Genomic DNA, 70,851 nt, shown 5'->3' on the forward strand with positions numbered 1-70,851 from the left:
CCGGACTGCAGTGGTCTGGGAACCAAGGTGGGGGGATAGGAGTGGCCCTTCTCACTATGACACCAAATAACCACCAAAAGAAGACCTGCTTCCTGTCTGACTTTGGGCTTGTGGCCTCGGAAGGATATTTCTGCAGGGAACACATAGTTCCATTCAATTGGAAGTTGAAACAGAGTCTGACCCTCAGCTATTTGGGGCTCCTCATGCATGATAGCTTTTAAGATCTACTCTCTTAGCAACTTTCAAATATACATACAGTGTTATTAACTATAGTCACTGTGATGTACAGTACATCCCAGGATTGATTGATTGATTGTGGCCGCACCATGCAGCATGCAGGATCTTAGTTCCCCAAACAGGGATCGAACCCATGCCCCCTGCAGTGGAAGCGTGGAGTCTTAACCACTGGACCTCCAGGGAAGTCCCAGGATTTATCTACTTTAGACCTGGAAGTTTGCACCTTTTGACCACCTTCACCTATTTCACCCACCCCACACTCATTTTCAGGTTAAAGTGGGAACAGAATCTTAAAGACCTGTCCCCAACCTCCTGATCCAAGATGTAGCAGAATAGCATGCAGGATGGAAGGCAATTCCGACTCCCCAGAGCTTCTCAAACTTTAATACTGTTACATGTCATCTGGCGACTTTGTTAAACTGCAGAGTGATTCATCAGGTCTGGGTGGGGTTAAAGATTCTGAATGATAACAACGGTCCAGGTGACGTTGTCCTTGGGTCTCACTTTGAAGTCATACAAGGCTGTAGCTCTGTGCTTCACAACCTGTTACAGTTTAGGCTCATCCCGGGGCTTTTAAGAAATACTAATGTCTACTCCCCTCTCCTAGAGATTCTGATTCAATTCACCTGGGGCTTGGGTAGCATTTTTTTTTTTTTTTTTTTTTTTTTTTTTTTTTTTAAGTCTGCCATATGATGCTAATAGTTCCTTAGAGGAATGTTTTTAGGACTAAGTGACACAGTTGATTATTTCCAATTCATTAATGATGCATTTTGAAACAACCTTTCATTCAATCATCCATTCATTTATTCAACCTCCAACTCTATGATTGAACGGTCCATTTTAGAGAAATTATGTCTATGACTTCATTTTTCAAATAATTTTTAGCATTTTCTAGAAACACCTACATTCTTTATGCTGGATTTTCATCGGGTTACTACATAATGACATTAAACTCTGAAGAGCATCCTTCCCACAAATTTCACACTAAGCTGCTCCTTTTGCAACTAGACAATAGCAAAGGAGAACAAAATTAAAAAGCTTAGACAACGAAGAAAAAAAAATCTATCTTCAGTTTATATTTTATTAGAGGTGACTTGCCAATCTGATGATAGGTTAAAATTATCCAGAATAAAAAAAGAGTGAGTAGTTCTACAAAAATCTTCTTTGTTAATTTTTAAGCACTTCCCTAAGGAGTTATGCATATAACTAAAATTCTAGGTGACTTCACCCAGAGAGGTAGACTTTGCATCTATTCAATGCTTGCAGGAAAGAAGGTAGAAACACCGTTTCAGTCTTGCTATGAATGTCCTTGTGGATGGCTCCTTGTGTGCACGTGCAGAAGCGGTTGTAGGGTACATACTAGTAGAACTGCTGAGTTATAGGGAATGTGAACATCCAACTAGCAAGGTATTCTCAAATTGTGTCCAAGCGGTTGTGTATATTATCATCCCACCAGCAGTGTGTAAGAGTTTCTACTGATCTTTGAGACTGACTTGTGATTATAAGACTTAGTTTTAGCCAATTCAGTGGGGTTTATGTGGTATGTCATTACAGTCTCTTTTTGCATTTCCTTAATTACTAACAAGGGGAGCAACTTTTTGTATGTTTACTCACCACTTGTGTTTCTGCTTCCTGTGAAATGTGTTTTCATGCGTTTGGACCGTATTCCCATTGGTTGTTTGTCTTTTTCTGTTCGTTTTATACGATTAACCTGAATACTACTTTCTTCTTCAGCTCTATGTGTCTGCAAATACATTCTCCCAGTTTGTAGATTGTTTCTGCACTTTCTTGTTGGCCTGCTGAGGAACAGAAGTTCTTAATTTTAACACAGATTAACATAGTCAATCTTTCCAATTAGAGCTTCCTGTGTCTCGTTGAAGTACTTCTTTCTTACACAGAGGTGAAGAAGAGATAGTCTCCTGTTTCTAAATGCTTCAAGGTCTTACCTTTCACATTTAAGTGTTGAATCCTTCTGGAATTACATTTCGTAAGCCCACTCTTATGGGCTGATTCACATGAAGAAATGATGCCCACAAATTCCCCCCAGAAGAAATTGCCTGGTGTCTGCTCTGTGGCTTATGAAATCCTCCCCTTACACACATGAGTCTGTCACTTCCTTGCAGGTCGGGATCAGGAAAAACCTGGGGAGCCTTACAGTCATAATTACTTCAGCCCAACCTGGTAGAGTGAATTAGTTCCTTAGTTCCCAATCCTAATTGATCTGATAATGGCAGTAAACGTAAAAGGAAATTATAACGCTAAATACCGAGCAACGCCCCCCCCGCCCCCCACCAAAGTGTACCTTTAAGCCTCCGTACCCTGCATTTTGATAACCATTAAAAGGACTTTCTGTAAAAAGAAGAACACTAGTTACTCCTATATAAGTAAATTAGCCAAATAACACAAAATAACCAATTAAAGATACGGAATTTAAAAGCAACAGCCAACTCTGCAGTCAAATCCATACCTCAGCGGCAGGAACTTGACCAAGGAGGGCTGCCAGAGGCCAGCACTGCTGACACATTGCTCTGTTTCCAACATGATGGAGCACTTCAGACGGCAGTCAGGAGAAAAGTCAAGCACTCTGCAGTCCGAGATAAACCAAACATTACAGGGTGATCCTAACTGGTTCAGATCTTCCTCCAAGATACGAAAATATTGAAAATCCTATAAACCTGGATTTCCAAACAGAAAGAGTTTAAAGGCTGATTTTGTTACGTTGATGTCTGAGAATATATTTGGTCTTTATAATCTCATGAGGGAGTTGTCTATAGCCACCATTAACAGACTAATGTAAACTTGGGAACCTTGATAACTCTGTGGTTTATTTGGTTACATACCTGTCCAGTTCTCTGTTTGAGGAGTGAATCCTTCAGAAGTTTGACTTCCTTGTTCTCTTTGCAAGCACTTCCCTTTTAAGAACCTTCTGACTCTGAGTCCCCCTTTGCCTTGTTCAGTTGGATTCTTCGTTTGCATTTTGGTCCCCTTTCTCATTTGGTAGTCCAAGCTTTCAACAGGATAAGGTTTCTTTGTTCACGGCTCACCCACACATCTCTCGTTTTGACTAGGAGCGTTTTCACTGACGGTTTACACAGATCCTCCTGGATACCGTTCAGAAACAGTCTCTTGGTTTCCTCTGGAAGCAGCAATTCATGGACATGTCTTCTCGGAAACATACAAGAGGAAACCTAACCACACTTGTAATGGTACCTCTTGGGTTTGTTCCGGGTCCATCCTAAGCAAAACCTACCACTTGGAATTAATGACTTATTTTAGCAATTTCTATCCTAAGACTTCCTTATCAGGGAGAAAAAACAAAACAAAACCCGCTCAGTATTCCCAACCTTATAAACCCCTTGCCATAACAGAAGAGCTTGGGCACACGTAAGCCTACAGTTTTCTCCCATTTGCTTTTCATTTTAGGAAGAGTTTACGTGTTTTCTCGGGATGGCTGTGGCCAAACGGCAGTATTTGTAGCTCACTTGGGACGGACATTCATGGGTTCCACATTCTCACCCTGTCCTGGGATCCTAGGACAGAAGGTTAATGCCAAGGCCCTGAGGTAAACACAGTTTTGAATGCGTATAGATGGAAACCATCAGAAGCATCCCAAAAGGAAATGGCTTTCGGGTCAAAACCAGGAAAACGCTCGCCTTCTGAAATTTTAAGGTTCATGGGTCCTGGGTTGGGATCACGGCAACTTTTTATCCTCTTCTGAGGCTCCCAACCCAGAATTCAAGCTCTAAAGACACGGAGAATGTCCCTTGACAACAGGCGGACTCCACGCAGACGCCACCCCATGTCAACCCTCCTCCCTGTTTCCATCCAACGTGGCAGCCAGAGCTGAAGCGGAGCCCAGGACACAAGCAGCAGAGAGGAAGGAACGTCTCAGCACTCTCCGTCGGACTCAGCAGGACACACCACGGGTCTCAGAGAGTCCGAGCGAGCCGGCCGTGGCTGGATCCAGACGGAATTGCAGCATCGTGCGGTGCGCGCTCAGCGCAGGCACAGCGCTCTGATCTCAGCCGCCAGCCTCCGGGGCTGCGCTGATCTGGGAGCTCTGTGTCTGAGGCATATCGAGACACTGTGGACAACTGAAAAGCCCATCCTGATTCTCCCTTACCAAACGCCGAGGCAGGTGAGGCGTGAGTTATGTTTGCAGGATGTCAAACAGGGGTCTTCAAAAGAGTCCAGGTAAAAGGACGGATTGATTCTTTTCTGGATCTTCTCCCAGGTCACATAAAAGTTCACCATCCCAGGGCCCGTGTCCAGTGCTGAACTTTGGAATCAGTGAAGACCTTCACCAAGTATCCCAGTGCCACGTTTTCCTGGATTTACTTATTCCAGGCAAACTGAAAACCTTCTAGGCAGATGAAAAGCCTTTTGTCAGTCTGCACGCCCGAAGAGTGAAGGCACCTGAGGCAGAATTTGCGTCCATACCTCAAAGGTGACCCCACACAGGGGGCCGGTCAGTGCCTTCCAACTCAGAGGACTCCCAGCCAAACCTGAAGGGATCTGGGCTGGATGCCACTCTTTTATTGGAACCAGTAATATCACACCCACCTCACCCACTCTCTCCTTTGGGCAGAAATCAGTGAAAACAGCAGAGTAGAGAACCCTGAAACTTCATCCCTCAACAACAGCAATGAAGAAGCTGGGAAAAATTACCACAATGAACTTCTTCAGCACTCTAGAATCTAATTCTTAAAACTTACAACAACAAGGGGAAAGCTTAACAAAGAAAAAAGCTGAATTTTGGTAAGAGAGCTCTGTGGCATTTTAACGTGCCTTGTCACCACCCTGACTCCCCAACACAGCTACACACTTGAGGACAGAAGCCCACTTCCCTGGTGCAGGTTACTGGTACCAGAGAAACCAATACTGACCTTACTCTCAAAGAATTGTAGTTCTGCATTCTGACCTGTATGGTAGCTCCCTGAAAGATCTGTTTAAGGGCTTGCCTGGAGCTTCCCCAGGGTTAAGGCAGCTTCCTGGGTGACATTTGCCAAAAACATTTAAAGACAAATGTATTAGCTGCTGCCGTGTGCAACAAAGGATAACAATTAGGTCAAGCAATAGAAAAACCAACAATCCTGGGAAAAAAGAGGCTTGAGAAGGGCACACTTCAGGGAATCAAGGCTTTGAAAAGTTTCCATGTATTCCAGGGCTCTGGAAGGCCACATGGAGGCCTGGTCTCGACACGTGCTCAGGACAGACCTGAGAAGGCTCAAAGCTCTCAGCTCCGGCTGAGCTACAGGCTCCCTGTGAGCAGGAAGTACATGGCCTGGGTGGCCACTGAAGGAGCACCCGACACAGAGCCCATCTGAAAAGACCGAAAAGAGCCTTTAGTGCCTTGTTTTTGGTTTTTCTGGTTCCAGGCATTTAAGGAAATCTCTGCCAAACCACTATCTGACCCCTAGGGGGAAAGGGCTTCAGTGGCCACACGTTACAGAGAATATGCTTTAAAAATTAGTTCAGAAAACCACTATCTGACCACTAGTGGGAAAGGGCTTCAGTGGCCACACGTTACAAAGAATATGCTTTAAAAATTAGTTCAGAAAAGTCATTTAAAAAACAAGCAACATGTATATATAGAATGGATAAACAACAAGGTCCTAGTGTACAGCACAGACAACTGTATTCAATATCCTGTGATAAACCATCAAGGAAAGGAATATGAAAAAGAATGTATATGTATGTGTATATATATATATATATATATATATATATATATGTGTGTGTATAACTGAATCACTTTGCTGTACAGCAGAAATTAACATAACATTGTAAATCCACTATACTTCAACAAAAAATATTGATAAAAAGAAAAATAAAATAAAAAACAAGCAACAGCAAATCATGGGGAGGGGGGGAAAAGCAATTTCCAGAGTTGCCACATTACAATATTAAAAAAGTCAAATTTTCAACAAAAAATTACAAGGTGTGCAAAAAAAGAAGAAAGTATGGCCCATTTACAGGAAAAAGAAAAATTAACCGTCCTTGAGGAAGCCTAGCCATTGGACTCTGGTCACTGGACACTGAGTCAGAAAAAGCTTTAAATCAGCTATCTTAAATATGTTCAAAAGGCTAAAGAAAACCATTGAAAAACAACTAAGGGAAACTGGGAGGATGATGTCTCACCAAATTGAGAATATCAATAAAGAGACAGAAATCACAAAAAAAGGAATCAATTTAAAATTCTGGAGTTGAAAAGTACAATCACTAAAATGAAAAACCAGCCTTCAGCAGTCAGAGGAAAGAATCTGTGAATATGAGATTATCCAGTTTCAGGAGGAGAAGGAAAAAAAATGGAAAAAATAAACAGAGCCTAACAGGTCTGTGGGACATGATCCAAAACACCAACTTACACTTAACAGAAGCCCCAGAGAAAAGGGCAGAAAGAATGTTTGAAGAAATAATGGCCAAGACAGCCCAAATTTGGCGAAAGACATGAATCTACACACCCAAGCTCAGTGAACTCCAAGTAATATAAACTCAAAGAGATTCACACTAAAACACGTATAATCAACCTGGCAAAAGCCTAAGACAAAGAGAGAACCTTGAAAGCAGCAAGAGAAAGACAACTCATCCTGTACAAATGATTCCCAGTAAAACGAACAACTGATTTCTCATGAGAAACGATGGAGGCCAGAGGCAGTGGATTACATTTAAAATGCAGGCAGACCTCATTTTACTGCTCTTCACTTTATTGTGCTTGGCAGATACTGCATTTTTTTTACAAATTGAAAGTTCATGGCAACCTCCTGTTGAGCAAGTCTATTGGCGCCATTCTCCAACAGCATTTGCTCATTTCATGTCTCTGTGTCACATTTTGGTAATTCTCACAATATTTCAAGCTTTTTCATTATTAATATATTTGTTATGGTTATCTGTGATCAGGGATCTTTGATGTTACTATTGCAAAAAGATTATGACTCGCTGAAGCCTCAGATCATGGTTAGCATTTTTTAGCAATAAAGTTTTTTTTTAATTAAGGCATATACATTGTTTTTTTAGACATAATGCTATTGTATACTTAATTGACTACAGTATAGTATAAACATAAGTTTATACGCACTGGGAAAACAAAAAATTCCTATAACTCACTTTATTGTGATATTACCTTTATTGCAGTGGTCTGGAACTGAACCCGCAATCTCTCTGAGATATGCCTGCATGGAAAGAGAAAAACTATCAACCAAGAATTCTATATCTGGCAAAACCATTCTTCAAAAATGAAGTAGAAATTAAGACACTCCCAGAAAAACAAAAACTGAGGGAATTTGTCAGTAATAGAGCAGCCCTAAAAGAAATGCTAAAGTGAATCCTTCAGGCTGAAGTGAAAGGACAATATATGGTAACTTGAAGCCTTACAAAGAAATAAAGAAGAGCAGTAAAGGCAACTACATAGAAAAATACAAAAGCCAGCATTATTGTATTTTTGGTTTGTAACTCCTTGTTTTTTTCTACATTATTTAAAAGACAAATGCATAAACAACAACTAAATATCTATGTAAATTAGCACACAATGTAGAATGATGTAATTTGTGACAATAACAACATAAAATGGGGTACATAACAACATATATGGAATTACATAGGAGCAAACTTTTGGACACAATTGAAAGTAACTTGGTGTAAATGCAAACTAGATTGTTATAAATAACAATGTTAATTGTAATACACAGGAGAAGCACTAGGAAAATAACTAAAACAAATGAGTAAAAGAAATAAGAAGAGAATCAAAACAGTATAATAAAAAAAAGTTAAACACAAAAGGAGGTGGGAATGAAGCATTGAGGAACAAAAATTATATAAGATGTATAGAAAGCAAATGGCAAAATGACCAAAGTACTTCCTTATCAATAATTACATTAGGGCTTCCCTGGTGGCGCAGTGGTTAAGAGTCTGCCTGCCGATGCAGGGGACACGGGTTCGTGCCCCGGTCCGGGAAGATCCCACATGCCGCGGAGCGGTTAGGCCCGTGAGCCATGGCCACTGAGCCTGTGCGCCCGGAGCCTGTGCTCCGCAACGGGAGAGGCCACAACAGTGAGAGGCCCAGTTACCGCAAAAAAAAAAAATAATAATAATAATAATAATTACATTAAATGAAAATGTATTAAACTCTCTGATGAGAAGGTAGAGATTGCCATAATAGATTTAAAAACATGATCCAACTATAAACTGTCTACAAGAGACTCACTTTAGATCCAAAGGCATAAATGGGTTGAAAGTGAAAAGATGGGAAAAAATTCCATGTAAATAGTAAACAAAAGACAGCTGGGTAGCTATACTAATATAAGACAAAGTAGACTTTTAGAAAATAAATTGCTACAAGAGACAAAGAAACATACTCTATATTGATAAAAGGGTCGATCCATCAAGAAGCTGTAACAATTATATCTAATAAATGAGTTCCCAGTAAAAGAACTCCAAATATAAAACCTAATAAAAGACCTAATAAAATAGCTCCAAAGTATATGAAGCACATAATAAAAGAGCTCCAAAATACATGAAGCTAAAATGGACAAAATTAAATGGAGAAATAAACAGTGCTACAATAATAGCTGGAGATTTCAATTTTGAGGAACTGCCAAACTGTTTTCCAAAGTGGATTCACTATTTTAGATTATCATCAGCAATGTATTTCTCCACATTTTTCCATATCCTTGTCAACACTTGTTAATATCTGACTTTTTAATTATAGCCACTACAGTAGGTATAAAGCAGTATCACATTGTGGTTTTTATTTGCACTTCCTTAGTTACTATTAATATTAAGCATCTTTTTATGAGCTTATTGGCCATTTGTATATCTTCTTTTTAGAAATGTCTATTCAAACCCTTTGCCCATTTGAAATGAATTGGGTTGTTTTATTATTGAGTTGTTACAGTTTTATATTCTAGATATGAGTCCCTTATTGAATATATGAGTTGCAAATATTTCTCCCATCCTCAGGTTTTTTCACATTCTGGAAAGTGTTTTTTGAAATGCAAATTTTTAATTTTGAAAAGTCTAATTCATTATATTTTGTTTTACTTCTGTGCTTTTGGTGTTGTATATAGGAAATCACTGCCAAAACCAGGGTCACGAAGACCTTGTTTTGTTCTAAAGTTTACAGTTTTAGCTCTTACATTTAGGTCTGTGATCCATTGTGAGTTAACTTTTGCATATGGTATGAGGTTGAGATATAAATTCATTTTTTTGCATATGTGGATGTTCAACTATCCCAGAACCATTTTTGAAGACTCCTTCTTCTCCATTGTGTTTTCTTGGTAGTTTTGCCAAAAATCAATTGACCATAAATGTAAGGGTTTATTTGGGGCTTCTTAATTCTACTCTATTCATCTATAGTTTATCCTTTTGCCAGTATCACACTGTCTCGATTACTGTAGCTTTGCTTCAAATTTTGAAATGGGGAAGTGTAGGTCCTCAGACTTTATTCTTCTTTTTCAAGATCATTGTGTCTATTCTGAGTCCTTTGCATTTCCATGAGAATTTTAGCTTGTCAATTTCTATCCTCCAATAAAAGGCCAGCAAATATTTTAATAGGGTTTGCACTGAATACGTAAACCAAATATATTTTGCCTTTTAAACAATATTAAGTCTTTCTTAATCTAAGAACATAGGATGTTTTTCCATATATTTAGGTCTTCTTTAATTACTTTCAACAATACTTTGTAATTTTAAATTTTTTAGTCTTGCACTTAAGTAGATTTATTCCAAAATATGTTAACTAGACATTGTGGTGATCATTTTGCAATATATACAAATATCAAATCATTACGTTATACACCTGAAACTAATATAATGTTATATGGCAATTAAACCTCAATTGAAAAAAATTTGTACCTTAAATTTTCCTGAAGTACTGCTCTCATTGCATCCCATAAATTTTGGTATATTTCATTTTCATTCATCTCAAAGTATTTTCTTTTTTAAAAAAAATATTTATTTATTTATTTGGCTGCACCGGGTCTTAGTTGCAGCACGTGGGATCTTTGTTGCAGCATGTGGGATCTTTTAGTTGCAGCATGCGGGATCTAGTTCCCTGACCAGGGATCGAACCCCAGCCCTCTGCACTGGGAGCGGGGAGTCTTAACCACTGGACCACCAGAGAAGTCCCTCAAAGTATTTTCTAATTTCTATTATGATTTCTTCTTTGATCCATTAGTAACTTACAGTGTATCATTTAATTTCCACACATTTGTGATTTCCAAATTTTTCCCTTATGTTTCCATTGTGGTTTGAGAACATACCTTATATGATTTCAATTATTTTGAATTTTTTGAGAGTTGTTTTATGGCCTACTATATGTTCTATCCTGGAGAATGTTCCATGTGCACTTGAGATGTCTATTCTGCTATTGCTGTTTGAATATTCTATAGATGTCAGTCAGGTCTAGCTGGCTGATATAGTCTTGCTAATTTTCTGTCTGATTGTGCTATCCATTATTGAGATGGGGTATTGAAGTCTCTACCTTTTAGTTTTGAATTTTATATTTCTACCTTCAGTGACCTTCTGTTTAATCTTAACGCTAACCTCAGTGTAATCTTTTATAAAAGTTAGATGTCACTCCTCTTCAAAATTCTCTAATGCCTTCCCACCTACCTCACTCAGAGTTCAAACCAAAGTACATACAACACCTAGAGGTCCCCCACTACCTCTCACCACATTCCATGCCATCTCTCCTCCTCTTTGGTCCAGCCCATTGCCAACACCCCACCTCCAGCATTGCTTAAGCATGTCGGACACTGACATCCACAGATACTTTGTCCACAGGATCTTTGCACTTGCTGCTCTCTTTGCTTGAAATGCTCTTCTCTCAGGCATCTGCATGGCTTCCTTCGTCACTTTCTTCAGCTCTTTGCTCCTTCTCAGTGAGGTCTTCTCTGATCACCCTATTTTAAATAGTAATGTCTCATCATTCCCCTTTCCTGCTTTTTTTTTCCTCCATAGCACTTGTCTACATCTGTCACAGTGTGTATATCATAACATAATCATGTAAATGGTATATTATTTATGATCTTTCACCACCAGAATGTAAACTTCAAGAGCACAGGGATTTTTGTCTGTTTTATTCCTCTGTATCTCCAGCGTTAGATCAGTGCCTGTCACATAATAGGTGCTCAGTGAATGCATGCTCCATGAACGAATGAATGCCCTGAGTACTACTGAGGAAACCAGTCAGCTGGGCAGCAGACTAAGTTGGATTCATTATCAATCTCAAGTGGACCCTAAACCCCAATTCATTCTGTTACTATAAGACTCTGCAACTGTGAACGAGTTTTCTTAAAACTCCATTAATACTATTAAAATCCAATGGGGCCATCATGTTGCTTCCATCCATTTCCATCTTTTCCATCTCTATTTCCAAATATTTTTTGAGCATTTACTACTTGCTAAGCACTGGATACGAAGTAGTATGCCTATAGTGACTAAGTCCTTACCTTTATGACGCTTACATTTAAATTTTCTGAAATCCATTGTGCCAAAGAAATCAGACCACTAACCCCAGAAATCCCTTATCCAGTTTATCCTCCAGTTTCAAATATCTTCTCCTAGATCAACTAAAATTAAATAGAATTCTAGCAAATGATTTAAATTGAACCTTACCAATTTCATGCATGTAAATCAGCTTTCAAATTCTACAGAAACCAACTTTTAAGTATCACAGATTCGTGTAAACTAGTTTGAAGAAAATAATTGGCAATGGAATTGTATTTACAAAATGTGAAAGCTTTGTGAAAATTAGCAGCATTAAAACAATGTCTGACGAAGATTATTCACGTAACACTTTTTGCTTCAGCTACAAGTCCCGGTGCTAAAACTTTTCAAAAGCATCTTGTATCAGTTACTTTGCAGAAGCATATTGATGTCATTGTGGTTCATTATAATGGTTAAAGTTATTATCGTTTTTCCAAAAAAAGTCTATTTCAAAAATTCCTGGCATCTATGAAACTGTAGCCAGAGTAATTTTTCTAATGGCTAAAAAGGTTTTAGTCTTTTGTCAGCAAGTACTGTAGTCAAAATATTTCAACCACAGATTCTTCTTCATTCCATCAGAGTACAGCCAAGTACCTGAATGACAGCAGAAGGTAGAGACAGGACACTGTGCTAGTCAGCAGAAAATTCTGAATCTAATCAGAGGACAGAGGCCTAATTGCTCACCTATTCCATTTGACAGCCAGAAAGACTATTTTGAGAAAACGTCTGTGGATTTCTTTTTAAAGTGTCTCCAAGAGAAATTTTAACAAGCATAATCAAGTGTGAGTTCCATACCTATCTGATTTTCCCACAAATCTGACCTAACAAGCAGTTTCACTGGAAATATAAGGACGTGAGAGAATAACAGTGAAGCAAAATTAGTCTAATTACAGGATAAATTAAAAATCCAAGAACTTGAACTTCCATGGTGGCGCAGTGGTTAAGAATTCACCTGCCAATGCAGGGGACATGGGTTTGATCTCTGGTCCGGGGAGATCCCACATGCCGCGGAGCAACTAAGCCCATGAACCACAACTACTGAGGCTGCGCTCTAGAGTCCACGAGCCACAACCACTGAGCCCACGCACCACAACTACTGAAGCCTGCGCACCTAAAGCCCATGTTCCGCAACAAGAGAAGCCACTGCAATGAGAAGCCCACGCACCGCAACGAAAAGTAGCCCCCGCTCGCCACAACTACAGAAGGCCCACATGGAGCAACAAAGACCCAACGCAGCCAAAAATAAATAAATAAATAAATTTATTTTTTTTAAAATCCAAGAACTTCAGTTCAAGACAATTCAGCAGTTGCCATTGCAATTTTGATAGGAATTGCATTGAATCTATAGATTGCTTTGAATAGTATGGACATTTTATCAGTATTTATTTCATTCCAATCCATGAGCACAGAATATCTTTCCACTTATTCGTGTCTTCAATTTCTTTCCTTAATGTCTTATAGTTTTCAGTATACAGGTTTTCACTTCCTTGTTTAAATTTATTCCTAAGTATTTTATTCTTTTTGATGCAATTATAAATGGGATTGTTTCCTTAATTTCTCTTTCTGATAGTTGTTAGTGTATAGAAATGTAACAGATTTTTATATACTGATTTTGTACCCTGCAACTTTACTGAATTCATTTATTAGTTCTAACAGTTTTTCTGATGGATCTTTAGGGTTTTTTTGTCCACACACACAGACACACATATATATAAATATACATATGTAGTGCAATATTACTCAGCCATAGAAAAGAAAGAGATCTTACCATTGGTGACAACATGGGTGGACCTTCAGGGCATTAAGCTAAGTGAAACAAGTCAGACAGAGAAAGACAAATACTGTCTGATCTCTCTTATACATGGATCTAAAAAAAAAAAAAAAAAAAAGACCAAGGTCTTAGATATAGAGAACAGACTGGTGGTTGCCAGAAGCGGGGGGAGGGGTGAAGGGTGGGAGAAATGGGTGAAGGGAGTCAAAGTGTAAAATTTTTTAAATAAATAAATAATAAGTAAAACAAATTTAAGGATAACTTAATCCACTGTGCTGATTCATTTACACTTAGCTCATGAAAATGTATTTTGTTGTAAAATAGATAGCTAGTGGGAAGCAGCTGCATAGCACAGGGAGATCAGCTTGGTGCTTTGTGTCTACCTAGAAGGATGGGATAGGGAGGGTGGGAGGGAGACGCAAGAGGGAGGGGATATGGGGATATATGTATATGTATAGCTGATTCACTTTGTTATAAAGCAGAAAGTAACACACCATTGTAAAGCAATTATACTCTAATAAAGATGTTAAAAAAAATAAAATGTATTTTGTAAGACTGTCTATTATCCAAGAAATCTTTTGAGCCTTTTTAAGACAAGTCTTTTGTCTTTGAACCAGTGAGTTCTAATTTTCCATATGAATGATGCTTGGACCTTGAAAGATAGACGATCAGTTGATTTTCAACTTAGATTCTTGAAATTTTAAGTGAAATGAAAACTTGATATTCTGTTTATTGATGGGGCACTGAATAAGGTCATTAAAAAAAAAAAATTCTCAACTCAGGTCCAGATAGCCATATTATCAATCAAACAGGGTTAACAAAAGACGTGAAATTTGTCTGCCACACATTTCCAAGTTGTGCCTTACTGTCTAAACATAACTAGGTCTCCATAAATCACTGCAATGTCTTTCCCAACTCTCACTTCAATACTTTTTCTGTCTGAATACTCCTGATATTTGATTAGGTTCTTCCTCATGTTGCTCTGGCCTTAAAGTCTAGGGCAGTTGAAGATATTTTAGAAGCTGGAGCAAGAAACAGGATTTGAGAACAGAAAAATCTGGATGCAGATAATGAGGATCTGAGTTATGGGGTTGATATTCAGTTTGAATGTCTAATCACATGGTCACAAGCTTGTTTATGCCTGTTTTCATGTAGAGAATCAAGTTCTGGAAGGGTACAATCTTTGTCTTACTTGATTTAAAAAAAAGTTTCTCTTCACTTTTTTCTGCTTCTCAAGATCTCAAATGAAAATTTTCATTGAAAAAAGATTATTTTGTGTAATTATTCTTCACCATATGTTTTTCAATTATTCATAGTATTTCTGCCTCATTACTTTGGCTATCATTACAGTGACATTTTCCTGGAGACAAAATTCTCATTATATACTTTCTGGTTTTTTTTTTTCTACAACAATTTAATTTCTGAACTCACCCAAACTTCAGCTTAGGATTTTTTTTGCTTAGGATTGAGTCTACATGCCAAGGGTCTAACGTATTTTTTTTCTTTTTTTAACGTCTTTATTGGAGTATAATTGCTTTACAATGGTGTGTTACTTTCTGCTTTATAACAAAGTGAATCAGCTATACATATACATATATCCCCATATCCCCTCCCTCTTGCGTCTCCCTACCACCCTCTCTATCCCACCCCTCTAGGTAGACACAAAGCACGGAGCTGATCTCCCTGTGCTATGTGGCTGCTTCCCATTAGCTATCTATTTTACATTTGGTAGTGTATATATGTCCATGCCACTCTCTCACTTCGTCCCAGCTTACCCTTCCCCCTCCCCGTGTCCTCAGATACATTCTCTACGTCTGCGTCTTTATTCCGGTCCTGCCCCTAGGGTCTTCATAACCATTTTTTTTTTTAGATTCCGTATATATGTGTTAACATACGGTATTTGTTTTTCTCTTTCTGATTTACTTCACTCTGTATTACAGACTCTAGGTCCATGCACCTCACTACAAATAACTCAATTTCGTTTCTTTTTGTGGCTGAGTAATATTCCATTGTATATATGTGCCACATCTTCTTTATTCATTCATCTGTCGATGGACACTTAGATTGCTTCCATGTCCTGGCTATTGTAAATAGAGCTGCAGTGAACACTGTGGTACATGACTCTTTTTGAATTATGGTTTTATCAGGGTACAGGCCCAGGAGTGGGATTGCTGGGTCGTATGGTAGTTCTATTTTTAGCTTTTTAAGGAACCTCCATACTGTTCTCCATAGTGGCCGTATCAATTTACCTTCCCACCAACAATGCAAGAGGGTTCCCTTTTCTCCACACCCTCTCCAGCATTTATTGTTTGTAGATTTTTTGATGATGGCCATTCTGACTGGTGTGAGGTGATACCTCATTGTAGTTTTGATTTTCATTTCTCTGATGATTAGCAATGTTGAGCATTCTTTCATGTGTTTGTTGGCAATCTGTATATCTTCTGTGGAGAAATGTCTCTAGGTCTTCTGCCCATTTTTGGATTGGGTTGTTTGTTTTTTTGATATTGAGCTGCATAAGCTGCTTGTAAATTTTGGAGATTAATCCTTTGCCAGTTGCTTCATTTGCAAATATTTTCTCCCATTCTGAGGGTTGTCTTTTTGTCTTGTTTTCATTATATATTTTCTACACTAGAAAATCCTAACTGGTTCTTATTTGAAATTGTCCTTCTGCCAATACACCAAGACAAAGGGCAAATCCGATGGAGTTGACTGATACTCAGAGTTTCCAACTAGAGCCTCACACATAAGAGGACAGATCCATGTTTCCTCCTAGCTTAGAAAATTTGCCCCGATGGAGTTAAAATGCCAATGTCTCCTGAAAACCAAAATAAAACAAAACGTATACTTTGTTAATCTGCTTCTACAGAGAAAAATACAAAAGTGGAAATAGAGATGTGAACTTACTTTAATGACCGAAAGTTATGGGTTTCTCTTAGTAGTTTACTCAAGCCTGGTGCAAAATCACAAATTGGCTTCATTTTAATGTCACATTCCTGTTCATTTGTTGACCTTATTTTCTAAGGCTATTGGATGGCTTTCGTTTCTCTGAGTTTTTAAAGTTGTTATCCATCTGTACGCCTTTACATATGCAAAAATACTTTCTGCCTAAAATACCCTTACTACTTGTTCTCTGGTCAAAGTGTGACTCCTTCATCAAGTTCAACATCCTCTGTGAAGCTTCGTTGCTCATCCAGGGATTCTTCTCTCCCATGCCCTCCTCTAATCTAGGCGCAGTGGGTCATCCACAGAACACCCACACTGCTCAACTCCATGTCGCCTGCTTTTCCACTTACAGTAGTCTAGCATCTTCCTCTTCCACCAAGCTCTCTGTGGAGTCCTTGAGGGCCAGGATCATGTTTTATTCATTTTTATAGTCTCATTATGCACTTCAGTACCTTATTTAATCTAGATGCTTATAAATACTGAATGAATTTTGAGTTTTCCTACTTTCTACATTTAATGTACTTCACATTTCTTTAAGTTTCAATCCTTTTCTTATTCTTTTTTACATTAATGATCTCAAACCGGAGGTAAATTGACCTTTAGACACTTAGGAAACCACTTTGGTTTTCAGATCTGTATGATAGAACTAATGACACAAACCTACTTTAAAAGCCTGTAATAAAAATAAATGCCTTACTCTCTTCAGAGGAAAATGGTAAATAAATAAAAATAGAGGTTCACTTTGGAAAACCATTTGGCAATTTTCTATGAAGTTAGAGATACCTTATGATCAAGCAATGCTCTAGGTATCACCCAGAAGAACAGAAAACATATTCACAAAAATATTTATGGCAGCTTTTTTCATAGTAGCATAACACTGAGAGGAAAAAACCAAATTTCCATCAAGACGAGAATGTATAAATAAATTGTGGTAAATTCATATAGTAGAATACTACTTATCAATAAAAAATAAAATAAACTACTGGTACAAGCAACAACATGATTGAATCTTAAAAACACTAAGCTGAAAAAAAAAGAGCCAGACAAAAAGTGCGCATACTGTACAGTACCATTTATATGAAATTTAAGAATAGGCGAAACTAATCTATGGTTATAGAAATCAGAATGTTGGATTGTTCTAGTTGGGGAGGGGATCAGCTGGGACAAAGCACAGGGAATTGTTAATGGGAATGGCAATATTCTGGATCTTGATTGGGGATATTGGTTCCAAGGCTATATATTTACATTAGTCAAAAATCATCCAAATGGGATTTCCCTGGTGGCACAGTGGTTAAGAATCCTCCTGCCAATGCAGGGGACACAGGTTCGAGCCTGGTCCAGGAAGATCCCACATGCCACGGAGCAACTAAGCCTGTGCGCCATGACTACTGAGCCTGCACTCTAGAGCCCATGAGCCACAACTACTGAGCCCGCGTGCTGCAACTACTGAAGCCCGCATGCCTACAGCCTGTGCTCTGCAACAAGAGAAGCTGCCGCAATGAAAAGCCCGAGCACCACGACGAAGAGTAGTCCCCACTCGCCACAACTACAGAAAACCCGGGTGCAGCAATGAAGGCTCAACACAGCCAAAAACAAATTAATTAATTTTAAAAAGTGTACAATATTGTGTCACTAATTGAAACTGTAGCATACTAATGTTAAGATGTTCACAAAAGGGTAAACTGGGTGCCAAGTATACGGGAATTCTCTGTACCATTTTTCTAAAAAACTTTTTTGCTAAATCTAAAACTACCCTTTAAAAACTATTAATATTTATTAATATTGATTAAAAATAAATTATTTAGAAAATATTAAAAAGTATAGTGATGAATAAACCATCACCTCCCATGTATTCAATAACCAGCTTAAAATTAGTCAAAATAGTTAAAGCCTCCTGTATACCCCTTTCTTTACAGTCCCCTTCCTACCAGACAAGACCACTTTTCTAAATTTGATTTTCATCCCCTTGTATTTCTTGACTACTTTCACTACATATGCATATATGCCTAAGCAATATATAGTATTGTTTTGCATGTTTCAAAATTGTACGTGTATAAATTGTCCTATTATGTATGTTCCACATGTCCCTCTTTTTGCTTCGTCACATTTGCGGGCTCAGTCTTGACTTACTGGCATATAATATTCCACTGTATGAATACCCCATAATGGGTTTATGCTCTTATTGGTGGACGTTTCCAACTTTTTGCTTCTATTCCTAGTGCTGTTGTGGATATCCTTGTCTACATAGCAAAGTTCCCATAAGATAAGCAGTTAGGAGCGGAATGCTGGAATTTGGTATTTGCATATTTTCGGTTTCACTAGATTTTGCCAAATTGCTTCGCAAAGTGGTTGTAACAGGGGTACGTACCTACCAGCAGATGCGTAGTGTTTCGACGCATTGAGGGGAAAAACGTTTGAAAGACATATAAACCGTACAACATGCTTTCTTCACCATAATTTTGCTTTTGTGTCCACGTAACCATTCCCACAAACTGCAGTTCGGAGCACAGAAAAGAACTCAGACAACGTTAAGACCAGACGGCCCCGACGCCCAAGGACGCAAGCACACGCCCATTTCGCGCGTGGTGTCTGGCGCAATGGCTGACGTCATCACGTTCGTCATCACGCTCGCGACGTCTGCGCCTGTTTGACGCCCTTGAAGGCCCCTTTCCGGGCTGTCTGGCAAGCTCCAAGTGTCAGCTTGTGTCGGTCGGTTACCTCTTTTTCGCAAGAAAGGAAAATATCCTCACAGGTTCTTCTGGTTCTCAGAGACGACACCCTTACCCCGGAAAGAGTGGCTGTCGGCCGGCGTTTTCTCAGGCAGCGCCGCGGGCAGCCCGTAGGCCCTTGTAAGGCGCGCGCGCGGCGCCGCTTCCTTCTTTTCGGCCGGAACCGCCATCTTCCAGGTACAGTACGCGCGTGGCTCCCGGAGCCTCTTGTCCCTCCCCCTGTTCTTCAGGCGTGAGTTCCAACCCTGTGGCCGCTGAGGCCGTGCATTGGAGCCCTAGGGAGATCATTTAGCCAGCCTGGGGCCCGCTGGCCTGGGTGGTAGAGCTGTGTCCGTCCAGACTCGGCGCGGCGGGCGCGGGGCCGGGGACCAGGCTGCGATGCCGTGGGTTTGCGGGGGGACAGGCTCTGGAAAAACGAGGCCGAGGCACCGGGGTGAGGCGATTCTGGTCCATCGGGAAAGGAATTCGTCCTTCCAGCGCCCCCACGGCTTCAGCCCGCCTCTCCTGGGCTTTCTCGGTTCTGCTCTGGCGCCGCGTGGCCGCTTGCTTTTCCAACGCCTTCAGTGTGGCATCGTAACCCCTGTTGTAAGACCTAAACTGTAATGCCCTGGGGTAGGGGCTTCGGGGCAGTAGGAGCGGGTTGAGAACCAGGCGCCGGTTTTAATCTCCCGAGACCTGGGTGTGTGTGTGAGAAAGTCGGGGATCGTGGTCGGAGAACTGCAGAGGTGCCCCCGAGTCGCCCTGGATGAAGAAGCCCAGCCCATTCGTCGTTGACGTGGGAGATTTCCGGTTCTCTTAATTCTGGCCCGGGACCGCAATTGGAGAAAGGGAAAATACTTTGTTTGCCACGGGTATTGTTTTGTTCATGCCAGGGCAGCAAGTGTTAAGCGAAGGGATTCCTGAATAGCTGTGTCTGATTTAGGCGTTTAGGGGGAAAGTTAACTGAATAACCCCTTAGTCTTAGTTTTGCATCTGTGTCTAGTTTGTAGCAGCCAGCTGCCAGAGTTGAGGAAACAGCGGGTTGCGCCCCTGTAATGGGTCCCATTTTTGGTAGTATTTATAGACTTTAAATTGTCATTGCTTGGGACGTTAAGTATCGTTTTTAAAAACTCACTCGATTATATGTGTGTTGAGTCCTGATGGATTTCGAACTTGGAAAAATGGGTCTAGTGGAAGGAGCGTGGGCTCTGGAGTCAGAAAGGACTTCCAGGGCTTCCCTGGTGGTGCAGTGGTTAAGAATCCGCTTGCCAGTGCAGGCGACACGGGTTGGAGCTCTGGTCCGGGAAGATCCCACATGCCGCAGAGCAAGCAAACCCGTGCACCACAACTACTGAGCCTGCGCTCTAGAACCCACGAACCCCAACTATTGAAGCCCGCGCACCTAGAGCCCGTGCTCCGCAATGAGAAAAGCCCCCACTCGCTGTAATTAGAGAGAGCCGGTGCACGACAACGAAGACCCAACGTGGCCAAAAATTTAAAAACTAAATTTAGTTTTTAAAAAAACGAAAGGACTTATTACTGATTCTGTCACTTTGTGTCTCCATGAAGTGAGTTGACCTGCAGAGCATGTCTCCTTGTTTATGAACTTAAGGGGAGTTTATATGAACTTAATGCAAATGTAGCCATGAGAATTAAAACAGTACTTGTACTTGATAGATTCTTCTCACCATTTAAAGTGAAGTGTGCATTCGTTGTAACAGTGATTTGGCTTTGGTGGGTTAGCTGGAACATTCTTCGGTCTCCTTGCCACACAGGTTATATGAAAAAGGTACTTAGGAGTCACTTTTCTTTACGGTTAAGATGTAATAAATTGAGAGGTTGACTTACATTAGAACGTTGTCGACAACCTAAGCTGGTCTTTGGTGTATTTTGCCTTGTGGTAGGAGTAGTCGGCAATGGTAGTTCTGCCCTTGGATGATCTGAGGCAATTAAAACCATTATTTTGACCTTTTGGGAAACAAAGTGAAAGGTTCAACTCAGTAGCCTATACGTGAGTTCTTAGGCAGTGATAAAGTACTGTTTACTAGTAAGCGCTTTGCATGTGCTGGGAATTGCTCAGTGTTTTGTAGACATTACCTTAGTTGATTATAAAAGTATTAATACTGTTTTACATATGAGGATCAGGGTTTTAAATGTTGGTCTCCCAGCAGGTAGGTGGCAAAACCAGGTCAGTGATTATAAAGCCTTCTACCTCACATTTTCTGGTAAACAACTGAGTAATTAGATATATGAAGTAAGTTAGAGATTTTTGACAGTTAATAGGCGCGGTATTAAATCCGTAGGTTGATAAGAAAAGGGGTTTAATCCATTATGTATAAATGCAAGACTGAGTTTTGTCGTGCTTTGCAACAATAAACTGCCTTCTAGTTGGTAATTCCAGTGTTCTTGGCAGTCTAAGCTGGGTTCTACAGATGTAGTGTGGCAGAAGTCCTGTTGTGTTGTTACATTCTAATAGGGAAAATACTGGTTTGGGTTCTAAAATCCAGTTCTGCTTCTTAGGAGTTTTAGGCAGTTTTGGCAGAAATCTTGGTAAAATTACTGTTTCTTACCATTATAAGAGCTATTGATTTGTGAACCAGCTTTTTAGATAGTTGCCTAATTCTCGTGTTGCTACTGAACTTAGTGCATTTGTAATTACACATTTTTTGGTTAAAGGGGCAAATGTCAATTTTGCAGTTGTATTTGACTCTTTGATACTTTCTGGTTTCAGTAATTCGCCAAAATGACCAACACAAAGGGAAAGAGGAGGGGCACCCGCTACATGTTCTCTAGGCCTTTTAGAAAACATGGTGAGTAGATCCACCCTCCTTGGGAGCAAGCGTGGCATACATTTGTGTTTTATTACCTATGTGTTGTCGTTCATATAATGTGTTCTTAATAAATGGCATTAATTAATCAGCATGTAGCTAACTTATTTGTAATAAATAAAAAGCATGAATTTTATATAGTGGTTCTTAAATTGTCGACTAGCAAGATTTTAAAGTACACGTAACTGCCAAAAAGTAGTGTGTGTTGAAAGCTAGTAAGCTTATATATTTCTCTTACTCTTGACTTTTTAATCTTTATTGACTGTATTGGGGTTTTTTGGGTTTTTTGCAGGAGTTGTTCCTTTGGCCACATACATGCGAATCTACAAGAAAGGTGATATTGTAGATATCAAGGTAAATTATAAAATTGGGGAAATAACTACAGAGTAACATTAGAAGTTAGAAAAGTTGTGTTTAATATTAAAATCTGAATAGGGTGTATTGCATCTTTTTTTCTTCCTAATCGGGGGAAAATCCATTTCCTGAAAAAGCTCGTGAGAGTATAGAGTAGCTATTTTATGTTACATTTTTATTTTTGTAATAAATTTATTTTTTTTTGGCTGCATTGGGTCTTTGTTGTCAAGTCTTCATTGCAGTGCGTGGGCTTCTTATTGCAGTGGCTTCTCTTGTTGCAGAGCTTGGGCTCTAGAGCGCAGGCTCAGTAGTTGTGGCGCACGGGCTTAGTTGCTCTGGCATGTGGGATCTTCCCGGACCAGGGCTCGAACCCGTGTCCCCTGCATTGGCAGGCGGATTCATAACCACTGTGCCACCAGGGAAGTCCCTAGAATGGCTATTTTAATTTTACTTTAATAAACAAGAGCTTTAAAAGTGCTATTCTTGAGTCTAAGAATTTTCTCATTACTTGTTTTTAACAGCTAGTGGAAAAATTAAGGGGGGGAAGTCCTGTGGATTTGTATTTAAACGTGTCCTGGCACTCTAGAGCTTAATGATGATTGTCTTTTTGATTGCTAAAAGCAACGTGAAAATGACATTTCACCGGCTCTGAAAGCTCTTGAGTTGCCATCTAAAGAAGAAAAAATCTTGGAATATCTTAGTTACTTTGGATTTAAATGGAGGGGGAAATTGCTGGCATAACGTTTATCTCCTTTCTTAACAGGGAATGGGCACTGTTCAAAAAGGAATGCCCCACAAGTGTTACCATGGCAAAACTGGGAGAGTCTACAATGTTACCCAGCATGCTGTTGGCATCATTGTAAACAAACAAGTTAAGTAAGTAATGTCATAGTTCTTTGTGCCTACTTAGTATTCCCTCACACCCCCCTTTCACTTTGCCAGTTGGACTTATGTCTTTATTGGTCATTCAAGTGGGGCAAAGGAAATACCCTTTTAAAACTCAAGCAAACTGGGTGTTTGTCTTGTAACCTGTCAGAGGAAACAAATTGTAATAAACTTACTGGAAAGTCTTGTGAGGTTTGTTAGCTAAGCCGTTCTGGTTTTCACAGTGTAAAAAGTTTAATAAGTTGTAAATTTTATTAGTGGTCTGGTTTTGCTTAAATTATTTGGTATTTTAGAGTCTGTCACCTCATCAGAAGAGAGCTTAAAAGTGGGGATGTTTGGGCTTCCCTGGTGGCGCAGTGGTTGGGAGTCCACCTGCCGATGCAGGGGGCGTGGGTTCGTGCCCCGGTCCGGGAGGATCCCACGTGCCGCGGAGCGGCTGGGCCCGTGAGACATGGCCGCTGGGCTTGCGCGTCCGGAGCCTGTGCTCCGCAGTGGGAGAGGCCGCAGCGGTGAGAGGCCCGCGTACCGCAAAAAACAAAAAAGTGGGGATGTTTGCCTCAAGGCCCTATTCAGTAAGATTTAATAAATGATTATAAATTTGCCATTACCTTGTTGATTTATCCTATCTGTAGGTAAAAAAAAATTCATGGTTTAATTAATAAATGAAACTGTCGAAAGAATTCTCTGAATTTTGGCTGTGTTTTTGACGCACTTAAGAGTTTCTTCTCTCTCCAGGGGCAAGATTCTTGCCAAGAGAATTAATGTGCGTATTGAGCATATTAAGCACTCTAAGAGCCGGGATAGCTTCCTGAAACGGGTGAAGGAAAATGATCAGAAAAAGAAGGAAGCCAAAGAGAAAGGTACTTGGGTTCAACTGAAGCGCCAGGTGAGTGCTTGGCAGGGTGTCTTGGTATTACATACATTATTAGTTCCGGGGGCACTTTGAAATTGAGTTACAGTACTTTTCATAATTATTCCCTCGCCTTTTTTTAATAGCCTGCTCCACCCAGAGAAGCACACTTCGTGAGAACCAATGGAAAGGAGCCTGAACTGTTGGAGCCCATTCCCTATGAATTCATGGCATGATGGGTGTAAAGAAAATAAAAGACCTGGACTGTGTAAATGTTTCTCTTAATTGAGTGGAAGTGTGTGACCCCCTTCCCCAAACAAATATTTAATTGTGTCCGAATTCAGTGGGTGACATCTTTTTACTTTTCAAATTTAATGGGGTTTATTCCTGAAAGATGTGAGGTAGTTTGTTGTGCAGTATACTCCATTGATTAATAAACTGCTAGATATTACTTATAAAATATTTGTACTAGTTTGAAAATAGTTTCAATTCCTATGAACAAAGGATTTAAAATGAATGAAAGTTATCTGTTATAATTAAGCTCAGGAAAAGTTGATGCTCAAAATTGCATCATAAATTAAGTAGCTGTGTTTTGAGGATCAAGAACTTACCTTTGAAGCCTACTATTTAAATATACAGGGTTTAAAGCCCCTTCCTCGTCCTTTGTGAGTTACATGTTAGTTCTGAGTTGTTCAGACCTTTCGTGCAGCAGGGCTCAGAAAAGTATTAAAAACTGGAATAGCTTTTTTATTTAAACCGGGTAAGTATTTATATAGCATCTAATATGTTAAGTGACATTCTAAGCACTTTACGTAATGTACTCGTAAAAAACTTGGAATAAGTTTTGTTTTGCTCATTTTATATGAAAGGAAGCTGAGGCACAAGTAACTTGCCTGAGGTTACAGGTGCATAGTGTTGGGCAAAGATTCAAACCCAGGCAATCTGGCTGCATAATCAGATTTTAGTCATCAGTTCTATATTGCTTCATATTAATAGGAATATTTTAAAGCTACTCTGTCTAGTTGGAGCACCATTTTAGGTTTTGTTACTTCCTGGATATTTTTAATAGGATGTGGTAAACATCCAGTAGGGAATTGATCACATCTCATCGCCCTGCCTTCAGTATTCTGTGATAATACCTGTAGCAAGCTTATTTAAAATGAAAACCTTGGGCTTCCCTGGTGGCGCAGCGGTTACGAATCTGCCTGCCAATGCAGGGGACACGGGTTCGAGCCCTGGTCCGGGAAGATTCCCACATGCCACGGAGCAACTAAGCCTGTGTGCCACAACTACTGAGCCTGCGTGCCGCAACTACTGAAGCCCACACACTTAGAGCCTGTGCTCCGCAACAAGAGAAGCCACTGCAGTGAGAAGCCGGCACACTGCAATGAAGAGTAGCCCCCGCTCACCGCAACTAGAGAAAGCCCGTGCGCAGCAAGAAAGACCGAACACAGCCATAAATTAATTAATTTAAGAAAAATGAAAACCTTGACTACTCACTTGGTATTCTGTCCCCACTATTAGACTTGAGGACAAGAACCTGTTTATAATTTTAGTAAACGCTGTGAATAGGTTGAAACCCAATGTTAGTGGCCTTCAGTTTCATCTGGTGAAGTGTGATGGTAATAGGGCTTGGAATCCAGCAAACCCGGGCTTTGCATCTTGGATTCCTAACCTAACTCAGTAAATGGTGGTTATTAATTGCCTTCAAAGATTCACATCTAGTGGTAGAGGGTTATGTTTAAACATGACTCTGTTGGTCAAAAGAAATTGTTTACCAGCACCACCACAGAAAACAAGGAAAACCTTATATACTGCATCAGTTGGCATCTGTGTTCTGTGTTTTTCCATCTTAAGTTACCACTTATGGACTAGGTTGAAGTCACTTTGCATATTTTAAAATTCTATTTCATGAGTATCTTTCATAGCTGTTTCTTCATTCCTGCCCCTTTAGGCACATTTTGATTTCTCCTGTAAACTATTAAAGCAGCTTCAAGGCATGATGTTTATTGAGCCTCCTGCTTTATTGCATATTGCTTAACCTGCGTGTCTATAACTCATGGTTTAGTTTTTCAAGGTATGTGTAACTAGTCTGGTTCCTACTAAATTGTTTTTCTCTTTATTTCTGTTTTCCTACGTGATGGCTTTAGCTATTGGGAAAATTGTGTTTATGGAACTGCTCTTCATTGCCCCAGTTTTGCACACGCACTTGCCTTTGCCTGAAATACCCACACTTTGCTTTGTTCGTTTGATGGAATTCTGCTTGTCGTTCACTCACCTTGAGTCATAGGTGAACCATCCCTGATTAAAGCATTTTAAGGAGAGGAATGAAAGTGCTTGGAATCAGAGATTACTTCTGGTTTGGGTTGGTGGAATAAATTCCCCCACATTTTTGTGTGTTTGCTTCTCACAGTGTTTATAGTTTTTAAAACCTTCTGCCTTCCTCACTAGACCTGAGGGTAGGGACTCTGCCTTATATTTTGTACTTCTGGTGCCTGGCACATAATATACACTCAGTAAATGCTTTTTAATGAGAAAAGCACTGCTTTTTTTTTGTTTAAGACATTTTCTACTTTATGTTCAGTTTTATTTTCCTATGTACTTTATAAAACTATAGTGTTTCTGAATTTTGAGGGCTAACCAACTATTTTGCTCAGGAGTAATTGGGATTATTAAATCCTTCACATGGAAAAATCCGAGACCTCAAACATTTCTTTGTTCGTTCTCCAGCCAGTCATGTTAACCTTGCTGACTGTTGCTGCTTCTGTAAAATGAGGGTGTCATCTGCAAGTAGGGATTGGACTGAATGATTCCTAGAGGTCCCTCGCGTGCCATGAGTCTGATTCCATGTTTAACTATGACTAAGTGAAAGGAAGTATAATTGTGACTTGTCAAAAAGGAAATGGTGGTGTAAGATATCTTAGTTCAGGAGGGCTGGTGAGGCTGGACATTGGGAAAAGGAAAGGCTGCAAACAAGACTGGCTAAGGGGAGTTATTCTTAGGGCAGGTAGTCAGAAAATGTGAACGCTTCCATCTAGTGTATGGTGCAGCAGTTTTCTAAAATACTGTCAATGGCAATGCTATGTCAATATGCGTATAGCTCTTTGATTTTTAAAGGTGGATTTTCTCACATGCACAATACTGAGTTTAAAATGTGGTTTCCAGATTCTTGGTTCATTTTGATTGCTTTCCTAAAGGGTTGTACCAGTTAGCACTCCATGAGTGAGTGAAAATGATTGTCTTGGCACTCTCTTCAGCATTGATTATTATAATTTAGTCTTGGCTAATCTGGCCGGAGAAAATGTTGCGTTATTGAATTTGGCTTTCCTTAGCTTCTGGAACACTTAACCTGGTTTCCTTTTACCTCCACTGCACTCTTTGCTGGACCTTACTGTCTTTCTGACCTCCAAATACTGAAGTACCTTTATTCGCACATTCAAAACCCTATATCATCTGCCCTCTACCTACTTTTCTGACCTAATCTTCTACCACTTCCAGCCCCAAAGTCAGATTCAGTAAGTCATGAGCTATTTGGAGGTCAAACACCATTAAGGAAGTTATAATCTAGGAAGAGCAGTACAAGCGGAAATCCTATTTAAATCAAGGCAAAATAAGGCTTCAAGGAGTGTAAAAGGACAGTAAAGGGGAAAGTTGATGTTTGCAGGGCTCTTGTTTTCACTGATTTTTCGTGGTTTCTCTTGTTTGCTTGACCCTTTCCACGTACTGCTTCCTTGGCTTCAGCTTACAGACTAGTGAAAGCCAGCACACTAAGCAAGCAGCTTTTCGTTTGTCTTCCTCATTCTTTTGTAGCTTAAATTCCCAGTCTCCCACTGCCAATATGGCTTCTGCCTACACCACTCTGATGAAACTACTCCTAGAGGTACCAAACACCTGCTAATTAAACTTAGAGACTTTCCAATTTGGCTTTATCTCCCTGGTATTTGTCAGAGCCAACACCTTTGTTTTTTGCCATCACAGTTTAGCCAGGTTCCTCTGCCTGTCCGACTCCTTCGTCCCCCTTATTCTGGATTTTCCTTAATGTTCATATCTGTCACTCCTAAGTTCTTTCTGGATGATCTAAGCCAGTGGTTCTTCAAGTATAGTTTCCCAGCTCGCAGCATCAGCATCTGGGAACTTGTTAAAAATGCAGACCTACTGAATCAGAAATTCCGGGGAGGGGCCGCGGGCAGCACTTAACAAGTCCTCTGGGATAGAGACGCATGCTCCAACTTGAGAACCACTGAGTTTATGTCTAGCCATGTCTCACACACGTGAGACTCGATTGCAGAGCTCACTTTCTCTGAAGCTCTAGATGTGTATTTCCAGCTCCCTCTTGGGCACCTCCATTTGGTGCAGCTATTACACAGATGAGCTTGGAAGGTTTTATTAGCGGAGAGATGAATTAAATTGAAACCCTTGAGATTTGACTAATGTGTGTTTGCTGATAAGATTACGTGCCTGCCTTGAAATGCAGGTCGTTTAATGAGTAACCATCACAAAGTGTGAATTTATAAATTAATCCCTTACTGTACAATTCCCTTTTCTCACACTTACCAATGAGAATGAAGAAAAATATTCTAACTATAAAACTTTTCACCCTGTTCTTAAGTTAATAAGAGCCATGGTTGGGAATGAGGCTGCGTGGCTTCTTGAACTTTCTCTTCTGATCTAGCCAGGTATCTCTTAAGGCCTGTTCATGTTCAGTTGAACCCAATCCGAAGGGCTGAATAAACTACATCACACTGAAATTTGCTTCTGAACGTTGTGGCCAAAAGGCCCCCCGGTTTCCTGTATCTTCTGTACTCCCATCAGGGTAGATTTGCATTTTTCTCTGCACTAGGATGGGAAAGGTTCTAAATACAAACACTGGCTAACATTTAGCGGTAAGCGCCGCTAAAATATAAGAAGTTACGTTTATCTTATTTTTTGAGCACAAGAGAATTTTGAGCTGAATTTGATTTGAGGTATGAGTGTTTATAGCATGTTCATCCCAGCCCCACTTAAAGGAAAACATTGGTATTGTTCAAGCAAGAAACCTTCATAGAATCTTAGACAAATTGCTTGGTTATAAATAACAGTGAGGCAGCATCTGCAGCTGTTACTGCTGAGGTGGAGAAAGTGTGTAGAGGCGTGAATAAGCAGCCCAAGGTTGTGTATTGTGATTCTTTTTCAATAGCAAAGGTGAGTGGTGAGGGGCAACTGATGGGCTGTCTCTCAAAGGCCCTCATGGGAGAGGCACAGAGAAGCCTCTCAAAACTTTCCTAGCAAGAGTGCAGTTTGTGGAAATCACTTGGATTGGAAAAGAAATGCCACGGGGTGCTCTTTGCTGTCTACAGAATGAGATGATGGCTTAGCCCAAGTGAAGATGTGATTGGATTTTTGCTCCTGAGAAAGAACAGAGTTCAGATTAATTGCTCATGTCAGATGAGTAAGTGAACAGTTTGAAGATTCTTGAGAGCAGCGACCATCTGTCCTTCGGAGCTCCTAGCTCTGGCACTTGCATATACTAGGGGCCGCCTCAAGAACAGTTCAGTGGCGTTCCATAGCCTCCAGATGATGCCTTACTGAGGCGTTCATTGCCATCCACAGTCTGCTGCCCAACCTTTGGGTCATCTACTATATACTCACCTTTGAGACTGCTTGCTGTATGCTTCCTGCCTTCCTGCTTCTGCTCGTGCTCGTCCCTCAACCAAATAAGACATCTCTCTACCCTTGTGTTTCCATCTATCAAATATGCTCAGGGACCAGTCGTTGCTCCCTGCAGCTTTTCCTGATTACCCACCCCCCACTTCAGATTTCTAACGAGTTTCAGGTGTACAGCATTATATATCAGCATTTTGTGTACACTACAAAGTGATCACCAAAGATACCATCCATCAGCATACATTTGACTCCCTTCACCCTTTTCACCTACTTCACAACCTTCTTCCCCTCTGGTAACTACTAGTCTTGTTCTCTGTATCCATGAGTTTTTGTTTTGTTTTATAAGATTCCATATATGAGTGAAATTATTTGGAATTCGTCTTTCTCTGTCTGACATTTCATTTAGCATTATGCCCTTGAGGTCCATCCATGTCACAAATGGCAAGATTTCACTTTTTTTTTTTTTTTTTACAGCTGAGTAGTATTCTATTATACATGCCACATCTTCATCCATCAGTGGACACCTCCATATCTTGACTATTGTAAATAATGCTACAATGAATATAAGGGTGCATGTGTCTTTTCAAGTTAGTGTTCTTGTTTTCTTTAGATAAATACCCAGAAGCCGAGTAGCTGGGTCATACGCTAGTTCTACTGTTTTTTTGTTTTGTTTTTTATTTTTGGCTGCGTTGGGTCTTCGTTGCTGCTGCGTTGCTGCATGTGGGATCTTCCTGGACCAGGACTCGAACCCGTGTCCCCTGCATTGGCAGGCAGACTCCCAACCACTGCACCACCAGGGAAGCCCAGTTCTACTGTTTTTTGAGGAACCTCCATACTGTTTCCATAGTGGCTGCATCAATTTACATTCCCACCGGTGCACAGGAGTTCCTTTTTCTCCACATCCTTACCAACATTTATTTATCTTTTTGATAATAGCCATTCTAACAGGTGTGAGTGATATCGCATTGTCATTGGTTTGCATTTCCCTGATGATTACTGATGCTGAACATCTTTTCATGCGCCTGTTGGCCATCTGAATGTCTTTGGAAAAATGTTTTTTCAGATCCCCTGCCCATTTTTTAATCGGATTTTTTGTTGTATGAGTTCTTTATACATTTGGATATTAGCCCCGTACTGGATATATGATTAGCAAATATCTCCTCCCATTCAGTGGGTTGCCTTTTTGTATGTGTGTATGGTTTTTTTTGTTTGTTTTTTTGCCGTACGCGGGCCTCTCACTGTTGTGGCCTCTCCCGTTGCGGAGCACAGGCTCCGGACACGCAGGCTCAGCGGCCATGGCTCACGGGCCCAGCCACTCCGCGGCATGTGGGATCTTCCCCGAGCGGGGCACAAACCCGTGTCCCCTGCATCGGCAGGCGGACTCTCAACCACTGCGCCACCAGGGAAGCCCTGTGTGTGTGTTTTTAAGTATAGCTGATTTACAATATTAAGTGTACAGCGTAGTGATTCAATATTTTTATAGATTATACTCCATTAAACGTTATTACAGGGACTTCCCTGGTGGTCCAGTGGTTAAGACTCCACGTTCCCACTGCAGGGGACTCAGGTTCGATCCCTGGTCAGGGAACTAAGATCCCACATGCTGCGCGGCACAGCCAAAAGAAAAGTTATTACAAAATAATAGCTCTAATTACCTGTACTGTACAATATGTCTTCATATACATAGTAGTTTGTATCTCTGCCTTTCTGTTTTGGTGTCTTTTGCTGCGCAGAAGCTTTGTAGTTTGATGTAGTCCCATTTGTTTATTTTTGCTTTTGTCTCCCTTGCCTTTGCAGTCAGATCCACAAAAACATTGACGTCAACGTTATTGCCTGTGTTTTCTTCTAGGATTCTTATGGTTTCAGGTCTTACATTCAAGTCACTAATCCATTTTGAGTCAGTTTTTGTCTGGTTTCAGGTCTTACATTCAAGTCACTAATCCATTTTGTGTCAGTTTTTGTCTATGGTGTAAGATAGTGGTCTAGTTTCATTCTTTTGCATGTTGTGGCTGTCCAGTTATCCCAACACCATTTATTGACAAAACTGTCCTTTCTCCATTGTATGTTATTGGCTCCTTTGTCGTAAATTAATTGTCCATATATGTGTAGGAAAAAGAAAGACATTCAAATTGGAAAGTAAGAAGTAAAACTCATTGTTTGCAGGTGACATGGTACTATACATAGAAAACGCTAAAGACTCCATTAAAAACTGTTAGAACTAATAAATGAATGCAGTAAAGTTTCAGGATGCAAAATCAATATACAGAAATCTGTAGTGTCTTTATACTAATAACAAACTATCATAAAGAAAATTTAAGAAAATCCCATTTACAATCACATTAAAAAAAACCCAAAACTTATTCAGCCAAGGAGGTGAAAGACCTGTACACTGAAAGCTGTAAGATGTTGATCAACGAACTTGAAGAAGATGCAAATAAATGGAAAGATATTCCATACTCATGGATTGGAAGAATTAATATTGTTAAAATGTCCATACTACCCAAAGCAATCTACTGATTCAGTGCAATCCCTATCGAAATTCCAGTGGCAGTTTTCACAGAATTAGAACAAATAGTTATAAAATTTATACGGAACCACAAAAGATCCTAAATTGCAAAGCAATCTTGAGAAAGACAAAGCTGGAGGTATCATGCTCCCTGATGTCAAAGTATACTACAAAGCTATAATTATCAAAACAATATAGTATTGGTATAAAAAGACACAGAGATCAGTGGAACAGAGTTGAGAACCCAGAAATAAACCCATTCAGATTAAATTCTCTCTGTTGCAGCTGTATTGGAGTTCTGAGCCCATCTGCTTTGTCATTGCATTTACATGAGCAGTGTTCTCCATCCTACTCTCCACAGTGCCAAGATTTGAAATCACGGGGGTTGAGATGCCCACTATTGAATGGCTCTATGAGTAAGTGACTAAACTTGTCCAAACCTAGTTTAGGAGATATTTTACCCATTTCACAGGATTAAAATTACGGAAGAATTAATTGAGAATTTTTTTGGGAAACTCAACAGTGATACATAAACGATAATTATTTTAATTAACTTCACTGTGGGGGTGTCTGTGAAGTCAGGCAAGTCTTATACGTTGTTGTCCTCTCAGTAAATGTTTGATAACAGCTGTTGTTTATGTTCTGTACCAGCGCTTAACAGCCTCGCAGAGAGTAGAGTTTCAGTCATTTGACTGCTGAATTAAAGTAGGGAGCTGGTAGAGGAGAGAGGTGTAATTTTTATACTGAGGAAAGTACTTGAAGGCAAAGTCTGAGTCTCCAGCCTCAGTGTTCAAGGATTTAGGATAGACAGGAAAGGTAGTTGATATTGGGTGATGGATGGTGGTAGGAGAGACATTCCTGAAGTAGGGGAGGACCCCTGGCAAAGTTTTGCCTGAGGGCTAGAAATCAAGCTTCTTTGGATGGTGAAGGGTTAATAGCTTTCCAAGCCTGACCTTATTTGCATATTACTAAATTCTACCCCTCACAGTCATTCTAAACACCCACGGATTTGTGTATTCATATCTGCCTACACATTTCTATTATCTTTTTATATATATTTTTTCTATTATCTTTTTAAAAACACTTCAGCATACCTGTGTCATACTACTTGCACCACAATTTTACATAACTGGATACAAAGAAATCCAAAATGAAATAGCACGAGCAGCAATTTAGGCAAGGCTGTTTATAATTCTACAGTTCAGTAACATTATCTGCATAAAGGGCCACGGATGATCTTGGGTATTTGCAAATGCAAAGAGCTTTCCAAGGAGAAAGAATAACATTTTGAGTTCTGAGCAAAGGTGCACTGTACGTGCAAAATGGAACATAGCTGTCACCAGGCAGAGAACAGTATTAGGAATCTTACTTATGGGGCGACCTTAACCTAAAATGATCTTATACCTGACAGGGAATGTAAGGGAATGAGGTGAGGAGATAAGCCCACGATTCAGCCTCTTTTCCCTTGTTAAGTTCTGCATTTTAACTTCAGGAAAGCGAAGGGTGTTTGGACAGATCCCATTGACTGCTGCTCAACAAGGATCCCCTCTTCGGTTGCTGGATTTCTAACAGGGTAGCAATGTGTGTGGCCTCCAGGGAGGACCTGATCCGAGCTAGTCCTGGCAGCCCTGGTATTCTCCGCTAGGTACATGAATACACTGGTTCCCAGCTTCTCAGTTCTGGCCACTGAGATGTAAGAGAGTCTGCTGGGTTCTTCTGAGAATTATTTTATTTCATAATAAAAAGAGACGAAGAGGGTCCCTCCCTCCCTCCCTCCCTGCTTGGATGAGTACTTGATGTTTAGTGAAGCAGGAGCCATTCTGTGTTCAAGAAGGAGAGGCCAGGAGAATCTGAAAGGCAACAACCCAGGCCCCTGTCACTGAACTGCTCAAGGACCCCTGGAACCTAATTGTTTCAAGGTGGTTCTGTAAATAGTAACTCTCTTTATGGTGACTTTTCCCCAGTCAGGAAAGGCGGTTCCGGGCTTCAAGTCTTTCCAGTCAAACTGAAGTTGAACAGAAGGGGACTGCCTTGTGCTGAACCAAAGGACAGTACAGATGTAATAAGGCCGTTCAGCTCAGGACATTCCCTGGAACGCTTTCTCCTGAGAGCTGACTGCTCTCAAAACAGGTATTGGGATAATGGTTACACACGTGACTTCCGTCTTCTCCAGTTCACACAGTGAAGACACCATTCAGAAAGTCTGTCAGTGTACTAACATTTATTAAAGACCCCGTGAGCCCCAGCTGCCACTATGTGCTGGGCACTAAAGGCACAAGCCAGAGGCCCTGCCTTCTGGGAGAGAGACATGAAATAAATATTCCACCAGAAAGTAATGACAGTTGGGATCAGTGCTGCCTTAAGGGTGCCCTGAGCGTGAGTACCTGGGATGCAGGGGTGGGGATGGCAGCAGTGACCAGAGGAGGCTCCCCCGAGCGAGGGGCAAGGAAACCAGTCACCCTCTTCCTGGTCTGCCTCAGGGTTCTTCAAGTGAGAAGCAAAGAGAGCAGGAGGGATGGAGAGGACGAGATACCAAGAAACGGAGGCAGAGGAAATGATGGAACTTGGTGATGAATCCACGCGGAAGCGAGAGGGGTTAGAGCCAAGGCCTCTCAGTGGCCGGAACCGAGAGCTGGGCGCTAGTGTCCAGGGATCTGGCCCACAGGCCGCTGGCTTGGGCTGCCGGGTGGATGGACGCACATGCGCACACTCATCAGTGTGGTCGACTGCAAAAGCGGACCTCTTCTCCTACCCCTCTCTGCATCCCAGCCCTCTCAAATGTGGCTCTGCAGCTCTCTCCACCAAGGAGTGGAGTGCACTTCCCGCCCCTGGAGTGTGGGCTGGCACCACGACTTGCTTTGGCCAAGAGAAGGCAGCAGGCATGATGGGTTCCTCCCGGAGCCCAGGTCTCGGGAGGCCTGCTAACACTTCCACTCACTCTTGGAACTCTGCCCAGCCACCATGATCCTGGCCCACCTTCTGGGTGAGGAGAAACAGTGGCTCAGCCACTGCCCCTCCCACCACCGCAGCCAGCAGCCGGCCAGCTGCCTGAGGACACCAATCTGGAGCCACCAGCCAGCCCCCACCCCCATCGCCCCTAGCTGCCACCAGCTCTCTACGGATGCACGGAAGAATGAAAGCCTGCGGCCAACATCAGCTGAGCCGGGCCTGGATTAGGATAACCACTGCACTGACCTGCAGACTGGTGAGCAACCGTGAGGGATTGCGGTTTCAAGGCAGTAAGTTTCGTGCAGTTAGTCAGGCAGCAAAAGCTAACTGATACAACCAAGATGGAGAAAGGGGTGAGTGAGGGTGGGGCTGTCTAAGAGGCAATTGGACCTGTGAGGCTGGAGCACAGGAGGCAGAAGCCTGAAGGTCTAACCTGCAAGGACAGAATCCCAAGCCTTTTTTGCCTTTTTGCCACTGTGGGCTCCCGAAACCCAAGACTGGCCGGATTTTGCTTTTGTGTCCTCTTCTTCCTACTTCCACGCCCACCCTAAACTCCGCTTTACACTTAGAAATAAGTACTTGAATGTTGAAGCCAAGGCGTGACTCAAGTCATACGACGGTGTTTGATGGAGGATTAGTCCGGAGCCAGAGCTCTCAATTAGCTTGTTGAGTGCTCGCTAATGAGTCAGCTCAGCCAGCACCAGCAGCCAGGGGCTGGGTTCGGAGGCTGAGCTGTTGGCAATGGCTGTCCCCAAGGGGCCTTCACAAATCTGGAGCAAGGTCACAGTGTCTGCAACTCCCTCATACTGATACTAAGTCAGGGCTCTTTATCCTAATAATGTCACCCCTCAGCACCTTTCAAAAATAAAAAGGGCAACATTCGCCAGGAATTTATCCTTCCCATTGCTGCGGAAACGTCCGACCGATTGCATTTTTCCTTTCTTTCGTCCCCCAGCTCATAATTCTGATCTCTCTCATAATTCCGGTCTCGCCTCTGCAGGATGGAGGGGGCCGCCAGGGCTACGCAGGCACAGCAGAGGCCGGATCTCCAGGGCCCGGAGGCCGGAGCAGCGTAGGCCCCCGGCAGAGCGCGTCAAGCGGGTGCGTGCGCCGCGGTGACGGTGCCCTGGGCTCTCCGGCTCCGCCCCCTCTGCGCAGCTGCTGGAAGGGTCGGGAAGAGGAGGAGCCGGAGGCGGCCGCGGGGCCCCCAGCGCGCCCAGCCCTTTAAAAGCCGCCGGCCGGGCTCGCCGCACCGGCGGCCGAGGTCCCCGCGCACCGGAGTCCCCGCGCTCTTCATGCGGCCGCCTACCATGTCCGGACACTTTCTGCTCGCGCCCATCCCCGAGTCCTCCTCCGACTACCTCCTGCCCAAGGACATCAAACTGGCCGTGCTGGGCGCCGGCCGCGTGGGCAAGAGCGGTGAGCGCCCCGGGGAAAGCGGGGGCTCCCGGCGGAGGGGAGGGCGCAGGGGGGCCCGGACGTTTCCAGGCCGCTGCCGGCCTCCCCCCGCCAGCCTGCTTTCCCGCCGCTTCCCCGGACCTTGCACTCCTGAGCCTTCACCGGCGGGCACCTGTTGGAGAACGGGTGCCGGTGCGGCGCGTAGCGCACCCCCGGCCGCACCCTTGCCCCTGCGGAGCCTGGGGATGCAGGCAGCATCCGCGGTACTGCGGCCCGTCACGCCCCCATTTCCCCGAGACGGTCCCGGTTTGACCGTCTCGTCCTAGTCCTTCAGCTGATTTTCCTTTCCTTTTCAGCAATGATTGTGCGCTTCCTGACCAAGAGATTCATTGGCGATTATGAGCCGAACACAGGTTAGGTTCGTTTCGTTCTGTTGAGGCTGCATGCTCTGATTTTCTTTTTCCTGAGGAGAGTGTGAGAATTTAAAACTCAAGTCTCCTTCATTCTCCAGGCAAGTTGTACTCGCGGCTCGTGTGCGTGGAGGGAGACCAGCTCTCCTTGCAGATCCAGGACACTCCCGGGGGCATCCAGGTAAGGACTGCCAAGAGCAGGCGGCTCCTCCGCTTCCAGACGCCCGAGCTAGGTGTCTGGGCACGCCTGTTACGCGCTCAGATGGAGGGGTGTGCCGTACCCAGGTGGGGCCAGTCGTTGGGGTGTTAGAAACCGTCCACGGTGGGGGGCGGGGATAGTGGATTGTTATAGAGGCCGCCTTCTGCTGTCTGCCACCTCGGAAAGGGGAAGAGATGCTTAGCTTCTCTTCGCAGCCCTGGCCGGGGCATCACTGGTTACACGGGTCTCACCACTTCTGTCAGGAGCAGCTCAGCCTTGGAACCCGGAACAAAACTATGGGGGTGAGATTCTGGAGAGGGTCTTCTCCCCTAGCAAGGTCTGCTGAAGCGCTCCTGTTTCTCGCTGTTCCTCTCAGTAATTCCAATCAGATAACCCCATGGCAAGCCGTCAGGAATGTAACTTGATTAACAAGTTACTAATTGCTCTCCCTTCTAGGGAGGAAAGGTCTTGTGGAAGAACCGAAGGAAGGAATTTGTTTCTGTAACATTTTCAAGAAGGACATGCTAAAAATATGTTTATGGGTTGGGGAATAGATATTTATCTTGGCTTATTTTCAAAGTTCTGTTTATTCTGAGTTAGTTCCCTAAAAATTGCGCCATCCTGAGTTGAAGTTCTCATTGAAGTCATCACAGACTGGTTCATCACAGGCTACCTGCCAAGCAAGGGGGTTAAAAGTAATGTGTTGGTAACAGCTAATAAAATAACCCAGGAAGGGAGCTTGCCTGAGAATTGGCTCTTGCCATATCAAAAGCTTCCTTCTGCAGAAGCTGGGTAGAATCTGAAACTATATTTAGTGATTTCTTGTTCAAACGTTTTTTTCAGGGGTGGCTTTGATGTTCTTTCCAGTTTCTCCCACCGAGAGCTTCCTTGATCCGGGCTCACTTTGCTCTTTTCAGGTCCAAGACAGCCTCAGCCCGGCAGTCGACTCCCTGTCCAAGTGCGTGCAGTGGGCAGAGGGCTTCCTGCTGGTCTATTCCATCACGGACTATGACAGCTACCTGTCCATCCGCCCCCTGTACCAGCACATCCGGAAGGTCCACCCCGACTCTAAAGCCCCCGTCATCATCGTGGGCAACAAAGGGGACCTTCTGCACGCCCGACAGGTGCAGACCCGTGACGGCATCCAACTGGCCAACGAGCTGGGCAGCCTGTTCCTGGAAATTTCCACCAGTGAAAACTACGAAGATGTCTGTGATGTGTTTCAGCATCTGTGCAAAGAAGTGAGCAAGCTGCACAGCCTCGGTGGGGAGAGGAGAAGAGTCTCCATCATCCCCCGGCCACGTTCTCCCAACATGCAGGACCTGAAGAGGCGCTTCAAGCAAGCTCTGTCCTCCAAGGCCAAGGCCCCCTCCACCCTGGGGTAGACCCATCTGCACTGGATGGACTCGTCCCCTTTTTATCACGCATTCATGCAGCTGAGAAGACTGGGGGTCACCCTTTTTAATCACACATTCAGAGTTTATTTTTATACAAACTATTAGTTTTCAAGTGTATGTTTATTTCTGAAAATTCAAACGGTGATTGCCTAGAAGTTGGATAGAGTTTTTTTTTAATAAAAGATTTTTTTTTAAACTGTAACTGCTAGCCACTTTTCCATTAAAGGCAAATGGCAACATTGCTCCTTGTTTTTAAATGTTTTTTTATAGAAATCATACTTGCACCAGAGCCCAGAACTGCTCCAGGCTTACCCCCAGTCTGAACTCTGATTGGTGGCTCCTGCGGGGAGGGGTTGATGCAGAGGGAATCTGGTGTGGGAGAAAGGACAGTCTGTGGAGGAGGAAAGGGATTTGAGTAACTGCAGGATGTCTTTAATTACGGCACTTTGCCCCGGGCATGAAACTGACACCATGTGATTTTCAGCGGAAGGGGTTCATTGTGCACAGATGCTAAAAAATTATGACATGAATAACATTATTATTTATTGGTGTAAATGGGAGTTTATCCTCTCCACCAGTATTAAAAAAAACAACCCTCCTTCCAGCATTCCCGTTGTCAGTAAGTTCACCCTCCCTGGAGTTGCCCGAAAATTCTCCATCCCTGTCTCCTTTACCCTAACCAATGGCGCACCCGGTCTGTCAATTCTCTCTCCTGTTTTTCTCTAAAGCATCACTTTGCCTTAATCCAGGCTTTTACAGCTCGTGCCTGGATGGGCAAGCAAGCGTGTGGGCGAGGCACTGGTTTCTTGGCTCTAAATATTTCGTCACACCAGGACAACCTTACTAAAACCAACCCTGATCATCTTATTTCCATGACTGAAAAAACTCAGCTAGTTTCCCCTTATCTGCCGGATAAAATATAAATGAGGCGTGGAATGAAGATTATTTGCCACCTCTCCACACTCATCATCCCCTCCTTCCAAAACAAATGCGCGCGCATGCGCACACACAGCCGAAATCGATTCCAACAGAACGCTCTGACTTTCTCACTCTTCACCAGGTACTTTCATGCCTCCCTGCCTTGGCGCGAACTACTCCCTTGAATATTTTGTCCTATTCTCCACCTAAAAGATCTTTCAAGTCCCGAGTCACATGCTACATTCAACTCCTGGGGTGCCTTCTCTGAGTCTTCCTCTATTCCTGTAGCATTTGTGTTATAACCCAACCTTTCCATGAAGCTATTATTTGTCACCCCCATTGGAAGGAGCACTGCTTGAGGGCAGTCGCTGCATTTTATGACTTTGTATTCCAAGCTTCTAGCCCAGTGCTTGCACATAGGCTGGTAGGTTTTCAGTAAATATTTGATGAATAAGTGAGTGACTACATTGTTTTTGGTGCCAAGGACAACCATGGCAGATTACAATGAAACAACTTGCCACTTCTGCAGAACGAGGACAGGAGGTGTTCTCAGTAGTTGAAGGTTCTTTATTAGCGGTGACAGGAAATGACACATGCAGCTTCTGGCCACTGCGGACCATTACCCTTGACTGTGTCCAGACCTGTGATGGAAACACCACCCTTCCCTATAGTTGGGGGGTGTCTAGGCAAAATGCCATAAAGGATTAATAATGTTAGATCATTCACATCTAAAGGTGTATCCAAATAAGAAAACAAGTATATTTTGGATTCCATCATCTTTTGTTGTTGTTTGGGGGGGATCGTTTTGGATTCCATTGTGTTTTAAAACGTGCCTAAGTCTCCTTGTTCTTTGCATACTCTCAGCATAAAAGGAGTTCTTCCCATCATCAGCCATTCCTGCTTCCTACCACCCCTCTTAACACTGAGGCGTGGACATGAGAGCAACTGGCCCTCCTAACTGCTGCCACGCCCAGAGCGTGCCCAGGTGGCACCGGTGCCGGGGCTCTTCCGCCCTCAAGGAGCTGAGATCAAACATCCCATGAAGAAAAGGTCAGTCATAATGTAACAGCTACAGAACAGCACAGGAGACGCCCCAAGGCAGCCTATGATTCTGTTCCACGTGAGCGAGCTTGGGGACGGGAAGGGCCCTTGCGCTTGCCAGGATCCAGCCCAGTGTGGTCCGGTGGGGCCAAAGGATGAGTCATGGGGCAGTGCCAGAGGGAATAGCAGCCTCAGGGGCTCGGGCAGAAAGTGGTTCTCCCGTCCTCAGTATCACAAAAAACTGACTTCCAGGGCCACAGAGCTTCTTCTCTTCTCTGGTCCCCAGATCCGGCCCTGCACAGCACCTGGCCTCTGTGTCTCATGGGGACCTCAGTGTCTCTCCTGATGGCAGCGGGGTCTCTTGAGGGTCAGGTGCCTGGAGAATGCCTGTAACGGTCCTGAGATAGCAGCGCTGGACATAGAAGAGGGGAGGCTGGAGCTATCAGGAGACAGTTACGGGGGGAACGTTGTCAGATTTCTGTGTCGGGAGGTGGAGCTGAGGATTTGGGCTTGACTGGGCCGCGAGGAAGCCCTTAGAGAGGAAGCTGGGCCCTGAGCCAGGTTCTTCCCTCCAGAACCGGGAGGACAGGGCCTTCAGAGCCCTGGGTGTCATTATATTGCTGACGGGGGCAGAACTCCTGAAACATTAGGCAGAACATTGAAACCGTAGGTGGCTGTGGACAGGACACTCTATGCATCTTCATTTGGTGGGTTTGCCTTACCGCCAAGGTGTCATCATCAGTGTGAGGGTCACCTCCATCCTCACAAGGGGGGAGGAGCTACAGCATCCTTGGTCTCTCTTCACCACCACCCCACCCCCGGCCATCCTCACTCTGTCTTGAAATTCCTGAGTCTCTCTCCATTGGCACCACCCATTCTCCTTCCGGTCAGGGCTCGGCTTTAATTCTGCCCTCCAACTGCAGAATGATTTAATTCATGTGCCTATCAGTGAGGTTCTGGAAGAATGGACGGGACCCAAATGGCTCAACTGTACATGCTGCAGTCATGCTGTACTTCACATGTGACCTATGAAAAGCAAACTTGAATGATGGAAAAATAAATCAATTTGAACAGAAGGAAATAAATTTGTTTTGCTCGTGTTGAGGTGAAGGGAAGTTCTGAAGTTTATTAATATCCATTTAAAGAAATGGATTAAAATAAGTAGCGTGGAAGGTGGCAGTGAACAAAAGAGCAAATAGGAAAGACCAGATGACTGTTTAGTCATGAATGTGGGGCTCGAGTAGCTTTTTTCCCTTGTATGTGTTGCAACTTTAACTTCTCATTATGCAAAGTTACCAATTCAAATTTACAGTGGGAAGATACTTTGTGTGATTAATAATTTATTCTTACCATTGGATCTGTCTCCAAAAGGAGGGATATTTTGAAAGACTTTGTTAAAATTCGTCTCAAGCTGCTTTGACACTCAATGAGAAAGATGTGATATAGGGGAAAAAAATCCCCAATTATCTTCCAAACACCATTAAGTTAGCCAGAGCTCAAGGAGGAGTGAAATGATGTAAGTGATGATTGGGTTGTGATAGCAGACATCTCAGCATAGAGTAGAAATTTGCTAAACCCGGATGAAACATAGTCATCCCTCATGTTTGGATGCCCTCGGGTACCTCCGTCCAGTAGAAAATTAACTTTGTTAGGGCCAGACGTGTCCTCCTCCAATTCAGCGCCATAGCATCTGTGAGACTCTCCCATACATGACAGCATCCCCCAAAAGATATTCTGCGCGCCCTCTATCAAACTGTCAAAGGTGGCTCTTTTCCTCTTGGTGAATTGGAAAGAGAATGTTCTCCAGACCATGGCTACTTGAGCAAAATAGGTATCATCCCTTTTTAAAAAAAATTATTTTATTGAAGTATAGTTGATTTACAATGTTGTGTTAATTTCTGCTGTCCAGCCAAGTGATTCAGTTATACATATACATACATTCTTTTCTGTATTCTTTTTTTTTTTTTTTTTTTTTGCGGTACGCGGGCCTCTCACTGTTGCGGCCTCTCCCGTTGCGGAGCACAGGCTCCGGACACGCAGACTCAGCGGCCATGGCTCACGGGCCCAGCCGCTCCATGGCATGTGGGATCTTCCCAGACCGGGGCACGAACCCGTCTCCCCTGCATCGGCAGGCGGACTCTCAACCACTGCGCCACCAGGGAAACCCTGTATTCTTTTCCATTATGGTTTATCACAAGATATTGAATATAGTTCCCTGTGCTCTAGAGTACGACCTTGTTGTTTATCCATTCTCTACATAATAGTTTGCATCTGCTAACCCCAAACTCCCAAGTATCCTCACTTTCGATTTCCCTCATCTCTTTGTGAAGAGCACCTCTGCAGTGACTCCCATGATTTCAAATTACCTGCAGGTTATTGAGAACCTGCTTCAGGCAAGGCCCTGTGCTGAAGGGTGTGGTGTCTGGATGACATTCCTTCTCTGGGAACTCAATCCAGCAAGAGGTCTGGGGGCCGCCTTGTGGGTGGGACTCTGGGGGTCTGCGAGGTGAAATAAGACGCTGACCCAGACGTGACGGTGTTGACGAAGTTAGCGGAGAGTGCAGATCGCAGAGCTGAGCAGAAGAGGCAAACACCCCAGAGACCGGGAGGAAGTGGCCTTCCTTCCTTCGCAGATTGTAAAGCATGATTTCCTCTGAGCATCGTTTTATGTTCGTGAGGACCAATGCGTTACACTTGTAAAACACTTACTGCCATTTCTTACCAGCATTCTCTATTTCAATCAGAAGAACAGGGACTTTCCTGGCAGTCCAGTGTTTAAGAGTCCGCACTTCCACGGCAGGGGACACGGGTTCGATCCCTGGTTGGGGAACTAATATCCTGTATGCCTGGCTGTGTGGCCAAAAAAAAAAAAAAGGAAGAACACTGTTAACAGCAAGGCTTACTTATATAAACAGATTTTGCCTGGAAACACTCACATGGATTTGTTGGGTTTTTTTTTTTTTTAATTAATTTATTTGTTTTTGGCTGCGTTGGGTCTTCGTTGCTATGCACGGGCTTTTTCTAGCTGCGGCGAGCGGGGGCTACTCTTCGTTGCGGTGTTCACTCGCAGGAGCTCCTGAATGAGGGAAGGCTCACGTGATAGTGAAGGCTGAGAAGTTCCAAGATCTGCCGTCAGCAGATTGGAGACCCGGGAGAGCTGATGGTTTGACTCTGGTCTGAAAACTGCTGTCTCAACGTCCAAGAGCAAGTATACCAGCTTGAGCCCAAGAGGCAGGAAAGGATGGATGTCCCAGCTCGAGGCAGTGCGGCCTCTTACTCAAGGAAGGGTCAGCCTTTCTAGTCTGTTCAGGCCTTCGACTGATTGGATGAGACCCACCCACATTAGGGAGGGCAATCTACTTTACTCAGTTTACTGAATCACATGTGAATCTCACGTAGAAACACCCTCCCAGACACATCCAGAATAATGTTTGGATACCCCAGGGCCCAGTCAAGTTGACACATACACTTAACCACAACGTACAGTAAGTCTTAGGTGCACTTGCTCGTTTAATCCCCCCAATGATTCTATGATGTAGCTCATTATTATCATCACCATTCGACAGATGAGGATAATGAAGCTCAGAGAGGTTCGTTAACTTTCTTACAGCCTCTCAGCGGGCAAAGTGGCACAGTTGAGAGTTAAGTCCAAGTCTTTCTGATTTGAAAAACGCTGTAGTGTCTTGCTTCCCATGCCAATCATCCCACTGCGTGCACCCTCTGGAAGCTGCTACCATTCTCCTAATGAAGCATCTGATTGCATGGTGTATCTATCCAGGCTTTCATTTACAAGCAATAGAAAAGACTCTGGCTGATTTAGTTAAAAAAAAGTGGGGGGAGGTTTATTAAAAGGCTTTTGAGTTAACTCGGTCACTGGGTGAGCTGACTGGTGAGCTGACAGCACCAGCTGCGGCTGCACAGCTACAAGGGAGGCCAAGAAAGTAAATAGCTGGCATTTCCAGCATCTGCAGTGGTAGGTGGTCCCTGCCTCCTACCCAGACCTGTAAGGCGAAGGCTCACTCCAGGCTTTGGAAGGGGGTTCTCACACCGAGCAGTGGCAAAGGCCACTGCATACCTTGAATGATGATTGAGCGATGCAGAGGGGCTTCCACCTTCAAAGGTAAGCGAGACAAAAGCAAAGGCAGGCCACGGCAAATCCTGGGGCTCCTTAAACACGAAACCCTAAGAATCAATACATATCTGACATGGGGGAAACTGGGGCTCTAAGACAGTCAGTAAACACCCAAATTCTGTTAGTAAAGAGAGTTAGTGTTATGGGTTGAATGTGTTCCTTCAAAAAATATGTCAGGGACCTCCCTGGTGGTCCAGTGGTTAAGACTCCACGCTTCCTCTGCAGTGGGCGCGGGTTTGATCCCTGGTCAGGGAACTAAGATCCCGCATGACACGCAGCACGGCCAAACAAAAAAAAAAAAGAAAAGAAAACAGATATATTGGTATCCTGAGCCCCAGAACCTCAGAATGTGACCTTATTTGGAAACAGGGTCTTTACCGAGATAATCGAGTTAAGATGAGGTCACTAGGGCACGCCCTAATCCAGTACAACTGTGTCCTTACAGAAAGGGGAAATCTGGACCTGGAAGGACATGCACAGCAGGAAGGCGACGTGAAGAGAGGAGAAAGCCACGAGAAGAAGGCAGAGATTGGGGTGATGGGCACCCAAGCCAAGGAACTCCAGATTCTGGAGAGAGGTCTGGAACAGATTCCTCCCTAGAATCTTCAGAGGCTGTTTGGCCCGGCCATCAAATTGATCTCACAGTCTACCCTCCAGAACAGGGAGAGAATCCATTTCTGTTGTGTAAGCCCCCTGGTTGTAGTGAGTTAGTAAATAGCTGAGCCCACATTCAAGCTGACTCTCTCTGCACCCAGAGCTGGGGCCCTACCCCCTACACACCTTGCTGCCAGGCATGGCAGAGCAGAAGGAACTATGACTCTGTATTCCATTCTTTTTTTTATATATAAATTTATTTATTTTTGGCCGCGTTGGGTCTTCGTTGCTGCGTGCAGCCTTTCTCTAGTTGCAGTGAGCGGGGGCTACTCTTCATTGTGGTGCGCGGGCTTCTCATTGCGGCGGCTTCTCTTGTTGCCGGTCACGAGCTCTAGGCACGTGGGCTTCAGTAGTTGTGGCACATGGGCTCAGTCGTTGTGGCTCGCAGGCTCTAGAGCACAGGTTCAGTAGTTGTGGCGCATGGGCTTAGCTGCTCCGCGGTATGTGGTATCTTCCTGGACCAGGGCTCGAACTCATGTCCCCTGTGTTGACAGGTGGATTCTTAACTACTGTGCCACCAGGGAAGTGCTTGTATTCAATTCTTGAATTAGGATATGGGTTTAGCAGACGTGAAAGCCTCGAACGACAGCTGTCAAAGCCCATCGTTACTGAGCACGGAATGTCTCTGATGAGAAAAGCTGCCCTCAAAAACAGAACGGCCTTGGACACAAAGAGATACCTGTGCCATTGTCCAAAGAGAAGGCTGTGTGTTCCTACCTGATGAGCCTGCTAATGTAGCATCTTTATCAGATCACACGAGCCCACAGATGATGCCCCAAGCGGTCCACGCCCCCCAGCCGAGGAGACTTAGTCAATCAATGGCTCAATCACAAGGCTTTCTGTGGAAAGCGCTGTCATTGACGTGGGGAATGATTGTCTTAATCCCTGCTTTCTCTTGCACGTGTCTGTACTGATGCTGTGACATCTCGTCCAGTGCAACCAGATCACCTCCAAAGAGACCGCCTGCCTGCTAGTGAGACCCCTAGCTGACCACACAGGGCACGTTGTGGAAGAGGGGGGGCGTGTGAGCTTGTGAGAGCCAGTCACCGGGGGTGGAGTGTTGGAGGAGGTCGCCAAGAAGATGTGACCTCTGGTTTGCCCCGACGGCTGGAGTCGGGCAGCTTGAGGACCTTCACCCTGTCCCCTGTCCTCAGAATGAATGTGCCCTCAGCTTGCCTTCCCCGCCCCCCAGGAGCTGCCCCAGGATGCAGCCTTGAGACAGTGACGTGGTGTTGAGACCATCTGGACTGTGTATGTGACTGAGCCCAGTTAAGGCCTCTGGATAAACTTTTAAGATTCCAGAGGGCGGGGTGGAGACCGACTCATCCTGCAGCCGCCCAAGACAAGCCATGTAAGTCAGTCCCCTTGCTTATTGAACTTGCTGTCTGCCAATCTGCGGCGGTCTGCCTCTTCTGATCTCACCTGGGAAGCTCCGAGGAGGTTTGGGAACCAACAGTGCAGAAGTATCTCATCATGATTTTGACAAGGGTCTAGTTAGTATCCAGTCATGTTCTTTTTTTTTTTTAAATTTATTTTTATTCACACATGTAATACAAAAAGATGTTCTCATTACAAAACTTCAACCAGTACAGCTATAACTAAAGTTCCTCTTGATCACTATTCCCAATCCCAGGCTCTTCTCAGAGTGTGGTGGATGGCATTCCAGACCTGTTTATGGAGTTTCATTTCCCCTTTTCTCACCCAGTTACTGTCTTCTTCAGGAAAAGGAAGTATTAGATTTATCTAAGTTATAACAGTGGAATTTTTAGAGTCAAAAACCTTATTTATTTATTTTTATCATTTCTTTTTTTTTTTTGCGTTACGCAGGCCTCTCACTGTTATGGCCTCTCCCGTTGTGGAGCACAGGCTCCAGACGCGCAGGCTCAGCGGCCATGGCTCACGGGCCCAGCCGCTCCGCGGCATGTGGGATCTTCCCGGACCGGGGCACGAACCCGTGTCCCCTGCATCAGCAGGCGGACTCTCAACCACCGCGCCACCGGGGAAGCCCTTTTAATTAATTTTTATTGGAGTATAGTTGCTTTACAATTGTGTTAGTTTCTACTGTACAGCAAAGTGAATCAGCTCTGCGTATACATATATCCCCTCTTTTTTTGGATTTCCTTCCCATTTAGGTCACCACAGAGTACCGGGTAGAGTCCAGTCATGTTCTTTATGGCATGTTTTCCCTGTGGCAGAAGATCCAGTCACATAATGCTATTCAACTATCATGTCTTGTCCGTCTCCTTTAATCCAGCTCTAATATTTTTGGATTCTTCCATCCAAAGCCCAGCATTTATTGGCAAAGGAACTTTTAGAAAATAATATACTTCAAGTAGCATTTCAAATTCTCAACGCAACCTACCTGAACAGCTTCACTGGATCTTTCTGAGGAGGTGATGCCTCATCATTACTTTGGCACAAAACACAGCACTCTTGTTTTTCAATTTCATGCTCCAGAAGGTAAAAAAAAAATGAACACTTCACCAGGTTCCCTTTACTGTTTCTTGGGTGCACTGAAAACACTGAGTCCCATGAACAAGCAAGAAGGAGGCGCCTGACTGACAATTTTAGACGGAAAGGCCCTGGTCGCTTGAATGGTCCGGCTGCATTGAACAGTTAGGACAGTTAGAACCACATCGGTCCTCACAACTCCCCATGCAGGGGACAGTTCGGCAGCCATAGACCCCTTTCTTCATTGTCCCCATCCCCAGTGCACTTTAGGAAGCCAACGTGCTCACTTGTGATTCTGTTTTAGGAGCACTAAGGGGTGGGATGCGGGGGCTTTTGCCATAGACCCTCACTCGGGTCTCGGAGGCCCATCACGGGCCCCAGGGTCAGCTTCTCTTGGCTCCCAGACATCCCAGCTTTGGGAAGAAGTGTCTGTGTGAGTAAGAATACTCATCCCGTGAATGGGTCACAAGTAAAGTCATTCAAGTGGTTACAGATTTAGATGCTCAAACATAAGCAGTCACGTGACTCTCTCACAATGACTTGCAAATCTGAACACCCACTAGAATCATGGGAGGACCCAGGGCTACAGAGCATTCCAAGTGGGGAACACTTGTGCTCACTCTCGTCAAAGCAGCCTGTCAACGTCACTGTTTCTTCCCTCCCTCCCTCCATCCTTTCCCGGAAGGAAGGATGCTCTGCCTTCCTCCAGTCCTTCTGTGTCCTCCTTGATCTCTTGCAGGCTGACTTCAAGCCTGTTGAAGGTGATGGGCAGGTGGCGAGGTGGGGTCCTCCCCCGTCAGGCATGGTCGAGTCTTACCTACCTATCTAGACTGGCAGCCCGAGTTTCCCGGACACGATCCTCTCTCGATTCCTAGAAGACCTTATCTACTCATCGACCCTAAACATGGTCGGTCTGTCCTGTTTCCTGGCCCGCATTCATGTGTTCCTTGCACCTGGAACTCCTGCCCATCAAGCTCTTAGCCTGTCTGCAAGAGCAAACGCAAATGTCACTTCCTCCATGGAGCCTCCTCTGACATCTTCACGCCTCCACCCTGGGCGCCGAGCGCGTAGTAGGTGCTTCATGGATACCGTCAAGTGAGTGAGTAAGTGAAGGAAAGAACGAACTGTTCATTGCCTCTGTTGCTCTTAGTGACACTGATTCGAGTCACAGAATAGTACAGCACAAGTGGGCTGGGGGGGCATCCAGGTCACAGGACAGCTGATGGCTGTGAGAGATCAGATTAAGTTAATTTGAATTTTACGTGTTCTTAATCTGTTTGTGCTGGGAGGAGTTACATGGATGTGGCTTCGCGAGACCACTTGGTCCTGATGAGGATGTGATCTTGCTGATGCTGAGTTTATCCGGGAACCAGAAGTCTGATGTTTGTAAACAGTCCCTTAAATGGAAGCATTAAGGGTAAAGGTTGTTTGCATGTTCTTCTCAGATCCTGTGAGACCCTACCCTGCGTGGTCCATGTCACAGGAGCCGGGCCACCTCCTGCCTCCACCCCCGCCCCCTGCACTTGTCGGCTGGTTGAATGTTCTCTGCCCTCCATGGGGTCTCGGATGAGGCTTGGCTGAGGTCTTGGCTGCCTTGTTCTATCCCTCCCATGTTGACCCCGGGTCGGGAGATGAAGGGAACAGGAGCCTCAAGACTGACGGAGCTGGGCTCCTGGGTCATCGACCCGCCGCCCACGTGGTAGATCCCTAGAAGCAAAGGAATTTCTTATTGGTAATTGCCCTTTGCTTTGCTGTAGCTTTCTGGAGCCTTTGCACATTTTTCACGGATGCTATCTCATTCAGCCATCAGAGGAGCCCTGTCAATTAGGCAGTGAAGCTGTTATTTCCACTTTTAGGAGGAAACTGAGGCTCAGAGAGATGACGTGCTTTGCCCACATAACCTGGATGTGGTAGCACGGGGACGGGAGCCTTGTGTTACTCACCGCTCCTGCGCTCTCTCTACTCCACAGGCTAGCTTGTACAAACGTTAAGAGCTTTGTGCCATCAGCTGTCCCGTCACCAGCATTCAGTCGTCTTATCTGGTGATATAACATGATGATAATAGTATATCATAGCATATGTAGTATATTTATATGTGTACTTATATGCTGCATAGAACTAGGCACGGTTTTCAGTAACGCTTTATGTGCTGTTACCGACCCTTTCAAGTCAGGTCCCGGCAAGGGTCCTCCTGCTTGGTGTCACTTGTGCCAATAGAACAAGACGGAATTTAGGGCAGAAGCGAAGGAAAGCTTTATTCTTTGATTAAAGAACGGGGAGGTGCGAGCCCCGCTCCAGAGCATATACTCTCCCCGCTCTCCCCGCTCTCCCAAAACGGCCATGGGCGGGGCTGCTTTATAGGGTCTGGCGGGGGGGGGGGGGGGGGGGGGGGAAGGGGGCGGGGTTCTTCTCGGGCGCAGGCGCAGCTGTGCCACTCCCGCTCCAGTGCCCTTGCGGCCTCTCTGCACACGGCCCGCCGCCGCCATCTTGGATTGAATGTCACGTGGGGTGTCAGCGGACAGCCGGGAGCTGAGCTGTCGGCATAGCTGTTACGCATCGGGAACTCTGGAGTGCAGGGCCGGGTGCGAGGCCTCTGCATGTGGCCCACCTGTGAGCCAGTGACATTAGACTCAGCACAGAGGAAAAGAAAAAAAAGGTTAGACTTTATTTTATTATCCAGATTCTATCTTTATTTCTCTGGAATTGTGAATGGGCTTTGCCGGTGACATTAACACCTCACACCCTTCTGAGGTAAATCCTGTGCCCATCACCCCCACTTTACAGATGAGAAGACTGAGGTACAGGGAAGTTCAGTAGCTTGCCCCAGTTTGCCTGACTGGTAAGAGGCAGACTCGGAAGTCAGGCCTCGGCCGTCGGGCTGCAGACTGGACTGTCTTAGCCGCGAAGCCATGCCGCCCCTCGTGCGCCGTGTCTGCGGAGGGAGCACGCAGGCTGGGAGGCTGGCTGCTTGCCGCCCTGTCCACTTGTTGGAGGGGAGAGCGCGGAGGCCCCGGGGAAGCAGCAAGGGCTCCGTGTCCAGACTCGGGCGCCGGCCGGAGCTCCTGGGCTGCTGGCCTTCCCGCCGGCATCGGGCTCCTGGGTCCCTCGTCCCCAGCACAGCGGACACGGTGGCTGGCCCGAGCTGCCAGCTTCCTCTGGCTCCCGGGAAGGCTGGCCCTGGGCTGACGACAGACGCTTCTGATGCTGCTGGAAGGCTCAGCTGACAAGGACGGTGATTCAGGCCGATTTCCTTGAGGTTTAGAACAGGCCACGTGCATCTTAACGTTCCGCCCGCTCCTTCTTTTTGTGCGTCAGACACTGTCTGTGTGTTGAAGCGGTTTTGTCAAGCTCGCGGGAACAGTTGCCGATGGGTCTCTGGTTGTCCTCCGCACAGATTGGCACTCACTGGAGGGGACAGGTCTCCGCGTGGCTGGGGACCTGGAGTGTGAAAAGCAGCTTGGATGTAGGGTTAAGCAGGCACGTTCCATGCCGTCCGTCTTCGCCAGCCATGGACCCCGGGCAGTAGGAATAGCACTAGCGTTCCTGGACCACTGGTTGTGGGGATGGTGACCAGGTACAAGCTGCTGGAGGTACAGGATGGAAGAGGACACAGGTTCCTGCCTTAATCCAACCCAGCACATCGCCCCACAGAGGGCTTCCTCCGTGAGGCCCCTGGAGTCTTCCCTTGGCTTTTAGATGCGTCGGGAGGTGTGAACGTTGTAACTGAGAGGCCTGCAGGGTGTATGAGCCGATATCCTGGGGCACTAGGATGCACCTTTTGAAGCTTGGGAAGAGATTGGGGAGTGAATGTGTTTGTCCAAAATGAGGTGCGCATTGTGGGGACCAGAGGGAGGGTAACCGAGAATGGCATCAGGGTCGGTGGCAGAGCTGGGGGAACCAGGGGTGGGTGAAGGGGAGCAGCCCATGGCAGGGCCGAGGAGGAACGTCAGAGGCATAGGGGGAGCCAGGGGAGCGCACTGTCCTGGAAGTCAAGGACGGCTAGAGTGCCAGGGCAGGGGCCGTGTCAGCAGGCGCGTTAGGCTCTTCTTTAGCAATGGGTTGCTTTTGTTTTGCTAGCAGACTTACTTCCTCCTCCTGTTTCTTTTGAAATCAAGTTTGTATCAAGTTTCCCTTGGATACAAGGTGAAAGGTAAATCTCTCTGCTAGCTCTGAATCTCTAGCCACTCCCCTGAAGCCAACCCTCTTTTACCCATTCCTTGTATATCGTTCCAGAGATATTATCTCCCGTTACTTTTTTTGAAAAGCAGAATTGTCAACATATGCACCAGTTCACCTCCCTGATGCAATTGTGTTCAAGTCCCATCAACACACACACACACAAACCCAAATTCTAGTTTTTGTGATTTTTGTATCATTCTCCACATACTCTTTTAAATATTGCAAGTTTTGTATTATTTTCAATGTAGAGTAGGGTTGGTAGTTTGAAGCAGTATGTTCCTTTCTCCACTGGGAACTGCCACCAGGTTCCTGTTCATGTTCTTGAGGACCACCCTAGTTTGTAGTCCATTTGCAGAATGAGAAGATGGACACATATGAACACCAATGAACGACTGAGGTAGTAGCTGAGCCACTTCCTAATGTTCACAAGCATCATTCACTCAGATTCCTTTTCCGGGAGAGTCTCCTTTATATGCTGGCAGGTTTCAACATTAAACAAAGTTTAAGCACATGAACACTTTAACAGGCATGACTGCCACATAAGAACACAGGGCATGGTTTTGCTGACCTCACATCACAGCAGGTGCTGGTCTCTGCCCTTTGCACCTCAGGGACACCTCTTCCCGTGTCCTCCAGCCAGCTTCAGGGTCTTACTCTCCTTCCCTCACTGGGACCCTTTACAGAACTTTCTGCATGGATGGATAGAGTCAGTATACCTGAGGTAGCAGAGTTTTCCAGTTTTTATTTTTTGGAATAGGTATATTTTCCTAAGGTTCAGAATTTTTTTTAACCTGTGAAAAGGCATAAGGTGAAAATCTTCACTTCATTCGGTCCCTATTCACCTAGTTTGCATCCCCTCTACACCCAAAGGTAACTAACCCTTGCACTAATTTCCAGTTATTTCAAATATGCTTCATTCAGACCAAGCTTGATTTGAATCTTTTCCCCCTGGAATATGGATTCATTTGACAATGTCAAGTAGTTTAGCAAGAAAAACAAAGCTATTGAGGCTAAATTTTGACTTTGAATTCAAACCAAAGATCTTATTGTAAGCCCTGTGGGTAGTATTTTTTGTACAGTTATAGAATTGGGTTCTTATTTTTACTCTGCTGGGTAAGCACTTCCAAAATGTTCAAGTGTTAGCAATGTTCAAACAGCCTTTTGAACAAACTAAATTCACCCAAGGAATAGTCATACCTCTTGACTCAGTCCCTTGTCCTCAATAGACAGTCTTCCCATTGGATTGCCAAGGGGCATTCAGTGGCCCACATTAGGATTCAGTAAAGTGCATGAAACGAAATGTTGTGTACGAGCTCCCAGCTGGTTTGGGTGAGGGTGTCACTGTTCCGGTACAAACTGACAAGACACACAGTGATACATGGGCAAAACATCTTCTTCAGCCCCAGATCAGTGCCTGTGGGAGGAGCACCTCCAGTCATTTCATTTTGGCTATTTAGTTTCACAAAGGAGGAATTTCAACAGTGCTAAAAGTGGGAAAATAGCAGCAAAACATGTCACACAAAGGGAAGTATTACACAAAATGTACTACGAACATAGCTGAAAATGAATTGTAATTGGCGCTGAGGTCCAGTGAAGGCTGTGGATCGCAGCAGAGTTGAAAACCATGTTGAAGGGCAGCAAAAGCAGCTGATGGACACCAAGGCATCAGCACAGCACAGAAGAAGGAACTCCAAAGGGTGTGAGTGTGTGTGTGCGGACGTGTGTGCTCTCCTACCTCGTCTGCCGCTGTTTGCCACCGCAGACAGTAGGGGTATGGACAGACCCCACCCTGGAGGCTGATGAGCTGAACCTATGCAGGCTGACCTGAGAGAGGGTCAAGGCAGAGAGAGCAGCTTTTTTTTTTTTTTTTATGGATTTATTTATTTTATTTATCTTTGGCTGCATTGGGTCTTCATTGCTGCGGGCGGGCTTTCTCTAGTTGCAGCGAGCAGGGGCTACTCTTCGTTGCAGTGTGCGGACTTCTCACTATGGTGGCTTCTCTTGTTGCAGAGCACGGGCTCTAGGCACGCGGGCTTCAGTAGTTGTGGCATGTGGGCTCAGTAGTTGTGGCATGCGGGCTCAGTAGTTGTGGTGCACGGGCTTAGCTGCTCCGCGGCATGTGGGATCTTCCCGGACCAGGGTTCGAACCCGTGTCCCCTGCATTGACAGGCAGGTTCTTAACCACTGCGCCACCAGGGAAGCCCCAAAATCAGTCATTTTTTGTCCTGCTTGTGATTTAGTGAAGCCCTTGCCCCAGGAGAGGTAAGCAGAACCTGCTGTTTTATCACGGGATTTTTGCGACGTCCCCTCCCCACAAACCTCCCTCCCTATAAGTTTCTGTTGACCTGGGATTCTGAGTTTATCTATTTCCTCCCTCCTCCCCCAGGCAGAACTGGGGCAGCAGAAGACACAGCACACCAGGGGGAGGACCCAGCTGGGAGGGTAGATAGAGGCTCAGTTGGCCTGGTTGACAGTCTTTCTTGAAGGGAAGCATATGTCAGTTAGAGTACTTTCGGCTACAGGTAATAGAAACTCCAAAATGGCAGTGGCTTAAATAAAAAAGGAGTTTCCTCTCATATTAAAGAAATCCCCAAACTTGGAAGCAACCCAATATCTTCAGGTAGGTAAATGGATAAATAAACTGTGGTACATCCAGACAATGGAATATTATTCAGCAATAAAAAGAAATGAGCTTTCAAGCCACAAAAAAAGGCACAGAGGAAACTCGTACACATATAGCCAAGTGAAAGAAGCCAGTCTGAAAAGGCTCCATACTGTATGATACTAAGCATATGGCATTCTGGAAAAGGCAAAGCTATGGAGACAGTAAAGAGATCGGTGGTTGTCAGGGATACCGGGGGGGGGAGGGGTGAAGAGGTAGAGCACAGGGAATTCTTAGGACGGTGAAGCCATTGTGCGTGACGCTGTAATGGTGGATACCTGTCATCATCATTTGTCAAAACTTATAGTGTGTACAACATAAAGAATGAATCCTGATGTAAACTGTGGACTTTAGTTAATAATAATGTTATCAGTATCTGCTCATTGATGGTGACAAATATACCACACCAATGCAAGGTGTTAATAGCAAAGGAAACCATTGGGGATGTGGCTCTCTGAACTTTCCTCTCAGTTTTTCTGTAAACGTAAAACTGTTCAAAAACAAAGTCTGTTAATTTAAAAAAAAAAGTCCAGGGTAGGCTACCTTGGGCTGGAATGGTAGTTCCATGGCCATCTGAGACCGAGGAACCTGTTACCTCTCTGCCCTTCTAGCTAGTGTGTAGCTCTCATCCTCAGGGTCCTCCTTGTGGTCCAGGATGACTGCTGGAGCACCAGCTATCTAAGTTACAGGGAGCAGGAAGGCGTGTCTCAGATGACCTAGCTTTCATTTATTAATCTTCCCAGAGTCCTACCCAGTACTTGCATTTGTATCTCACTACTCACATGGATGGATACACGTAGCTAGAAGGGAAGCTGGGAAATGTAGTCTTTTCTCTGGGTGTCTTTGGCACCCCTAGTGATACTGCACTTCTGTCACTAAGGAAAGATAGAAGGGGTATTGGGTGGCAGCTAGCTGTCTCTACCTCAGGAAGGCACAACCTTTTTTTTTTTTTTTCCTGCACCTCAAAGCACGTGGGATCTTAGTTCCCCAACCAGGGATCGAACCTGTGCCCCCTGCAGTGGAAGCACGGAGTCCTAACCACTGGACCTCCAGGGAAGTCCCAGGAAGGCACAGCCATTCTTGGGGGCTTAGGGTTTGGCCTTTTAAAGAAGCCCTGTAGTTTCTCAGCAACCCTGCTTGGGGGACACTGCTGGGTCTTGCCCCAGCCTGGAGGAATTCCAGAAGGAATCTGTGACTGATGGCGAGGAGTGTGAAGACTGCTTGACTGGGAGGGGCTGAGAAGGAACGCTGCCCACCCCTCACCCCTTCCGAGGAAGGCTCACTGGGCTGCAGGCGGACATCACTTTTTCTGCCTTCATATTGGAGGGAGAAGCGGGATGGACCAAATGATGACTCAGGTAGTAACACAAGTGCAGTGGTGAAGCCCTGGGCCTCCTCTGCTAGGGAAGGGAAGGCCTGCCTGTGTGCCAGGCGGGGTCGGGGGGCTAGGGCAGCGGGGCACGGCCCCTGCTTTCTGTGCAACAGGAAGCGGAGCCAACACACGAACTCCCAGTTCCTTAAGGCAGGCTGGGCATCCTCCCTAATGAATCACACGCCCTCCCAGGAGAGCGGGAGCTGCTGGCAGCGCTGATGGGGCTTCTGGCTGACAACACTCGCTGTGATCTTCCGAGTGCGTCAGATGCCCTGCTAATCGCTTTAAATGACGGCACAGCACCAGAGGGCAGAGCAGCGGGCGAGGCTGTGACAGGGGAAGAGAGCAGGGCGGTCATCTGTGGAGACACTGGGTCAGAGCAGACCTGTGATGGGCGTGATGCATCTCTCCTCCAGCTTGTTAATGGGGCTAAAACCCCGTAACTGCCCACTGGTAGCTGCCGGTGTCGGAGCCGGGGTGGTCGTGGGGGACCCGCTGACCCTCCAGCCGCATGTCGCGGGGCGGGGGTGGAGGGAGGTTTTCTCTGCTCCATCCCCCTCTGCTGACCAGACCCTGGGACCCGGAGCCCCGATAATTAAGGTCGAACGTCTTTTTCTCTTCATGTGCGCAGAAAACACTTGGTTTTAAAACCATTATATAATACATCTGCTTAAATATGACATTACTTAACAGGATAGGGCCAGAGCCTCTTAGAAAATGGTTTTAGCCACAGCGCGGGATCTGAAAACTGCAGAACAGAGGAAATTACTAAGTGGGCCAGTTTGTATTTATTAGTATAGATTTTGTGTTTGTGTATCAGATGAGACAAAGAAGTTTAAGGTAATTTGGTAGAAAAGTGTCCATTATAAAAACTCATTGAGGCAGAGTTTCTCTTTCTTTATTCATTCAAAACATACCTCTGAATATTAGCTGCGCCTCAGGCATGGTGTGGTTTTGCCGACAGTGATGGGAAGATAAAAGGGAGTTGAGGGCTGGGGTCACCTGATCACCGATGACCCGTCCTTGCTGGTTACTGCTGAGATGGTCATCATTGTGGACAGCCTGGCCGGCCAGGCCTCTGGAGCGTCTGGCCAGGCTGGAGGGTGCACCTTCCCGAAGATACCCTGGCCTTTCCCCTCCGGGTCTGCAGCCGGGCTCCCCTCTACCCTCTTCCAGCCCGAGAGACTCTCGCTCTGACCTAGGAATAAAGGAAAGCCCGATTTTCACCACTTCCCCACTTCTGCAAAAGATCTTTTGCGCACCCCAAATCCTCTCCGCATTATAAAGATACAGCATGCATGCTTCTGACGACGGCATTATGTCTGTCTATGGAATCCTGTAGAAGCCTTTAAGGGCCTGGGCTTCTGCAATACTAAGCCCAGAGACTTGTAGGAAGTCTCTGCCTTCTGTCCTGTTGCATCCCTCATGGGGCAGATGCCGTTGTTGACTACCAAACACCCATTTCAACCTCCTCCTTGCAGGGCTTACGAGGGCGCTGCTGTAAGAGCACAAAATGGGAGGCCACTAAAGTGTTTTTTTAGATCATTTGTGCATTTCCAGTCATTTTGGCTGCAGTGTGATCACTGAGTCAGGATATTAACCAGAGCTGGGGCAAGCTTTGGCCCCTGCGGTGTCGTAGGTGAGTCAGAAAGATGCGTTCTATTCATTCATCAGGGGAAAACCAGGTTTAGGCAAAGAAAATACAGATGATTGTTGGAATTTATTATCCAAGTATTTGTGAGATTCTTGTTACAATTAACTCTAAATCCTAAATAACTTTAAAAGACATATCAAAAGTATGAATGCTTGGCAGGTTGATGACAAGATTATAATTGTTTTAAAAAGTGATTTTGGATAGAAAGGATGCTTCTCTTTTGTCTCCTGGTTAACAACGCTTGCTGAATCTCATGTGGCCATCGGGTATGGGTAACACGTTAGCTGACGTTTATCTGGACTTCGTTAGCATTTATTCAAAGGGCCAGCTTGGGGAAATGCCAGGGAAGTGAGTAGTAGATTCATACCTAAAATCTATACACTGGTGGCCAGTGTTAGGCCCCCTCTGCATTTTCTTTCTCTGGTAACTTCAGGCATGTGGCTGTACCTCTTTGGAGCTTACTGAGCCTGGGTCTGGTCCCTGAATGATGTTTGTTTTTCCAGAGGTAACGAAGACAGACACAGATGACAGTGGGATGAATCTCAAAGAGACACAAGTAGCATTACGCTTGAATTATTGAAAAGCCTTTTTGTTGCTATTGGAACACTTTTAAACATCCTGCAGAGAGAGAGAAAAAAAAAGAAGGGAAAGAAGTTTAGAAACGAATGAGAACTGGATTGCATAGCAATGGTTCTAGCTGTCAGATCTGCCACTGCACCCAAGGTCTTCCTTAAGAAAATGATTTCCCTTTTTATCACTCCATGTTATCATTTTTTATCATTCATTGTTCATCTTAAACACAGACTGGGCAGGAAGTTCTGCCTCTTCCCATTTATCACTCACAAAAAGCTGTAGTCTATAGTGTCTTCTTGGAGGTTTACAAGAAGATGACACCAATTTAAGGCAATTTTCCAAGTCAGTCTTGGGATAAGGGTAAATCATCGTGGATGATTTAAACAAAGAAGTTTTACAGACTCACACTGGGACGGTTTTACAGGCTCATCTACTATAACGTTTATTTTTAGAGCAGTTACAGGTTCACAGCAAAGTTGAGCAGAAAGTACAGAGAGTTCCCATGTGCTTCCTGCCTCCACCTCCAACCCACAGAGCCTGCCCAGGATCACATCTTGCACTGAGCGGTACATTTGTTATGATGATGATGATGTTACATGTCCCCGTTATCAACCAAAGCTCATTACCTTAGGGTTCACTCTTGGTGTTGTACATTCTGTGGGTATTTTAACAAGTACAATGACATATATCCATCGTTATAGTATCACACGGAATAGTTTCACTGCTTTAAAAGTCTCCATGGGCGCTTCCCTGGTGGCGCAGTGGTTGAGAGTCCGCCTGCCGATGCAGGGGACGCGGGTTCGTGCCCCGGTCCGGGAGGATCCCACATGCCGCGGAGTGGCTGGGCCCGTGAGCCATGGCCGCTGAGCCTGCGTGTCCGGAGCCTGTGCTCCGCAATGGGAGAGGCCACAGCGGTGAGAGGCCCGCGTACCGCAAAAAAAAAAAAAAAAAGTCTCCATGCTCTGCTTGTTTGTCCGTCACTCCCTCCTAACCCCTGGGAACACTGTTTCTAGAGTTTTACCTTTTCCAGAGTGTCACATAGTTGGACTCATACAGTATGTAGCCTTTTGGATTAGCTTCTTTTACTTAACAATATGCATTTAAGGTTCCCCCATATCTTTTCATGGCTGATAGCTCATTTCTTTTTATTGCTGAATAAATGTCATGATGGACCACAGTTTATTCATTCACCTACTGAGGGGCATCTTGGTTGCTTCCAAGTTTTGGCAATTATGAATAAAGCTGCTATAAGCATCTGTGTGCAGGTTTTTGTGTGGACATAGTTTTCAACTCCTTCGAGTAAATACCAAAGGGTGAAATCGCTGGTTCTTGTAGTAGAGTATGTTTAGTTTTATAGGAAATCACCAAACTGTCTTCCAAAGTTGCTGTTAGCATTTTGCATTCTCATCGGCAATGAGTGAGAGTTCCTGTTGCTCCACATCCTCGCCAGCATTTGATGTTGTCAATGGTTTAGGTTTTAGGCATTCTAATAGTATGCAGTGATATTTCATTGTTGTTTTAATTTGCGGGTCCCTAATGACTGTGATGTTGATCGTATTTTCGTATGTTTATTTGCCATCTATATATCTTCTTTGGTGAGGTGTCCGTGCAGATCTTCTGCTCAATTTTTTTTCGTCCAGCCGTGTGGCTTGTGGGATAGTTCCCCCACCAGGGATCAAACCCGGGCCCCTGGCTGCAGAAGTGCCAAGTGCTAATCACTGGACCTCCAGGGAATTCCGTTTTGCTCAATTTAAATTCAGGTTTTTTGTTTTCTTATCATTTAGTTTTAAGAGTTCTTTGCATACATTGGATATCAGTTCTTTATTAGACATGTGTTTTGCAATTATTTCCTTCAAGTTTATGGCTTATCCTCTCATCTTTCATAGAGCAGAAGTTTTAAATTTTAATGAAGTTCAATTTACCAATTCTTTTCTTTCATGGATTATGCCTTTGGTGTTGTATCTATTGTAAGTCACTGCCAAACCCAAGGTCATCTAGATTCTCTCCTTTGCTGTCTTCTTAGGAGTTTCATAGTTTTGCATTTTACATTTAGGTATATGATCCATTTTGAGATAATTTCTGTGACGGGTATAAGGTCTGGGTTTAGATTCTTTGTTTGTTTGTTTGTTTTACATGTGGATGTCCAGTTGTTCCAGCACCATTTGTTGAAAAGACTATCTTTTCTCCATTGAATTGCCTTTGCTCCTTTTTCAAAGGTCAGTTGACTATAGTTGTGTGGGTCTCTGGGCTCTCCATTTTGTTCCATTGATCTATTTGTCTATTCTTTCACCAATAGCACAGTATTTTGATTACTGTAGCTTTATAGTAAGTCTTAAAGCTGGATAGTGTCAATCCTCCAATTTTGTTGTTCTCCTTGAACATCGTGTCGGCTATTCTAGGTCTTTTGCCTCTCCATATACACTTTAGAATTGGTTTGTTGCTATCCACAAGATAACCTTCTGGCACTTTGATTAAGATTGCATTGAAAGTAATAAGTTTACATTTTTGTTGAGTCTCTACCTAGTAGTAGAATTGCTGGATTGTAGAGTAAACATACTCTAAGGTTTCATTCAGTTTACGTTCAGTTTTCCAAAATGGTTTTGCAAATTTACAGCCCCACCAGAAGTATGTGGGAGGCGGAGTTGCACGATATCCTTGCGATGTTTAGTGTTTTCCGTTTTAGCTGTTTTAGCTGTTTTGTTAGGTGTATTATGGCATCCCAGTATCATTTTAGTTTGCATTTCCCTGGTGACGAATGAAGGTGAGTACTTTTCAGATGTTTATTGGCCATTTGGATACCCTCTTTTGTCAAGTTTGTTCAAGTCTTTTGTTCATTATTTCTACTGAATATTCTCTTTCTTATCAATTTGAAGGAGTTTTTTTGTTTTTTTTTCCTATTCAAAATGTGAGTCCTTTGTTGAGCATGTATTGCAAATGCTTCTTCCAATATGCAGGTTCTGTTTTTACTCTGCTAATAATGTCTTTTGATGAATAGGTGTCTTCATTTTACTACTTTCCAGCTCCTTTATTATCAAAGTTTTTGTGTTTTGTTTAAGAAATCTTTGCCTCCTTCAAAAATTGATGTTCAGAGCAAAATTCAGTCATCAGAATGGGGCTGTGTGTAATGGTAAATTCATTTATTCACATATCCATTCACTCCATAAATATTTATTTCCTGGTATATTTATATAATGGAATACTCTACAGTAATTTAAAATAAGTGAACTACAGCTGCATGTATTAATAAGAATGTATCTCAAAAGCATAATGCTGAATGACAACAGTAAGTCACAACCCAGAGATAAACCCACACGCATATGGTCACCTTATCTTTGATAAAGGAGGCAGGAATGTACAGTGGAGAAAGGACAGCCTCTTCAATAAGTGGTGCTGGGAAAACTGGACAGGTACATGTAAAAGTATGAGATTAGATCACTCCCTAACACCATACACAAAAATAAGCTCAAAATGGATTAAAGACCTAAATGTAAGGCCAGAAACTATCAAACTCTTAGAGGAAAACATAGGCAGAACACTCTATGACATAAATCATAGCAAGATCCTTTTTGACCCACCTCCTAGAGAAATGGAAATAAAAACACAAATAAACAAATGGGACCTAATGAAACTTCAAAGCTTTTGCACAGCAAAGGAAACCATAAACAAGACCAAAAGACAACCCTCAGAATGGGAGAAAATATTTGCAAATGAAGCAACTGACAAAGGATTAATCTCCAAAATTTACAAGCAGCTCAATAAGATAAAAACAAACAACCCAATCCAAAAATGGGCAGAAGACCTAAAGAGACATTTCTCCAAAGAAGATATACAGATTTCCAACAAACACATGAAAGAATGCTCAACATCATTAATCATTAGAGAAATGCAAATCAAAACTACAATGAGATATCATCTCACACCAGTCAGAATGGCCATCATCAAAAAACCTAGAAACAATAAATGCTGGAGGGGGTGTGGAGAAAAGGGAACAGTCTTGCACTGCTGGTGGGAATGTGAATTGGTACAGCCACTATGGAGAACAGTATGGAGGTTCCTTAAAAAACTACAAATAGAACTACGATATGACCCAGCAATTCCACTACTGGGCATATACCCTGAGAAAACCATAATTCAAAAAGAGTCATGTACCAAAATGTTCATTGCAGCTCTATTTACAGTAGCCCAGAGGTGGAAACAACCTAAGTGTCCATCATCAGATGAATGGATAAAGAAGATGTGGCACATATATACAATGGAATATTACTCAGCCATAAAAAGAAACGAAATTGAGTTATTTGTAGTCAGGTGGATGGACCTAGAAACTCATACAGAGTGAAGTAAGTCAGAAAGAGAAAAACAAATACCGTATACTAACACATATATATGGAATCTAAAAAATAATAATAAAAAAAGCTTCTGAAGAACCTAGGAGCAGGACAGGAATAAAGACACAGACCTACTAGAGAATGGAATTGAGGACACGGGGAGGGGGAAGGGTAAGCTGGGACGAAGTGAGAGAGTGGCATGGACATATATACACTACCAAACGTAAGGTAGATAGCTAGTGGGAAGCAGCCGCATAGCACAGGGAGATCAGCTCGGTGCTTTGTGACCACCTAGAGGGGTGGGATAGGGAGGGTGGGAGGGAGGGAGACGCAAGAGGGAAGAGATATGGGAACATATGTATATGTATAACTGATTCACTTTGTTATAAAGCAGAAACTAACACACCATTGTAAAGCAATTATACTCCAATAAAGATGTAAAAAAAACACAAAACAGTAAGTCACAGAAGTACAGAGAATATATGATTCTAGTAATATAGAGTAGAATAATAGGCAAAATTAAACAACATGTTGGGTAGAAACTCATACAATTGTGGTAGACCCTTCAAGGAAAACAAGGGAATTATTGATATAAAAGTTAGGTGTACGGGCACCTCTTGGAGGGAGGAAGGGAGTGTGGTCAGGGGAGGGCACACGAGGGCTTCTGAGACATTGGTGAAACTCTGTCTCCTAAGTTTGTTGGTGGATCCACAGGTGTTTATTTTACTGCGCTTACATCTGTACGTGTACAGTCCATGCACTCCTTTGAATGTAGGATAGAGTCACAGTAATAAAAAGAAAAACAAAAGGTGAGCATGTAGATTGAAGGGACACACCAAGTCTTAAACAGAATAGGTACAAATATGTCCTCACACAGACACAGCAGAGCAGAACGACAGAGCATCAGCAGCCTAGAGAAAACCTTCAGAACCAGTAGAAAGTCATGTGCCTAGAAAGCATTGATACTTGACAGCGGACTTAGCAGTAACGGATGACAGCAGCTACCTGAATGACCTCCAAATGCTGAGGGAAAAGAATTCCTTACGCACAAATTATACCCAAGATCTAAGGTGCAATAAAAACATTTTAGTCATAGAGACCACGAGAGCTCACCTCTCACAAAACCTCAGTGGAAGAGCGACTGAAGGATATTTTTCAGCAGAAGAAAACAGGACCGGAAGGAATGAGTTGGAGACCAGAAGTGAAGACAGGCAAAGAAACTAGTCAGCATGTTGGAAAATCCGAAGTAGCGCTAGCTGTAAAACACAAGAAAGCAAATTCAAGGAGTTTTAATAAGTTGGAATTAAATAATACACATCATGGGCTTCCCTGGTGGCCCAGCGGTTACGAATCCGCCTGCCAATGCAGGGGACACGGGTTTGAGCCCTGGTCCAGGAAGATCTCACATGCCGCGAAGCCCATGTGCCGCAACTACTGAACCTGTGTTCTAGAGCCCACGAACCACAACTATGGAGCCTGCGTGCCACAACTACTGAAGCCCGCACTCCTAGAGCCCGCGCACTGCAACGAAGAGGAGCCCCCGCTCGCCACAACTAGAGAAAGCCCACGTGCAGCAACGAAGACCCCAGTGCAGCCAAAAATAAATAAATAAATAAAATTAAAAAAAAACCACATTAATAGCATGACTGGTGGTGTATAGCATGCAAGGTTTATGAGAGTCTTGCTTTGTTCTCTGGGAAGGTAATATATTAACTCCAGGTTTTTGTTGAGTACACACAGTTTAGAGTTTTAATGGTAACCTCTAAGATAATAAAGTGTATAATTTTCAAACTAAAAGAAGAAACTAAGAGAATAAAAAAATATACAGCAGGTAGGAAATGAGCAAAAAGAAGCATGAAAAATGCATGATAAATAGAAAACTAAGATTTATCTGGTAGAAATAACTCCCTGTAATGAGCTATTGCAATAAATGTGGGCGGTTAAACCATATATTAAATTATATGCTAATGAGCAGATTAACAAATTAATACTAATAAGAAATTAATAGAATCTGGCTCTGTGCTATTTTCAAAGAAGAAAAGTCGAAAGTGAAAAGACAGTAAAGGATGTTCAGGCAAAACAGAAAGGGGGCATAGGAGGGGTTGCATGGGGTGGAAATAACCCAGGCTGACGGCCACCAGAGGGGAGTGGGTCAGGGGAGGCAGGGGAGGAGGCCTAATGAGGAAGTGATGTGAGATCTGAGGTACAAATAACAAGGGTGAGTGGCCACGTGCAGACCTTTAGGCAGAACATTCCAAGGGTCTTAAGGGAGGAAGAAGCTTAGCATGTTTGAGGAGCAGAAAGGTCAGTGAACTGATGAAAGAGTGGTGTACAAACTACATCAGGAAGTGTCTTGCAGGATATTTGCATTTTATTTTTAGTGCAGTGAGGGTCAATTGGAGAGCTGCTAGTAGGCGAGTTACATGATCTGTCTTTTAAAAGATCTTTCCGGCTACTGTGTACAGATTGCATTCTGGAGAGTTACAGAGAAGCAAGAGGGAAGCAGGAAGGTCACTTAGTAGCCAGGAAAGTTATTCAAGAGAGAGAAGAGTATGGCTTCATCCAGAGGGGATCCAGAGGGGCTTGACCAGAGGGGATCCAGAGGGGCTTGACCAGAGGGGATCCAGAGGGGCTTGACCAGAGGGGATCCAGAGGGGCTTGACCAGAGGGGATGTAGTGGACAGACGGAGACACAGACAGGTTGGAAATATGTTGATTGATTAGGTACACAGTCCACGACAGGGAGGAATCAAGGCTGACTCTCAGCTCAGGGCTTGAACACCTGGGTTGATATCGGTGTCTCTCACTGAGCCGAGGAAGACAGAGTGGCTGAAGACTGGGTGGGCGGGTAGAGGTTGCAATCAACAATTCTGTTTAGGTTGAGATGACTATGAGCTTATGAAAGCAGAATTTCAAGTGGGCAGCTAGATGTCTCAGTGTGAGCTTAGTGCAGAGTTGTGAATTGCAGATATGAATTTGAGAGTTGTCAGGGTGTGGGCTGGACTGGATCGACTCACTTAAGCAGTGAGTGTAGACAGAGGAGGACCTGGGGTGGACACCTGAGGTTAGGGCTACTAGATTGAGCAAATAAAAGAGAAGATGCCCAGTTATATTTGAATTTCAGATAAACAATAAAGACTTTCTTTTAGGGTATGTTCCATGAAAAATTGGGGACATACTTATAAGTTAAAAAATCATTTGCTGTTTATCTGAAGTTCAGATTTTATTGGACATCCTGTAACTTATTTGGCAATCCTACCTGAGGTACTCCTGTTTTTAGATGAAGTAGAGAAGGATGAGAAGCAAAGAAAATGTCCCACTTAGTGCGGCTGTGCGTCCTATTTCCCCCGCAAGTGATGCCATCAAACAACTGTTTATTGTGCTCGCAGGTTCTGTGGGTCAGGGATTGGACAGGGAATAGTGGGCATGTGTGGGGTCTCAGCTGAAAGACAAAGGCTGGCTCGACTCAAGGCTCACTTATACACATGTCTGCTGGTTGATGCTGGCTGTTGACTGGCGTTTCGGCTACGGCCACCTGCTGGAGACTGTACTTGTGGCCTCTCTGTGTGGCCTGAGATTCTTGCCAATATGATGGCTGAGTTCCAAGGGTGAAGAGAAAATGAGAAGAGGCAGAGACAGAGAGAGAGATTTTGTCACTCAAATCTCCTGATTCCAGGTAACCTGATCCATTCAACAAGGAAACTTTAAAGGGGAAACTCTTCCATGCCTTGCCTTGTGCGCTGGACCATAGTAGGAATGGGAAGAAAGTGATTGCTCACTTGTCAAATGTTTATGGACCAGGCCCTCTGCAGGGCACTGGAAATACTAAGGTGCTTAGCCATGGCCTCTGCCCTCAAAGCACTCACAGTATGGATGGATATGTGAGGTGGGAACAGGTATGATGGGAGAATCAGGGCTGGGCATCCCATTCAAACCCAGTCCTGGCTTTGGGGAAGAGGATGCAAACGTGCAACAAGCTATTTAGATAATCTAGTGGGTGACTAAGGATTCACAGGATGAGACAGAGGACAAGAGCAGGTGGAAATCTGGGAGAGGGGGCAATCGGCATAGGTTGCGTTAGCTTAGAAAGACTGTGCAGGAGAAACAATTTGAGCTAGACTTTCTGGGAGGAGGAGAGTTTAGATAGTGATCACTTTCCTTGGCCAAAGTAACATCATAGACATCACCATCGTAAACAGGTAGAAACCTAGTAATCACATGTTTCAGTTGAAGTTTTAGAAGAACTCACGCGTTCAAGTACATATTACATATATTCCCATTCAACTTTAAATAAGTACTAAAAGCTCCTTAACCTGTTTTTCTATCCTCTCCTCTCTCATGAAGAAACTCCAGGAGTGAATTTATCTTTTCTTTTTAGTCTTATTGAAATATTTATTTAAATAATAACATAACCATTCACCCATATTTTCCCAACAATAATGTGACCCAGTAGGAGGAGACCCAAGTCTTTCCAGGTCACAGAATCCTCCATAAAAGTCTTCCTGGGGAGCCTTCAGGAGAAGCAATGGAAAGGGGGTGACTTCTTGATATGAAAAACATCTCACCAAGCAGCCAAAATTTCTGAAGACTGACTGCAAACCACAGGGACCGTCACCGCTCAAATGGCATTTACCATTCCCCACATTTTCCTAATTAAAAATGTCAAAAGTCCAGAATTGGGGCTTCCCTGGTGGCGCAGTGGTTGAGAGTCTGCCTGCCGATGCAGGGGACATGGGTTCGTGCCCCGGTCCGGGAAGATCCCACATGCCGCGGAGCGGCTGGGCCCGTGAGCCACGGCCGCTGGGCCTGCGCGTCCGGAGCCTGTGCTCCGCAAGGGGAGAGGCCACAGCGGTGAGAGGCCCGCGTACCGCAAAAAAAAAAAAAAAAAAAAAAAAGTCCAGAATTGTTGAAAGACTAGTACAGTGACTATCAGTGAACTGCCACGACCAAATTCAACTGTTGATAACTTTTTGCTATATTTGATTTATCATTCTACATATTCACATATATCTTTGAGTATAGAAATTAAGTTACAGGCAGGTCACTTCTGTGCATTTCAACAATCATCTTCTAATCATGAGAATATTGTCCTACACAACCATAAGAAATGTTCAAAAGTCTTCGGTATGATCTAGTAGCCAGTCCACATTTAAATTCCCCTAGTTATTCCCAAAGTGTCTTCCTTGGTTTTTCTTTTTTTTTTTCAAGCCCAGATTTACCAAGTTTCTCTTATTGTATCTGGTTAAAATGGCTCTTTAGTCTATTTAAATATGGACCAGTTGTCTCACTTTTTTGTGTGACACTGATATTTTGCTTTTGTTTTTAAAATCAACTGTATTGAGGTATAATTTAAATTTAGTAAATTGCAGTCATTTCAAGTGTACGTTCATACATTTTGACAGATGCATCAATGTAACCAGCACCCCAGTGAAGATACAGATTTCTATCATCCCGAAAAACTCCTTTGTGCCCCGCTGCAGTCATTCCCCTTCTGCCCCGGTCCCAGGCAGCCATTGATCTGCTTTCCACTATCATATGGATTTTCTGAAGAGACGAGGCTGTTTGTCTTGTAGAACGTCCCACGTGCCTAATTGCCTCCTTGTCATGTCATTACCTTGATGCCCTAGCTATTGAATTTTCTGTGCATTGAAATTAGGACTAAAGACTTCGTTAAGTGCAGGTTAAACACTCTGTAGGTGGAGAAAATACTCCATAGGTGATACGGAGTACTTCCTGTTGCATCATATCAGGAGGCTCAATGCCAGGTGTACCATTGTTAGGGATGCCAAGTTTGCTCCCTTGGTTGAGCTGTTGAGCACAAGGGCTTTTCTTGGTAAAAGTAAAAATTGGCAAGTCAGGTATGTGGTGGTACTTTGGTCACGACCAAAGATTCTTCCATCTCCCCACAGCTTTACCCAGTGGTTGTAGCATTCATTGATGGTTCTTGCCTGAATGAGTTATTTCATAGGGAGTTGCAAAATGATGATTTCCTAATTCTATCATTTCTTCTACTTTTGTTACCTGGTATTCTTTGGTAAAGAAGAACTTTCTTTCATGAACTGGGGAGGAACTTCAGCTCCTAAAAAGGCACAGTAAATGCTGATTCCTTTACCCTTAGTTACAATTAGGGAAAATTTGAGCATTGAAAAAGGAAAGAAAACAAACAAACCATAATTGAAAGTAAAATACTGAACAACTAAAACTCTGATTTAATTTTATTTTTGCCTGTGTAATACAAGCATTAAAGCTGGTTTAATGCAGAGCATTGTGAATTGTACTGGTAACTCTTACTAGGCTGCCTGTCAGTTAAACCTTCATTTATCATGCAGGTTTAAGGCTGGCACACTCACTGCATTTCCCCCTTTAGTGACTTGAGCTGATAGAGGGGAGGGATGTGGACTTTGGAATCAAATGCATCTGGGCTGAATCCTGGCTCTGCCACGTACTTGCTGGATGGCTTTAGGAAAGCATTTGACCTCTCTCAGCCTTACTGCTTCCCTCTGGAGGTAGAGCAGTGCTGAGAATGAACGCAGGTGCCGTAAGCGAAATGTCTGGCTCAGGTGAGCAAATGATCATCTTGGATCCTTTCGTTTCCCTTGAAGGAGAAGTAGGGACACAAAAGAGGAGCTGCCTTAGCTTCAGAACCAACAGAGAAATGGGGCTGATCAGACACATAAAATTGTGGCCACAAAGGCAAAGTCATGATTAACTGTTGGCTTACTCTTCCTCCTTTACTTATCTGGTGCTTGTTGAGTGATGTCTTTATTCTAAGAAGAGAAGGGGGCCACCACATGTGTGTTGCTGCCAGTCCTGACCCGTCCTTGGGTGTGGGGATTTCTCCTGGGGCACTGATGCTGATTCCCATCCAGCCTCTCCCAGGATTTCTAAAGCCAGAAAGGGAAACCAGTGCAGGGTGGGAAGGGAGGGGTGGCCTGGATGCTGATGGACAGTGGCTTCTAGAAAGGCAGAGCCTCTGAGAGAACCAGGAGGAAAAGGGAAGACCTGTGTTTTAGCACAGGTTTCCATAAGCAGTTACTATGCAAGAAACCACTCCAACCATGAATAGAGTATCAAATGAATGAAAAAAGCAGGAAATATATGTATTAAATGATGCAAATCATGTGCAGGAGTTGATATGAACAAACACACTTGTGTGGCCGGGTGAGGGGACGCCAGCTGGTGGAGGTGGCTCAGAAGATGCCGCCCTAAGAGGAGATGTGCCAAAGGGAGCCATGGTTTTCTCTCAAGTTTAGTTTCCGTCTTGAGGAAAAGTTTGCAACTTTCGCGCGGTTACAGAGGAAATACTCCACGTGGCTGATTTAATGTAGTTTTCCTCCAGAATACTGAGATTTAAGACCACTATTTTTCCTATGTTTGGAATTGTAAGCTCATAAAAATATACGTGCTCCTAAATGATGTAAAAGGCAGATACTGTTCCAAATAATTGGGGAGTTTCTTGAGTTTAAAATACGTAAGCTCATACATTTTAGAGGTTCAGCAAGTGATATGATTTCACAAAATCTGTTGTGATACTGTGACCTGATGGGATTTTTTTAAAAAGCAATAGCACCCTAAGGGACTTCCCTGGTGGTCCAGTGGCTAAGACTCCGAGCTCTCAATGCAGGGGCCCGGGTTCGATCCCTGGTTGGGGAACTGCATCCCACATGCCACAACTAAGGATTCCGCATGCCGCAACTAGAGATGCTGCAACTAAAGATCCCGCACGTGACGACTAAGACCCGGCACAGCCAAATAAATAAATAACTGTTAAAAAAAAAAAAGCAATAGAACCCTAAGAAGATTTGAAAATGGAGCAATATTACAAGCATCGAGTACCAATTAAATAAAGACACAAGGTAACTTCAGAGTGCTATATAAATTATTTTTAAAAGTGCCTCATGAATATATTAGCAGGGAAATTTATAATGGAATTATAATCCACTCATACACCAGACATTCTGCCCCTGAAATCTTGTCATCAGGAGACTGACAGCTAGACAATCAATGTAACCACATGGCTGCTCAGAGCACGGTATCAAGCATGGATAATTCCAGGTGTGCTACCCAATAAAAATGGACCCTCTGCCCTCATGTTGACTGCTTTTAACAGGGCTGGTGGGCCAAGGATCGATAACATCTAAAGCTACAGGGTTTTAGATGCGGCCGCCAAAGCCAGCAACACCAGCTGTGCTGGGGGAGGAGAGGCCTTTGGCACCACATGCAAGACAAAACCCAGATATTTCAGAAGAACTTCAAATTTTCAGAGTTCTCTTTTCATGAGTACGTGTTAATGAGTTCCAAGGAAAAGCCGGGCACGATTAGGAA

General features: G+C 44.0%; 2 protein-coding genes, 1 long non-coding RNA gene and 2 other non-coding genes across 8 annotated transcripts; 4 read left to right on the forward strand and 1 right to left on the reverse strand.

Annotated features, from left to right (window-relative positions):
• Window positions 1-930: 930 nt before the first annotated feature.
• On the reverse strand, window positions 931-19,182 carry LOC109550203 (uncharacterized). Its single transcript, XR_002176591.3, has 5 exons — window positions 18,807-19,182; window positions 7,361-7,409; window positions 2,705-2,821; window positions 2,540-2,586; window positions 931-2,036 (listed from the first exon to the last, which is right to left on the reverse strand). It is a non-coding gene; the product is annotated as an uncharacterized lncRNA (long non-coding RNA).
• A 139-nt stretch (window positions 19,183-19,321) lies between these two features.
• RPL21 (ribosomal protein L21) lies at window positions 19,322-24,525 on the forward strand. The gene is made up of 6 exons (XM_019936836.3): window positions 19,322-19,344; window positions 21,878-21,956; window positions 22,267-22,328; window positions 23,092-23,204; window positions 23,949-24,099; window positions 24,210-24,525. The coding sequence occupies exons 2-6, from the start codon at window positions 21,890-21,892 to the stop codon at window positions 24,297-24,299; spliced, it is 483 nt and encodes a 160-aa protein (XP_019792395.1). The 5' UTR covers window positions 19,322-19,344; window positions 21,878-21,889; the 3' UTR covers window positions 24,300-24,525.
• On the forward strand, window positions 22,915-22,985 carry LOC117308909 (small nucleolar RNA SNORD102). Its single transcript, XR_004523158.1, has one exon. It is a non-coding gene; the product is annotated as a small nucleolar RNA SNORD102 (small nucleolar RNA).
• On the forward strand, window positions 23,249-23,375 carry LOC117308913 (small nucleolar RNA SNORA27). The gene has a single exon (XR_004523162.1). It is a non-coding gene; the product is annotated as a small nucleolar RNA SNORA27 (small nucleolar RNA).
• A 143-nt stretch (window positions 24,526-24,668) lies between the features above and the next one.
• RASL11A (RAS like family 11 member A) lies at window positions 24,669-38,807 on the forward strand. 4 transcript variants are annotated; one of them, XM_004315283.4, is made up of 5 exons: window positions 24,669-35,417; window positions 36,162-36,580; window positions 36,916-36,972; window positions 37,071-37,150; window positions 38,086-38,807. In XM_004315283.4, exons 2-5 carry the CDS (start codon window positions 36,457-36,459, stop codon window positions 38,551-38,553), a joined length of 729 nt encoding a protein of 242 aa, XP_004315331.1. In that variant the 5' UTR covers window positions 24,669-35,417; window positions 36,162-36,456; the 3' UTR covers window positions 38,554-38,807. The 4 variants fall into 4 exon arrangements, with proteins under 4 accessions (XP_004315331.1, XP_019792393.1, XP_033699448.1 ...); XM_019936834.3 differs by having other exon boundaries at window positions 24,669-34,342; window positions 34,693-36,580; XM_033843557.2 differs by having other exon boundaries at window positions 24,669-36,580.
• The last annotated feature ends 32,044 nt before the right edge of the window (window positions 38,808-70,851 follow it).

Source organism: Tursiops truncatus, chromosome 18, assembly GCF_011762595.2.
Source record: "Tursiops truncatus isolate mTurTru1 chromosome 18, mTurTru1.mat.Y, whole genome shotgun sequence".
NCBI classification, from domain to species: Eukaryota; Metazoa; Chordata; class Mammalia; order Artiodactyla; family Delphinidae; genus Tursiops; species Tursiops truncatus.

Coding starts and splice junctions, on each gene's coding strand:
- RPL21 (XM_019936836.3), top strand. CDS start 21,890: ATGACCAACACAAAGGGAAAGAGGAGGGGCACCCGCTACATGTTCTCT. Junction 21,957..22,266: donor TAGGCCTTTTAGAAAACATG/GTGAGTAGATCC, acceptor GGTTTTTTGCAG/GAGTTGTTCCTTTGGCCACA. Junction 22,329..23,091: donor GTGATATTGTAGATATCAAG/GTAAATTATAAA, acceptor CTTTCTTAACAG/GGAATGGGCACTGTTCAAAA.
- RASL11A (XM_033843557.2), top strand. CDS start 36,457: ATGCGGCCGCCTACCATGTCCGGACACTTTCTGCTCGCGCCCATCCCC. Junction 36,973..37,070: donor CGATTATGAGCCGAACACAG/GTTAGGTTCGTT, acceptor TTCATTCTCCAG/GCAAGTTGTACTCGCGGCTC. Junction 37,151..38,085: donor ACACTCCCGGGGGCATCCAG/GTAAGGACTGCC, acceptor TGCTCTTTTCAG/GTCCAAGACAGCCTCAGCCC.